This window comes from Cibotium barometz, chromosome 65 (genome assembly GCF_041138505.1).
Source record: "Cibotium barometz isolate CiBa-2024 chromosome 65, ASM4113850v1, whole genome shotgun sequence".
NCBI classification, from domain to species: domain Eukaryota; kingdom Viridiplantae; phylum Streptophyta; class Polypodiopsida; order Cyatheales; family Cibotiaceae; genus Cibotium; species Cibotium barometz.
In genome coordinates this window covers 30,030,157-30,102,245 of record NC_141110.1, presented here as the reverse complement: position 1 = coordinate 30,102,245, position 72,089 = coordinate 30,030,157, and the positions used below count along the sequence as shown (strand labels likewise).

The 72,089-nt window shown below is 47.2% G+C and overlaps 2 protein-coding genes across 2 annotated transcripts; both read right to left on the bottom strand.

Annotated features, from left to right (window-relative positions):
- Positions 1-22,024: 22,024 nt before the first annotated feature.
- On the bottom strand, positions 22,025-53,566 carry LOC147603162 (S-adenosyl-L-methionine-dependent methyltransferases superfamily protein). The gene is made up of 8 exons (XM_086797400.1): positions 53,154-53,566; positions 51,891-52,035; positions 51,679-51,769; positions 51,152-51,579; positions 48,430-48,561; positions 48,203-48,270; positions 34,659-34,720; positions 22,025-22,530 (listed from the first exon to the last, which is right to left on the bottom strand). Exons 1-8 carry the CDS (start codon positions 53,465-53,467, stop codon positions 22,391-22,393), a joined length of 1,380 nt encoding a protein of 459 aa, XP_086653526.1. The 5' UTR covers positions 53,468-53,566; the 3' UTR covers positions 22,025-22,390.
- Positions 53,567-69,063: 15,497 nt separating this feature from the next.
- LOC147603161 (tubby-like F-box protein 10) lies at positions 69,064-70,506 on the bottom strand. The gene has a single exon (XM_086797401.1). The coding sequence runs from the start codon at positions 70,380-70,382 to the stop codon at positions 69,171-69,173; it is 1,212 nt and encodes a 403-aa protein (XP_086653527.1). The 5' UTR covers positions 70,383-70,506; the 3' UTR covers positions 69,064-69,170.
- Positions 70,507-72,089: the final 1,583 nt, after the last annotated feature.

The following is a 72,089-nucleotide window of genomic DNA, read 5'->3' as shown; positions in this document are numbered from 1 at the left end:
ATGCAGCACATGACACAATGCAGAGTATTTCCCAATGTATTCTCAATGGTACCAAGATCCAATGGCACCAGAATACAAAAATACCTCTACGTCAAAAAGTGTATGCATACATGCACAAATAGAGTTCGATCCATATTTCCATGAACCAAACCAACTCTAGGACTGCTCGCAAGACTTATGTCCTCCATGGAGTTATCCATAGTTGCAGTTAGAGTTCCAGGTGCGCGCGACTGTGAACCATACTCAACCATCATCTCATGTGTCTAGAACACAAGATCATAGAAGTCCCATAAGCAGATGTACTGTCAACCTCAGTACCTTCGGGTGAATACAAAGATGTCACCAAGCGACTCCTAGATAACAAATGAGCCTGTCTGTAACAACAAGGGAGCGGAGGTGCTACCCCCCTCTTGAGCATCAGGCAATGCTCCAGACCCATGCTCTGCTGAACCTGAATGAGCCGTAACAAGAGTCGACTCCAACTCAAAGGCATCAAGATAAAGCTGCAAATCCTGAGGTGAATCTGCTAAGTCACCCTCCTCCATCCACTTCGCATCCATCAGTGAACCTCCTCCATCCACTTCGTATCCATCAGTGAACAGCTCTTGAACTTCACAGGATAGCGACGGGAAACCTTACCCTGTACCTTTCTTTTCTTATGTGCCAGTATATGCTCAGGAATAAGAACCTCGTCAAGTTCCTCCACTTCCATCTGAGCCTCATCTGATACATCCTCAGGCACCCAAAACCCACTTGCACTCCACCCAAGTGATAAGCACAAGTCCTCGATGAAGCATAGTAGATCACCACTGCTAAACATAGAAGGAAACTGTCTTCCGAACCCATGAAGCCTCTATGAAGATACCACTGGTGACAAACTGTCGAAAGCCATAGCCTTCAACGCATCTCCTACACCATAACACTTCAACTGCTTCTTGTTCCTGGCCGACTACTTCTTGTCCTTGGTGTCTTTTCTCCTGAACTTCATCTTCTGCTGTTGCTCTTTACCTCATATAGGCAAAGACACAATCCTGCACTGTGTCCTGCACTTCCTTTTCACTTTCCTCATGTTGAAGCTTTTAATGTGACTCTCATGAGACAACCACGAGCTCACCCCCTTAGGAAAGTTGGCGATTGTCCCGACCAAAGCAACCACGGACTCGCCTCCTTGAGAAAGTCGACGATGTGTCCCGGCAACGGAACCTTGTAAACCGGCCTTCAGAAACCAAAGGGCGGTGGAACAAACACTTGCACATAAAACACTTCAACACCATTGAGGACCTAGAAAAGGAAAACAAACAGGGGGAGCTAGAGTGCTCCTGCAAATAGTACACGGACACCGATTGGCCCCAAATCGCAGTGGCGCCCCTTGCGGTATTTCTTTAATTGAATAAAAGAGCTTTGATTACAATATAAGGCTGGGAACTCAGCCGTCACAGTAGAACCCCTGAAGCCTGCAAAGAACCTGCATCTGGCTTCTTGTCCACTCGGCATCCACAAACAAATCCAGCCATTGTTCACATCGAAAGACTCTCTCACATTGAGTCTGCATACAGAAGCTTTCTCCCATGATCAAGGCTGCCACAACCATCCATAGCCTCTCACACTATGAACAGCATCACACCCTGACCAACCAGTGCTCCTGTATCACAACACAGACTCCCAAACTGTCTCTCAAAAGAGTATCACAGCACAGCATACCATACAGTCCTCGACACACCTGTACAAACCCTCTCTACCATCCAAGGGTACTATCCATCTCTGTCATGGATTCCCTGTCCCTTGTCTAATCAGTAGCAAGGCTGTACCATACATGTGTCCACTCCTGTACCTTCTGCCTGCATGTGACCTGTCTCCTGGAGAAACCCAAAAACATGTTTCCTCAACGAGAAACCTACGACCTGTTTCCACATGAAACCCTTAGGCCTGTTTCCCTTGGAAACTTATGTCCTGTTTCCATACATCAAGTTGCCTGTTCCCTCATGAAACATCTGGCAACATAGAGATGCCCATAACTGTAGTTCCCACTGTTCCTTTCTAGCAGGAAGAAAACAATCTGCTCCATGAGCACGCAGCCATGCGAGCTTGCTTCACTCCCATGCCAAGAAACATAACCACAAGACCTGTACTTGTAGCCAGAAACCCAAGCACATAGCTGAATTTGCGACCAAACAAAAACAGCCCATAAACTTTCCCAAAACAGTCCCGAATCAAAGCATAGAAAGGCTGAAAATTCCATCAGTTGAACGCCATCGACATGATGTCTATGTTCATGGAAAAACAGCCCTTGTTCAATCCAGTCCTCCGCTTTTGCACCAAGAAAAAGATAGAAAAGCGCCTGCAACCATGCGCTTTTTCTCCTATCAAAAGGTGCCCTGAAAACTGCCCAAGCAACACACAGTCCAGCCTCCTGTATGCTGCGCCTGAAATCCAGACCACCTGGTGGCAAGGAAAAGAGAGAGAGAGAGAGAGCTCTGTGCGCCTGCTGTCCTGCAGCCGCCTGCAAGAAACGCAGCCCTGCAGCCCCTGCCTGTATGCGCCTCTTTTTCAGAAAAGTCCCCACGCACAGCAGCCTGTATGCGCCTGAATCTGCACCTGTAGCAATCTGACCTGCCACGTGGACAGTACCTGCACAGCAGCCGTACAGTCCTGCACAGGCTCTTCTGTGCGCAGCCAGCATACAGTTCACCTCTCCCAAAAAGCGCATGCTTCCTCCAGAGAGATAGGCGCCTGAATAACCAGATGAGCAGCCCTCCTTTTTCCCAAAAAGCACACGTGGCCCCCAAATTAGCATAAGGGCCACGATTATCCCCAAAAAGGGATTCTTTTATAATTTCAAAGGTTTTTAAACCTTTGTCCCCTCCAAAATCCTTTGTCCCCATGAGTTATGAGAGAGAACTTTAATAACTTGGCTCCCTTCACACTTTTGGGGTTATCCACACACGGGCCTCCATCTTCACTCCCACCTGATGCCATTCACACTGTCCACCATGTCCCCGTGCACATCTGCATCTTGTCCAGAGAAAAACACAGGGTCGTGACATACCCCCCTCTTGAAAAATGGCAAGCGTCCTCGATTGCACTCAATGGCACAGTGAAGCATCTCATGAGCAAAGATACCCCATATGGCAAAAACGATGGCCTTCCAATGCATCTGGATGATAGAACAATCATCCTGCGTGTTTGTGTTTTTTACCACGTTGTGTGTAAAGATCCTTATCTGTCGGAAACTGACGCCGAGCGAAGCGACTGCTGTGAATCGCCTGCGAGCTCCGCTCCCCCCCCCCCCCCCCCCCCCCCGCTGCTTCTCGCCTTCGCGCCCCCCCTCTCCCCCCCGCCAGTCCGCCTGCATTGTGCCTTCTCTCCCCCGCCTTCTGCCTCACGTCCTCCCCCGCCTTCACTCCCCCGCCTCCCTCCTCGCTTTCGCCTTCTTCCCCCCCGCCTTCTCTTCCTTCGCCACCTTCCACGCTGCCGCCCCCTCCATTCCCCCCGCCGCTTGCTTCCTTCCCCCGTTATCTTTTCCTCCGCTTCTCTAACCCCCTTCGCCTCCTTCTTCCCCGCCTCTCTTCTCTCCCCCGCCTCCTCTCCCCCGCCTCCTCTCCCCCCTCCGCCTTCTCTCTCCTCCCTTCCTTCTCCCCCTCCTCTCGCCCCTCCGCCGTCTCTCTCCCTCCCTTCCGCCTCTCTTCTCTCCCCGCCATAGCCCCCCCCCCCCCCCCCCCCCCCCCGCTCCCGCTATCCTGTAGCCCTCCGCCTCTTTTTTCCTCGCAGGGCTGTGTCCCTCCCGTTGGTGACCCCGGTTTCTGGCCTTTTCCCTTTGGAGGACTCCATGGAAGCCGCTCCGACTAACCCTGCCGATTCCGGTCTCCGTCTGGAGTTCACAGCTGAAGATCTTCAGTTGTTTGTTTCCACAGTTTCCGCTCTTGAGGCCTCCTCCTTGGTCTGCAAGATAGTGGGTAGCCGTCCGATGCGGAGAGAGCTTCGCGACCTTCTGCAAGGCAGCCTTGTTGGCGTGCCCGCCAAGATCATCAGCGTAGATTTTTTGGGACGTGGCTACTACCAGGTGGATTTCGAGTCCCCACAGGCAGCTCAGATGGTGCTGGCTCGGAGCCCCATTGCCCTCCGCTCATCCCGGGCGTTCCTGGCGCGATGGACTCATGGTTTCGACCCCGCTTCTGACCCGCTAGCAGGCGCGACAGGTTTCCCCGTCACTATCTGCTTTCCTGGACTCCGTAGGGAGTACTTGCCCCTCTTGTCATCCATTGGCAAGGCGTTCGGGCAGGTGGTGGAGACGCCTCAGACAGCGGCTTCAGTGATTGCTCGGGCAGCAGGACTCCCGGCCATTCGGGTTGTGGTTCCGTCACCAGAGTCCCTCCCGAAGACGATCCTTCTCCCTTGTCTTTCTGGAGGTCATATGATACAGCGCGTGGAGTATTCGGGCCTCCCCGGCCAGTGTTACACATGTCGGGAGATGGGCCATCTCGCACGCGCCTGTCCCCACAAGGGGACTCATCCTTCACGCTATGCCGCCTCTGGACCCCCCTGCAGGAGTCCCGAGGGGTGGCCATCCACTTCAGAGACCGGACATCCCTGGCTCGCCACAGCAGGCACCATCATCTGACGAGCAGGCCCCGGCGGAGGATGCCGCGCAGTCCCAGGAGGCTGGCGGATGGCAGGAGGTTCGCCGGCGGAAACGCCCGGCCCGCAGGGACCGTCGCAGACGCCAGCAGGCAGCACAGGCTGGCGGACAGGCGACTCCGGGTGGCGTACAGGCACCTACCCGCACTTATGCTCCTGTCAGGGTTAGGCGGCCAGCAGGTCCCACCCCGATGGACGAGGATTCAGACTCAGTGCCCGTTGAGGCCGCTGGTGGAGCCTCCCACGTGGAGACCCCGCTCCCGCCTCCCCCCGCGGGGGGCCCCGCCCCCTCCTTGGAGCAGATTCCTGAGGATCCCGGGCCGCACTCTTCGCCCCCGGCTCCCCTTCCCCCCACCCGGAGAGCACTCCTTCCACCCTCCCCTCTCCCCCCCCAGCCCCCCCCCCCTCCCTCCTCCCCCGGCGGCCCCCCTGACACCTATCCTCTGGCAGATGCCTCTCCATCCTCTCCTCGCTCTCCCCCCTCCTCGCCGCGAGCCCCCATCCCTCCCTCGGCCTCTCCAGGATACTTCGCCAGACCACCCACTGCCCCGGGGCAGCGCAGCTGGGTAGGCCAGAGCTCAGTCCAGCGGCTGTTCCACCGCCACTCCGGGCCGGTGGAGATGGCGATCCTTGCTTCGCCCGCCACAGAGTTCTCTCCAGCCTCCCCTGGGGGGCCCCCGCGAGTGATGGGGCTACCAGTGGATTACGGTTTTTTCAGGTGCCTCCAGCTGGATGCTGGCCCTTTCGAGACACTGGTCGCGCCCTTGCGAGTTTGCGTGGTGTGCCATCCCTCTCGTTCTCCCTCTGTGGTGAGCAGCATGGTGGCTTTCTCCTTTCCTCTCAATGTTGCCCCAGACACAGCTTGGGATTGCAACTCTGTAGAGGAAGTTTTGCGTGATCAGATACTGGAGTTTTCCCACCACTTCAGTGACTTGGGGCTCACGGACCTATTGCAGACCCGATTACACTCAGCCCGCATGAGCTTGTTTGGTATAGGAGACTGGCGGGCGGATCCGGTCCACACCTCAGTTGAGGCGGTGCTTCTGATTCTCCTCCATGCCGCCCCGAGGGTGCAGCCTACATTTAGATACATATATGCAGAGGATTGGTCTCACGCCTATGCCCTGGACAGGGCGAAGGCGGAGTGGGGCTGGACACAGAGACAGGTCACCCTCTTTTTGGAGAGACTCCGCACCCGGACAGACAGTGATTATTCTCCCTCCAAGCCGGCGCCCAAGACTCACAGAGTGGAGGGCAGATCATCCGGGCCGGCTGAGAGGGGTGAGCCAGTGGAGGCTGCTTCACTTGCCATAGCTCATCCATGAGGATCCTCTCATGGAACATCCAGGGTCTCGGTGGACATCGCTGCTACATTGGTCGGGGCAGACTTCGTCAGGAGATCCAGAGGGCTCTCGTTGGAGGACCCATAGATATCCTTTTCATCCAGGAGCACCACCTTTCTGCCGGGCGTACCCGCACCTGCGGGAAGATCTTGCCAGGCAGGAGTCACACTTTTTGGTCACCGGCATATGGCTCCCAGGGGAACCAGGGTGGAGTATGCATCTCAGTCAGCGAGCAGCTTCTATCCGAGGTTGTGGACTCTGGCATTCTGGTCCAGGGTCGTGCGCAGTGGATCATCCTTCGGGTTGGGGAAGACCGCATTGGCTTCCTCAACTTCTACGCCCCTAATGGGGCGACCGGGAGAGCCGAGTTCTGGAGCACCATTAGGCAGTCCCTCCCCTTGGCAGACCACTGGTGCCTCGGAGGGGATTGCAACATGCTGGAGGATGCAGAGGACAGGATGGGGGGCAGCCAGGAGACCATTCATGGGCCGGAGCTCGCTGCCTGGGAGGAACTAGTGCTACAGGTGAGAGGCCAGGATCCGTGGACTCTCCCGGAGTTTGGCAGGTTGCAAGGGAGTCTATCTTTCTCGCGCTCGGATAGACGGGCCACAGGAGTTAACCTTTCCCGCATCGACAGGTTTTACATTGATGAGTGGGCCTGTGATAGAGGTGGCACAGTGGGCATACTTGCAGGCTCCTCGTTTTCAGACCACTTTCCAGTGCTTCTCCAGATCGAGGACCCCACGAGAGGAGAGCAGGGCCAGAGCGTCCGGATTCCAGATTGTCTCATAGAGGAGCCCGAGATTGCGATCAGAGTTGAGCAGGTCTGGCAGGAGCTGCAGTTCAGGAGAGGATCGGCAGCCAGCGATCTTGCCAGTGGCTTGCAGGAGATCAGCCAGATGCTCAGACAGGCTGCCTTGGACCGGCTGGAGGCCTTTAGAGAGCAGGAGAGGAGCCTACGGAGGAGTCTAGCGTCCCTCCAGAGACTCCAGGAGAGGGATCCTACGAGCCCTTGGATCTCAGAGCAAATGGAGTCAGCTCGCACTGAGATCAGATCCATCGAGGAGAGGAGGGTGGAGTTCCGATTCCATGCTCGGGCGTCTTTTTGGACACAGGCTGGAGACAGAGTGACTCGAGATTTCTTTGAGGCGACAGGGCCTCGCTTCAGACGAGAGGGTCTCAGGCGTCTTCGGCAGGCTGATGGCCAGGTTGTGGTGGATCCCCCCAGGGTTCGGGCTATAGCCACAGATTTTTACAGGGATCTTCTCTCTGCTGAGCCAGCAGATGACAGGGTGAGAGAGGCTCGGGAGGCAGTCTGGAGCTTCACGAGACCGATTGTGCCGGCCCATTTGCAGCACTCCCTTCTCTCCCCCTTCTCGGATACGGAACTGGAGGAGGCTCTTCAGGCATTACCTCGGGGCAAATGCCCTGGAGAGGACGGTCTTTCGGTGGCTTTCTTCCAGAGGTACTGGGGCCTCTTACATAGGGGCTTCAGAGTGGCATTCCAGGAGATTATGGAGTCAGGAGTCATGCCGGACAGCATGGCAGAGGGGTTGATCCACTTGATCCCCAAAGAGGGAGGAGACAGACTGGAGATTAGACAGTGGCGACCGATCACCTTGCTAGGCACGGCCTACAAGGTCCTAGCTAAGGCGATCAGCAGGCAGCTTCAGCCTCACCTTCCGGACATCATCCACTCCACACAGACAGGCTTCATCCAGGATAGGAGCATTCTGGATAACATTTTCTCTTTCTGGGAGGCTACGGCTCTGGCTAGATTTCGACAGGAGGATCTGGCAGTGCTCCTTCTCGACTTCGAGAAGGCATATGATCGGGTGGACTGGGCCTTCTTGGAAGGCACTATGGAGAGGATGGGCTTCCCCCCTCAGTGGATCCGTGGGGTCTCTGCACTCTACACATCGGCTCATAGCCAGGTGCTGATACAGGGCGTGCGCGGAGAGAGGTTCCAGCTCTCGCGCTCGGTGCGGCAGGGGTGCCCCTTGGCGCCCTTTCTTTTTCTTTTTGTGGCGGAGGCCATGAGCACTTTTTTGACGGCACAGGATACAGGTTTGCGGGGCCTCCAGCTTCCCATCCGCACCTCGGAGGAGCTCCTAGACTCGGAGTTTGCGGATGACACTGCTGTCTATCTTCAGGGGGGTGAGGAGAACCTCCGCCGCTTCGCCTTAGCCATGGACAGGTTTTGCAGAGCTTCGGGCGCTTTGATCAACTGGCACAAGTCGTGTGGGTTGTGGGTCAGCTCTATGCCCCCCCCGACTTGGAGGCCAGTTGACGGTTTTCAGTGGCTGCCCCCCGGCACTACAGTGCGTTATTTGGGATGCTATGTGGGCATTGACATATCTCCGGAGCAGCAGATAGCCCCCCTTCTTCTGAGCATTCGGAAGAAGCTTCTGTATTGGAGTACCGCTCGTTTATCTCTGGCTGGCCGAGTAGTTGTGGCCAACCAGGTTCTGCTTGCTACTATGTGGTACATCACTTCTTGCTGGGCCTTCTCTCGGGCGTGCATTGGCCAGGTGCAAAGACTCATCAGGAACTTTCTTTGGTCCGGTGGCGACGGGCGGCCCGCCAGGGCCAAGGTGGCATGGGCGGTGATCACTCAGCCGAGGGAGAGAGGCGGCCTGGGCATTGTTGATCCTATTTGCCAAAGCCGAGCATTGCTTGGCAAGCTGGTAGTTCGTGGCCTCCTGCCAGGCGCTGAGCCGTGGAAGGAGTTTCTTGTTTCCAGGATGCTCAGCCGCACCCCTTCTCTTAGCGGCCCCTGGACCCCCAGCATCAGGTGGATCTTTACAGAGCAGCGATCCAGAGGAGTGGGCCTTGGCTTCGAGGAGCGTTTTGCAGCTAGCCTTCTGAGGGCCTGGTCGCATCTGAGGCCGTCACTCTTCCAGACTCCCCCGGGCACCGATGAGGAGCGCCTGAGGCAGCCTTTGATCTGGAACCCCTTGATTCGTCTCCCCAGTGGCCATATGGTTGGATCGCGGTCTCACGTGTCGTGGGGCCCGCTGAGCTCTGGCCCAGCCCAGTCCCTAGACGACTGGATAGGTTTTCAGCAGCTGCCTCTAGAGGCTCAGGAGAGGAGACTCAGTGGGATGAGGGGCAGAGAGTTGATGAGACAGGACATTGAGGCGGCCATCCCCCGGGAGTGGCGGACCCCAGTACAGGACCCTCCACCTCCACAGTGGATGGGTGTCTTTACTCGGCATGAGATCCTTCTAGCGGTCTGCGGCACAGCGGAGAGAGTCGCCCCACTCACTTTCGAGGTGGGAGAGGGTGGCCAGCTTCAGAGGACACGACTAGATTTGGATGGGTTCCAGGGATGTATTCTTCAGAGGGTGCGGGTGGTCGGCTTTCATCAGAGACAGTGGCATGTAGACCCCTCACCGGCCTCGATAGGGGAGGACTGTTCTTGGAGATTATGGGCTTGGGACAGCAGGCCTCTTATTCGCCTTCAGTGGGATCCAGGTGAGTGGTTTTGGCGAGATCCCTACTTGGCCCCTACCAGCCCAGGCATTCCCTTTTTTCAGTACACAGCGAGGCTGGGGCGGCGGACTCAGAGACACAGGATAGCGAGCACCCCGGCGGCGGCCGAGCATTGGCGGCGAGCAGGGGCTCTCCCCCGCCTTTCTTAGGGACTTCTGGCAGCGCCTTTGGGCCAGCTTCCGGCCCCGGAAGGTGACGCTGTTTCTCTGACTCACAGCGCATAGAGGACTGGCTGTGGGGGCTTGGCTAGCTTTCGGCAGTCACCCAGGGTCCTGCCCTCGGTGCGGCCATGCACAGGAGTCGCAGCGGCACTGCTTATGGGATTGCCCACAGGCACAGCAGGTCTGGCAGCGCGCTCTCAGGATGGTTTTTGCAGGCTCACCAGGTGAGATGCTGGTGACGTGGGGTGCGGTGGCTTGGGCCACGGACAGCGGCCCGGCCCTTGGATATGAGGACGTCCCTGGCAGTGCGACCATCCAGGTCTCTGACAGGGTGATGGTGGTGGTTCCGACGCCAGATTTCTCTTCGGCAGCCCCTCAGGAGGGGCTCGGGCACAGATGGGAGTTGATCAGCAACATGACGGCTTGGCACATTTGGAGAGCCCGATGCAGGGAGGCCATTGACCGCCAGGCGACTCCACCGGCGGAGGTCATACAGGCCCTCTGGGTGGACATCATTCATACCTTGAGAGGACACTAGGGGAAATTCCAGGGCGACTCGGACCACATGAGAGGGCGCCGCAAGGCTTTCCTCCGCACTTGGCAGCCTGGCCCTTTCCTCACCGCGAGGGGCGAGGATGTCACTTGGCACTACAGGCCTCCAGTTTGGCTTTTCTCACCTCCCACATGTACTATTAGGTAGCCCCCCCCAGAGAGCGGCCAGCCACGGGGGTGGAGCTCAGGAGTTCACTGTGTTTTTATCCCTCCTTGCGAGGTGAGCTTTGTAGCCTTATGGCGTTTTCTCATTAACTAATAGAAGGATCTTTTTTCCGGAAAAAAAAAAAAAAAAAAGAACAATCATCCTGCACAATAAGCCACACTGTCCTCTTGCTTGTTCCTTCAGAACCTACAGCAAAAGTCTAAAACCAAATGGAAACACATTAACTGTGTTAGCCAAAAACAAAACCATGCATCATTCTACATATGACACACATATGCATGACACACATATGCATTCGCAAACAATATGCTCCTCCAAATGCTCTACCTACTCCAAAGTAACAGTCTAAGGGCTGCTCGCAAGCCTTACGCCCATGGGCATCCCGCAGGACCCACGACTGAAGGTAAAACATGAGCATATGCAAGCACTCAATGCATCCAAACACTACATCCACTAAGCACTTTCCCACATATGTCTCATGGCCATCCCGCAGGAGTCACACCCAGTGGTGCATCCATGAACATAATAAAGCACTTGATGTATCATACCAACATACATGCAGCACATGACACAATGCAGAGTATTTCCCAATGTATTCTCAATGGTACCAGGATCCAATGGCACCAGAATACAAAAATACCTCTACGTCAAAAAGTGTATGCATACATGCACAAATAGAGTTCGATCCATATTTCCATGAACCAAACCAACTCTAGGACTGCTCGCAAGACTTATGTCCTCCATGGAGTTATCCATAGTTGCAGTTAGAGTTCCAGGTGCGCGCGACTGTGAACCATACTCAACCATCATCTCATGTGTCTAGAACACAAGATCATAGAAGTCCCATAAGCAGATGTACTGTCAACCTCAGTACCTTCGGGTGAATACAAAGATGTCACCAAGCGACTCCTAGATAACAAATGAGCCTGTCTGTAACAACAAGGGAGCGGAGGTGCTACCCCCCTCTTGAGCATCAAGCAATGCTCCAGACCCATGCTCTGCTGAACCTGAATGAGCCGTAACAAGAGTCGACTCCAACTCAAAGGCATCAAGATAAAGCTGCAAATCCTGAGGTGAATCTGCTAAGTCACCCTCCTCCATCCACTTCGCATCCATCAGTGAACCTCCTCCATCCACTTCGTATCCATCAGTGAACAGCTCTTGAACTTCACAGGATAGCGACGGGAAACCTTACCCTGTACCTTTCTTTTCTTATGTGCCAGTATATGCTCAGGAATAAGAACCTCGTCAAGTTCCTCCACTTCCATCTGAGCCTCATCTGATATATCCTCAGGCACCCAAAACCCACTTGCATTCCACCCAAGTGATAAGCACAAGTCCTCGATGAAGCATAGTAGATCACCACTGCTAAACATAGAAGGAAACTGTCTTCCGAACCCATGAAGCCTCTATGAAGATACCACTGGTGACAAACTGTCGAAAGCCATAGCCTTCAACGCATCTCCTACACCATAACACTTCAACTGCTTCTTGTTCCTGGCCGACTACTTCTTGTCCTTGGTGTCTTTTCTCCTGAACTTCATCTTCTGCTCTTGCTCTTTACCTCATATAGGCAAAGACACAATCCTGCACTGTGTCCTGCACTTCCTTTTCACTTTCCTCATGTTGAAGCTTTTAATGTGACTCTCATGAGACAACCACGAGCTCACCCCCTTAGGAAAGTTGGCGATTGTCCCGACCAAAGCAACCACGGACTCGCCTCCTTGAGAAAGTCGACGATGTGTCCCGGCAACGGAACCTTGTAAACCGGCCTTCAGAAACCAAAGGGCGGTGGAACAAACACTTGCACATAAAACACTTCAACACCATTGAGGACCTAGAAAAGGAAAACAAATAGGGGGAGCTAGAGTGCTCCTGCAAATAGTACACGGACACCGATTGGCCCCAAATCGCAGTGGCGCCCCTTGCGGTATTTCTTTAATTGAATAAAAGAGCTTTGATTACAATATAAGGCTGGGAACTCAGCCGTCACAGTAGAACCCCTGAAGCCTGCAAAGAACCTGCATCTGGCTTCTTGTCCACTCGGCATCCACAAACAAGTCCAGCCATTGTTCACATCGAAAGACTCTCTCACATTGAGTCTGCATACAGAAGCTTTCTCCCATGATCAAGGCTGCCACAACCATCCATAGCCTCTCACACTATGAACAGCATCACACCCTGACCAACCAGTGCTCCTGTATCACAACACAGACTCCCAAACTGTCTCTCAAAAGAGTATCACAGCACAGCATACCATACAGTCCTCGACACACCTGTACAAACCCTCTCTACCATCCAAGGGTACTATCCATCTCTGTCATGGATTCCCTGTCCCTTGTCTAATCAGTAGCAAGGCTGTACCATACATGTGTCCACTCCTGTACCTTCTGCCTGCATGTGACCTATCTCCTGGAGAAACCCAAAAACATGTTTCCTCAACGAGAAACCTACGACCTGTTTCCACATGAAACCCTTAGGCCTGTTTCCCTTTGAAACTTATGTCCTGTTTCCATACATCAAGTTGCCTGTTTCCTCATGAAACATCTGGCAACATAGAGATGCCCATAACTGTAGTTCCCACTGTTCCTTTCTAGCAGGAAGAAAACAATCTGCTCCATGAGCACGCAGCCATGCGAGCTTGCTTCACTCCCATGCCAAGAAACATAACCACAAGACCTGTACTTGTAGCCAGAAGCCCAAGCACATAGCTGAATTTGCGACCAAACAAAAACAGCCCATAAACTTTCCCAAAACAGTCCCGAATCAAAGCATAGAAAGGCTGAAAATTCCATCAGTTGAACGCCATCGACATGATGTCTATGTTCATGGAAAAACAGCCCTTGTTCAATCCAGTCCTCCGCTTTTGCACCAAGAAAAAGATAGAAAAGCGCCTGCAACCATGCGCTTTTTCTCCTATCAAAAGGTGCCCTGAAAACTGCCCAAGCAACACACAGTCCAGCCTCCTGTATGCTGCGCCTGAAATCCAGCCCACCTGGTGGCAAGGAAAAGAGAGAGAGAGAGAGAGAGCTCTGTGCGCCTGCTGTCCTGCAGCCGCCTGCAAGAAACGCAGCCCTGCAGCCCCTGCCTGTATGCGCCTCTTTTTCAGAAAAGTCCCCACGCACAGCAGCCTGTATGCGCCTGAATCTGCACCTGTAGCAATCTGACCTGCCACGTGGACAGTACCTGCACAGCAGCCGTACAGTCCTGCACAGGCTCTTCTGTGCGCAGCTAGCATACAGTTCACCTCTCCCAAAAAGCGCATGCTTCCTCCAGAGAGATAGGCGCCTGAATAACCAGATGAGCAGCCCTCCTTTTTCCCAAAAAACACACGTGGCCCCCAAATTAGCATAAGGGCCACGATTATCCCCAAAAAGGGATTCTTTTATAATTTCAAAGGTTTTTAAACCTTTGTCCCCTCCAAAATCCTTTGTCCCCATGAGTTATGAGAGAGAACTTTAATAACTTGGCTCCCTTCACACTTTTGGGGTTATCCACACATGGGCCTCCATCTTCACTCCCACCTGATGCCATTCACACTGTCCACCATGTCCCCGTGCACATCTGCATCTTGTCCAGAGAAAAACACAGGGTCGTGACATATCCTCTTCCTTAGTAAGTTTGATGGTGGGATCTAGTGGGGTAGCCACAAGGATAGCACCATCAAGAAAATAGGAAGTAATGAGTTGAAGACAATACTTTTGTTGTGACACAAAAATCCCATCAGGATGCTGGATTAGCTCCATGCCAAGGAAGTATGCGAGAAGACTGAGGTCAATCATCTTAAACGTTTGTCTCAGCTGTGCCATAATATCAGCCACTTTGGCTTGATTTGAACCAAAGATGATAAGATCATCAACATACAACACTAGGTAGCACACCATCCCCTGATCTGTGTGGATATAGATATTGGAATCATAGTGGATGGATGAAAACCTTGGCCGCAAAGAAATTCGTCGATGCGATGATACCACGCTCGGGGGGGGCTTGCGTAAGCCCATAAAGAGCTTTATACAAGCGGAAGACTTTGTCCTCATGCCCGAGGAGGGAGGAGCCCAGAGGTTGGTCAACATAGACTTCCTCCTCGAGAATGCCATTTAGGAAGGCACTCTTGACGTCCATCTGGTAGACTGGCCATTTGAGGTGCGCGGCCAGATTGAGTAAGAGATGGATGGTCGTGATTCGAGCTGTAGGTGTGAAGGTCTCATCGAAGTCGATGCCTTCTTTTTGGCGAAAGCCTTGCACTACAAGTCGGGCTTTGTCCTTGTCCAAGGTACCTTTGGCTTTAAATTTGGTGCGGAAAATCCATTTGGTTCTGATGACGACCTTATGACGAGAGCGATCCACAAGGGACCACCTGCCATTACGGTCAATGCTTTCAAGTTCTGGTTCCATAGCCTGTTTCCAGGATAGCTATTTGATTGCCTCTTTCCACAATGTTGGCTCATCATGCACCACATAGTTTGCTGAAAACACAGAGGCAAATGAGGCACGAGGATTGAGCCTGGTAGGCCGACGAGGACCATTCAAGGGGGTATAGTTAGGAAGCATGCCTGAATCCCGTATGGTCTATTGGTACCAACAGGGTAAAGGGTCCCTAGGTAGCTGTCGGGAGGAGGAAGGCTCATCAAGTGGTGGAGTAATAGTCGACTAATTGGGTTCATGTGGCATAGTCGGAGATTCTTGTTTGGGTGATATGGGCAATAGAAGGCAAAGTCCGTCCCGCTCATCAAAGATAATGTTTGGACAAACGAAGATTTTGTTCGATCTTGGATCAAAGACTTTGTAGGCCTTTGATTTAGAAGAGTAGCCCACAAAAATGAGCAACTCACTCCTTGGCTCAAGCTTGCTTCTCATGTCATTTGAAGTGTGTGTGTGTAAGTACAACATCCAAAGACACAAAGATGGAAAACATTCGGTTTCTCGCCATAAAATGCCTCAAACGAGGTCCTATGAGGGGCAGCGACCGTAGTAGGACGATTCAGAAGGTACACTATAGTGTTGACCGCTTTTGACCAAAGGCATTTAGGCAACTCTGCTACAAAGAGCATGGAGAGTGCCATATCCATGCTAGTACGGATCTTGCGCTCGACCACTCCATTTTGTGAGGGGGAGTTGGTGGAGGTGAGCTAGCATTGAATGCCCTGCTCTTGCAAGAACTCGGCAAACTCATGGGAGATAAACTCACCACCATTGTGAGCAATCCCAATCGAGATGCCCATTTGGTTAGTGACTAACTGAATCCACGTGGTAAAGTATTGGAAGGTATCTTGTTTATGCTTCAGGAAATACACCCACAAGTAGAGTGACCCATTCAATGAGGGGGTTGGGCATTGCCCACTCAAGTCAAAGTGAATCAACTTGAGGATACCCTGAGCACGATGAGTACCATGTTCTAGAAACAGTGTACGATGTTGCTTACCCATTTGACATGGCTGGCAAGCATCCGTGGTCAATTTGAGAAAGGATATGCATTCAACCAACCGGTCCCTAGACAGCTCATAGAGCATGTCATAGGGAAGGTGACCATAGCAATAGTGCCATAGTCGTTCAATGTCCGAAGGAGCTCTGGTCACATAGGCACAAACCCAATGAAACTTAGAAGCCTCGGAAGATGGCTCAAATAGAAAGGTAGACATCCGATATAAGCCATCCTTTTGTGCTTGACATTGGGCAATAACGAGAGCGGTAGTCTCATCAAGATCTCGACAACTCACTTGTTGAAGTGAACTCCATGATCAAGTTGGGTTAGTTGGGATACAAAAAGTAAGTTGAGGCCCAAGTTAGGAACAAGTTAGACATTGCTCAAGGTTGCCTGGTTGGGGCCTGAGGTAGTGTCAAATAATACAATGCCAACAAATTTGATGGGCATTAGGGTATTGTTGCCACATCGAACTTCTCCCTTAACAGGACGCTGAGAGATGAAAATGTTGGCATTGCATGCCATACGGTGAGTAGCTCCACTGTTAACTATCCAAGTGACCAGATGGCCACAAGGAAGAGTTGGGTGGGCTTCGATGATTGGCACATATTGATCATCAGGTAACTCATAGATTTGAACGAGGGCAAAAGCTTTCATACGCTTATTGCCTCGTCTAGCTCGATGTTTCTTCTCCCTTTTGAAAGAGTGACCAGAGTCTAACTCATATGTGGCCTGAGCAACATTGGCCGAGGGGCAGGGATGAGGTGTAAGAGATGACCAATCAGACATCCCTTTCAAGGTGGCAAAGGACACTAACTGGGGGAGACCTTGAGTGACCTGACCAATGGTTCGCCACTGAGAAGATCTAGGCCAATTCGTAGCAGTGCCTTGTTGTTGGTTTCCTGGTGGGGGATCCTGCAAGCTAGGTGCTAGAGTATTACCCTTCTCGACCGCCAATTTGGGGCATTGATGCCACCTTGGTTGTTATGGTGATTCAAGTTGTTGGTGTTAGGGTTGGTACCTCTGTTTTCCCTGGCTTTGATGCCACACTCATCATCAATATATTTTTGGATTATTGTTGTTGTCTTGGGTTGTTGTTCCTCTTCCCTTGCTGCCCTTTGTGGGTAGAGGTGGTATTGGAAACAATGGCCCCTTCTTGCGTAGAGGAGGAAGAAAATGAATTCTTGGGGTGAAACTAATTAGGCAACTGAGCGAAGCAGTTGGCACTCACACTCATAAGGGTTAGGCATAGATACTTAACTAATGGTCTGTGTGACAAAAGTAAAGAAACTAGGTGGCAACTTGTTTAATAATGTGATGACCCGGTCTTCCTAAAACTTGGTAGAGCCAGTGGTGGTGTGCTCCACGATAAGGCACCGGTACTCAACGACCTTGACTTTTAGGTCATCCCCCTCGTTAATAGAGAATTTTTCAATTTGATGCTCGAGATCAATGTGGCGCGTACGATCATGCTGCAAGGTGTGCCCATCTGTCAAACACACAGAAAAACTGCTGGAGTTATGAATGAAACTCTGGCAGAAGACCTTGCATGAGCTCCACTATGGCAGTGGCATTCCTAGCAGATGACTTCAGGAGGTGCTAGTGAGGGTGGGGTTTCGGTTCAAGTCCCTTCACCAGGTTCCAAGAACCTTGGGAAGTGAAAACCTAGGTGGTGTAATTAGCCCACGTGGTGTAATTAGACCCATTAAAACCAGTTTTTTCTGTGAAAGCATGTCTAGACATAGAAACATGAAGGGAAGGAGGTGGTGGGGTCCATGATGGCTGGTACCCATATCTGGAGTGTAGAGGGTCAGGTGGTACTCCAAAATAACCACTAAGACCCGGCGCAGGTGTAGGACCTAGTGAGGGTAATCCATAAGATGGGATATAAGGTTGGGCACTCAACGTAGGTGGAATGCTTGGTTGAGGCACAAATCCTTCAGTAGGCACATAAGCTGGTACTAGTGTAGTGCATGTCATGGGTTGGTAAAGTGCCTAATACCCCGAAATGCTAGGTGGTGACATAATTCCGGTGGGCATAGTGCGGAGAGATCCCTGTGTTGGGTAAAACCCATACGCAAGTCCCTGTGGGGGTGCGGCTGGTAACGGTTGCATGCCAATGCCAGCAAGAAGAAACATGAGGTTGTGCAGCCTTCCAAAACACATTAGGAGCAGGAATAGAAGGTGAACCAAAAGAGAAGACAACGTTACCTCCTTGTACACCAGTAGTATGGGAGCGTACTTTGCTCCTATATCCTCCTTTATTCGATTCCAAGGATCAAGGGTAGTAGTTGGTACCATATGTTGAACCTGTGCTAGGGAAGAAGACACGCAAGTATTGTTAGGCATATAAGCACTCAATGGTACATACGAACCTCACACGGTCTCCGGCTGAGTTGATGACGATGGATCTTCGGACGACCATGGTGGTAAATGTCCTCCCTGAGAGAATGTCCCAAACTAAAGTCCAAGCTGTCAGCTAGACTGCGCAACAAGACTCTCCAGTTGAGGCTCGATACTGAGGTCCAGTACTGGCACACTGGCTATAGGCATGTATCCCCCTCTGGAAGCGAAGTCTGATAAGCTCGAAGAGGAAGGACGAGATGCCAAAGGTGTAGAGGGTGAGTAGATGTAGACAAGCTGGTCGCCTCCCAATGTAAGACCTCGAACGGGGCTCTCCAATAAGTAAGAAGTCCCATCCTCCGTGTGGCCTAGATCTCACAGTAAGGAGAATCGACTTCTAGTGAGAAAGCTAGTCCCCCGGAATCACGGGTAGACGATCCATGCTGTGTGCTCTCGAGGTCTTCAATCCCTTTGCTCACAATAGCTGTGATACCATGTGAGGGCAAAAGGACGGAAGGACCAGGTGTGCAAGAGATCAGAGCAAATCAACACAGCATGAAATGGATAAATGAGTGTATGTATAACGATGAAGTAATCCAGTACAAAAGGCCCTCTGATGTGAGGTGCCTCTGAGTAGTAGATCGGCAAAGAAGCAAAGACGAAGTCGAAGTAAGAGATCGGTCGGTGACGAAGGCTCGCATGGAGGACAGCAGTGGCACTCCGTGTGGATGTAAATGTCGAAGACAACAAAACACATAATTGCTGTGAATGATGAATATCGAATCCTCTGGCTGTAGCAACGAGACTGAGCAGGGCCTAACCTGGTCGTGTGCTGTTGTCGATGGTGAAACAAGATGCTAGGCGGCTGCCAAAACTGCACTAGAGGCAGAACGCAGATGGTCTGCGTTGATGAGCCAAGCTGCTGGTATGCTACGCTAGTTGGTCGATGATGAAGATCAATAATCAGGTTGACTGCAGTGGTGTACTGCACAGGTTGATGAACATGTTCCAAGCGACTGCTGCTATGTGTTGAGCCGATGCCTGCTGATGACGTTGGTTGATGTTAGTTAGCCAAGCTGCTCCTGTAGAAGGATGCGCAGGAGGTAGAGCCCGTTATGTGCGATGATGACGTGTTTGATGAAGGCGGATGCTGCAGTGCTAGATGTTGGAAATGCAAGAGCCGAGAGTGGAATGAAAATTTCGAGTTTATTAGTCATCAAAAGCCTATTATAGAGACAAGCTACAATAGAGAGAGCCAAGCTCTTGCTTACATCACATGTGAGGTCAAAAGGTAGATCCCCACCAAGAACTCAATGACCACCAATTATCCTAAGGCTAGTTCTCATGCTTTAGTCTTTTTTCCACTATCCAAAGACTATTTCTCATGATTGAGACCACATACAAGCCAATGAGAAGGACCATATTCCAACACCCTCCCATGGTCCGGACATGGGAAAGGTCTACAAGAAAGAAATATTCTACTACCCTCCCATGAACTAAACATGGGGTTCTACATAACAAAAAGATCAAAAAAGGACTAGGATGCCTAATGCCCCCCTTCAGACTAGGCTATAGGATGTGAGTCTTACATCTTCCCTACACAAGGCATGGCTAAAACATGATCCATCCAGTCTTGCCTAATTTCCCAAGCCTTGACTAACATAATCCAAGAGCTTGGCTACATAGAAGAAAGCGTATCCTGAGGATATGTTGAGACTAGTTTATAAACGCACTAGTTCAATTTACATCATAATTTTCTGAAGGTGACTACAAAAGAGGCTTTCAAAGAGCCCAATCAAAATCATTCACAATATTAGTGGAGACCATGTTAGTCTCATGATGGTGGGTGACTTCAGTCACATTTGCTTCATGCTTCTTTTTGAAGCAATACTTCTCAATATGGCCCTTGAGACCACAATAGCTACATGTCATCTTCAATCTACATGCTTTTTCAGTATGCCCAGGCTTACCACAAAAGGAGCATGATTGCTTATCTTGAGTGGATTGATTTGTCTTTGGCTTTGATCCTTTGACATAAGAGTGCATCATCTTGATAGATTGTATTTGGAGTAGATGTCCTTGTCCTTGTCCTTCTCTCTTCTTCAAAGACGGAGGATTAAACCTTCTTGAGAGACAAATCGGGTAGATTCTTGCGAGTTGTCACTACGTGCTAAGTTGGTGGTAAGTTCTTCAATATCACTGCAATAGTGATGTCCTCTTTGATGACGTCTCCTTCACCTGCAAGTTGAGCCAACAAACTTTTCATCTTGTTAAGATGAGTTGAAAAAGACATCAGGCTCCATGGAGAGACCAAAAAATTCTATCATGAGAGACATTAGAGTCCCTTTCCCTTTTGCTCCAAATAGTTCTTCGAGAGTTTCCCATGCTTGATTGGAGGTCTCACAAGCACCAATATGGTGGATGTGATCCTCTTCCATGCTTAGCACGAGGATTGCTAGTGCCTTTTCATCTTTTGCTGTCCATAGACTTTTATCCTCCCCGCTTGGTGGGCATTTCTCTCTTCCATTGACCACATTCCAAAAACCCTTCTTAATAAGAAGGAATTTGGCCTTCACTGACCAAGTAAAGAAGTTTGTGCCATTAAAGTTGACCATGTTCTTCATTTCTCCCATGATTGGAGTCCCTTAGTGGAGAAATCCACTAGTGAATGTAGACGATAATGACATCATCTATGTAGAGAAAAAGGATGATAGCCATGTTGCTAACAACCACCTTGTGTATTGTAGATCTCCCTGAGCAGGGCCTTGATACATGAGATCTCTCAAGCTCAAGTAGTGGATAAATCCATTGCCATTACTGAGCAATAGAGCTCAAGAATCCCTTCACCATATAGGTGAAGAACTTCAAGGTATGAGGATGGCACCTTTCAAGGCGGCTTCTTGATGGACTTGCGCCTTGATGTGACTTCTTCTCGAAGAGCTTGAGCTTTGCTTGATTGGTTGATTCCTCAGTTGCTATAGACCTGGTCATGGCTCTTCAATACATCTTTAGTGTAAAAAATGATCAAAAATAAAGCTTCATTAAAGATGGGCTATGGTGGTGAGCTTTCTGCCATAGAGCAATCTGAGAAGCAGCAAGTGGTGCGGCTAGCAGAGGGAGAGATATGACAAGCCCTCTTAGGAGGATGAAGCCTACTGGTAGGCGACCTCGACAGTAGGAGGAATTGAATAATAACGACCTCGTGAGGGCGCATCAGTGGTACAACCACAACATTAGAGTTTCTGTGTCTGATTTGGGGGAAATCATAATGCTGAGGGTAGCGCACAGGGTACCTTCCAATTGCTGCTTCCAGCCAGTGCGCCTTGATGCAAGGAACTCGTCTGTGGAAGAATTTGACAAAAGGAGCCGTGGTTAAGGCACTGGACGTTCTCCACTGAAGGTGGGTACAGCTTCATGAAAGTAGGGGAGGTAGGTAAGCTAGTCTAGGGATAAGGATTAGCACTAATCATGGGTGTGATTAGTGAAAATTGAGCACGCCCCAGGATTTGTGCTTGCTCCGATACCATATTGGAAATGCAAGAGCCAAGAGTGGAATGAAAAGTGCGAGTTTATTCATCATCAAAAGCCTATTATATACGCAAGCTACAATAGAGAGATCCAAGCTCTTTGCTTACATCACATGTGAGGTCAAAAGGTAGATCCCCACCGAATACTCAATGACCACCAATTATCCTAGGCTAGTTCTCATGCTTTAGTCTTTTTTTCACTATCCAAAGACTATTTCTCATGATTGAGACCACGTATATGCCAATGAGAAGGACCATATTCCAACACTAGAGCCAACGACTGCTGGTTGCGTTGGTTGATGTATTCGTTAATCTGTGTTGATTATCATGGGGACGTTTATATAGTGTGTGGAGCAGCAGTGGGCCAGCACAAACCGACCAGAAAAAAAACACTTTTTAGGTAATATAATGGGCGCCCTTTGGCTGGTTGTCACACAAACCCCCCTTTACAAGGTGCATACATATGCTACCACCACATATGCCACATGTCAAACTATGATACCAAGTGTCCCTAATAGGTGTCACTTTGCCACACATCATTGCCTACATAAGACCTTTTAAGAGGCTGTTCCCAGACAAATAACTTACACACACTAGCGGTTGGTCACACACATTGGAACCACTTATTTAAAGCCTAAACTTACACACGCTAGAGTGCTAGTTTACACAACCACCTAGCACTTGTTTATTCCCACATTAATCACTATTAGTATTTAACACAAGTTCCAATACAAAATTATTAGGAATCAATTTACACATTTTTTAATCTTAGCCAAGAAAAGGCCACTTGTGCTTGAGGTCATAGGATCAAAGCGTAACGTGTGAACCAAGCGCCCACTTTTGCAAGGCCAATTGTATTTTTTGGAATCTTCAATCTCCACAACCTCTGCATTCATAAACATCATTTATAACTCTCTCTCTCTCTCTCTCTCTCTCTCTCTCTCTCTCTCTCACACACACACACACACGTACGCATGCACGCACCGAGCCGATTCTATTGCCTCTTCTGAGATGGTTTCAGGCCACTCACCCGAGTCATAGATTATTAAGACTCCACAGGGACATTCAGGCTCACTCACCAGACCAAGATGATCTGACTCGTCCATGACTTCTATGACAAATTTCGTTGATCCTCCTCACATGACATATGGGAGCACCCATTCATGACAGCATCAGAGGGATCATGAGAAGCCAGATCAACACAGCTGACCACGTAAGCTGGCCATTTGCCCAGCATCAACAGCAACCCCCCACCCAAGGGATCACCATAGACAGACCACACCTGCAGGCACCCCCATCCACAGGGACCTCGGGTGCCATCATTAGGGAAGCTCCATATCAGGGACATCCTCCAGCAGTGGAGGAGTACTCTACTACTCTACCACATGATGTGGGCATTGATAGTAAGCACTCTGTATATGATGACACTCTGCTCCCCCATTGCATCGCTTCAAGGCCTTTTTTACATGCAAAGCTGACATAGTTGCTGCATATTTTGTTCTGCTTTTGAGAGTATCTTGTTTAGTTAGGAGCTTTCACTTTGGACAGCCAGACTTTCAATTTCTCATGTGTTACATGTGCTTTTGGTCTCATAGACCCTTTGGGTTTTTTGTAGACATTAATCTTTTTTTTTTCCGTGAAATGGTGTTTTATATTATATGTAAAAATGTACATCAGCCACATGGCTCACACAGAACCTATGGCCCCAAAAAAACCCCCACAAAAGATCCTCTAAAGGATCATGACCATGCAAACCTGTACACTAATAAGAAAGCCTCCTAGCCAAATAAAGATCCCAGATAAAAGCATCAAAGATGAGCCAGCCAAGCCGCCGTAGACCATAACGAAATAACATCTGCTTCCAGTAGCTGAGCTGAGAGAAGAGAAGAAAACTGCCAAAGCAGCAAACCGCGGATACATAGAATGTGAACATGTATTCCAGACAAGGAATCAAAGATGAACCCATTCCGTGTAGTCCAAATATGCCAAAGTCCTGTCCATCTAAGGAAATGGAATATCACAAGGTGACTGTCCGAAGTAATGACTTGAGGACAAATCCCAAATATCCACTGATGAGCCGAAACAGTAGACCTCTCTACTGCCTCCCAAACGCGAGAGACAAAAGACCAAATCTGACGGGCCACTGGACAACTCATGAACAGATGCATAACTGTTTCAGTGCATGTCGTGCAAAAGAACCAGGGGCCAATGTAATTTTACGACGGCTGAGCTGATCCCGTGTAGGTAACCCTCCCACCAACATCCTCCAAACGAAAACCTTACCTTGGTAAGGGAGTTTAGACTGCCAACCACGCATAAGAGTTTTCTGCCACCATGATTTAGACTTGTGCAATCCCCACACCTTATTGGCCTTGGCTGAAACCCAATCTTTCTCTGATACGAGCTTATGATAGACCTGGATAGCTGAAAGTGATATCAAGTCACCAGATTTACATAGTGCCCAATCAAGCCAAGACTGATCTGCAGATGGCCGAGGCAATGGAGTAAAAGGCTCAACTGCATGCATGATGTCAACCCATAGTGGCTGAAATGTCCGAGGAACCCTAAAGTGCTGCCGAATACGACGAAACGAATATGGCCTGTCACGACCAGGTATCACAGCATCTCGGATTCTAACCAAGCCTAACCTGACCATGCGGTTGAGTCGTATGCGTGAAGCATCTCAGTCTGGCCAAACAATGACACGCGACTCCACAAATGTTTCAAACTGCAAAGAGTTCAAAAGTAGTCTTTCATGACCAGGATCCCACCAAGCCAATAGTAGAACTTCATGCCAAGAAAGGAGAATATGCGATAAAATGTGAGATGAGCAAATACAGACAGGATGAGCCGCATTCACAATGTCCCACCATGACGCCTGCACACGTGTCCGTCCATGTGACAATCCCTCCAACTCAATCAAGTGACGAGCCATGAATACCCAAGGCTGCTCCTGCAAACACATATCCTAAAAAAGCGCCCACCTACGCGCCACCATATGCAAGCGGACATCCAGTAAAGCAGCCCCACCCATTCTTTTGGGCGTCGTAATGTGATTCCAAGCTATCCATGTTTGACCCATAATATTTCCTTGTCTCTTCCACACAATAAACCGAATGGGAGCAACCAAACGGAGAAGAGATTTGTGCATCCAAGGTAGCAAGGCAAAAAATAGGAAATCATGCTAAGCATAATAACCTGAGCTACCTTAACCCTCACGTACGTAGGCCACCCTTGAGCTTTCCAATACACAAATTTATCCGAGATCCGAGCAGAAATCCAAGCAAGAAGCGCTTGGGGGTCCACATCCACACCCGCCGGATACCCAAGATGACGAACAATGTCTCCTGTATGTACCACACGGCCTTGCCACCCTAATGCCTCAAGATCAAATTCCGTGCATACAATGAGGGCTGATTTTGTTGAATTTATTTTCAGCCCAGAAGCCAATGCAAAATTATTCCAAGCTTCCATTGCTCGATCCATATTGGCTTTTTCGGCCCGGAGAAACCTAAAAGTGTCATCCGCAAGGGCTTGAGCAACCAATTGCTTGCCATGAGGGAGATGCAAACCAACCACTTCACCATGTGATGCCATAGCATCTAGGCGAGATAACATAGGATGAGTGGCAATGGCAAAGAAAAGAGGGCTAAGAGGACAGTCTTGCCGGAGAGAACGGGTGAGAGAAATACCATCCGAAAGTCCTCCATTGAGCATAATCCGCGTGATAGAGCCAGAGCCAAGTAAATGCACCAAATTAGCCATTTTGGGACCAAAGCCCATGGCTGTCATTAACTGAGAAAGGAAAGACTAGCTGACATGGTCAAAAGCTTTTTCAAGATCCAGCTGCACCATCACAATCTCTTGCTTCTTTGCCTTGGCATAATCCACTCCAATTTGAACATTAAGAATATTCTGCAAAATATTCCTGCCATGCACAAATCCATATTGATATGGATGAATAAGAGTAGGAAGCACCTTCTGCAAGCGATTGGCAAAAATCTTTGTAAAGATTTTATACATAATACCCATAAGTGAGATCGGACGCCATTGTAGACATTAATCTCTCTCTCTCTCTCTCTCTCTCTCTCTCTCTCTTAGAGGAGGATGATAACGAGCTCCATAGCTTCACTGGCCTCATTAGTAATTAACCATTGTGCATGCCCATGTAGTGCACAGGCCTGATTGATTTTGATACTTTTTGTTTCCATGCTTATGTTTAGTTTACAGTGCACACATGGAACTTCTGTAACACTTTTTGGTCTCATGGACTCATTGGTCTCATAGCCATGAGGACTGCCATTGGTCAGCTGAGGGTTTTGTGACACTGCCTGCGGATTGAGACAGGAAGAGCAGAGGGCATCCCGTAAGGCAGACAGGTATGCAGGTAATGTAGTACTGGGTGGAGATCGAGTCTGAGGAGCATTACATACTAGTTGCCCAGTTTACTATGAGATATGCGGACGCTACCACTGTCTCTTTAGGGAGGGGCTCGGGCCCTTGTCACAGATGATGCATTACAGTGATCAGAGATGCTTGGGAATATACTACTTGTGTTGAGGCACCATAGAGATAAACTGTTGAGGCAGCAGCCCGAGATGTGGGATACTGCACAGACATCTATCATTGACTTCTTTGGCCCCCAACAGAGAGCCCCAGCTAACACTCACAGCACGACATTCACCCGGACACATGGACCAGGACAGAGCTAGACGTCCCCATCGAGTAAGCACCCTCCAGACCCGTAGCAGGCTAGCATCACGCATTTGTGGAATCCTCTGAGAAAGAGCACAGTCCCTCCCCGCTCCCAGCCACCCAGACCCTACTTACTGCAGCAATATTGAGAGGCAGCCCCACAAGTGGTTGATAGTGAGGCCAGGTACACGGCCCATGAGGACACATTATGAGCCCGGCCACATGAGGTTCTTCTGCTGCCTACTTTATTGTACACACGGTCTATGTAGTACATTGACCCTGTCTATCCTTTCGGCAGCTAGTCTTTTACTTTTTTCATGTCATCTTGACATCCAGTTTACTCATGGATCACACGGCCCATGAGGAGGACACATTATGAGCCCAGCCACATGAGCTTCTTCTGCTGCCTACTTTCTTGTACACAGGGTTTTCCTGAGACTTGGAATATGTCCACGATTGTGCCTATCTTCAGTCAGGGGATCCCATGCTTCCTGGGAATTATCGTACCATCATGATTGGTCACACATTGGCTAGATTATATGCATCTATTCTTGAGCAGGAGTTGAGTAGATGGGCAGAGAGAGAGGGCATGGGCAGATTATATGGCAGGAGGATTTATTGTTGCTTTGTGGATTTCCGCAAAGCTTTTGACACAATACCGAGAGCCAGACTGATGCGCAGACTACAGGAGATGGGAGTGCCCACAGAGCTGATTTGGGGAATCATGGCTTTATACAGGACAGTTGTGGAATCATGGCTTTATACAGGACAGTTGTGGGGCAGGTACGTACTACTCAGGGTATATCTGAGATGGTTCACTCCACTATTGGGGTGAAACGGGGCTGGCCCCTTTCTCCCACCTTATTTGGGATGTACGTGGATGAGGTTTCAGACTATGTAGAGCGGGAGGGTGACAGAGGAGCACAGCTAGCAGGGACATGGATTCTGCTGTTATTGTATGCCATCGTGCCTCTCCACAAAGCAGGAGACATGCTAGACCCCAGCAACTACAGGACTATCATGATTGGTCATACATTGGCCAAACTTTATGGCACAGTGCTCAAGGCAGAGTTGAGCTCATATGCAGAGAAGGAGGGACTGCGAGCACCAGGGCAAGCTAGATTCCGACGAGCTTTCTCCACTATTGACCATATATTCACTCTAAGATGTCTGATTGACCAGGCTAGGGCGCGGGAGAAGAGATTATACTGCTGCTTTGTGGATTTCCGCAAAGCATTTGACACGGTGCCACGAGAGAGACTCTTCCAGCGCGTACAGTCATTGGGGATCCCATCAGAGATGGTTTGGGGCATCTATGCTTTATATGAGCAGGTCCTCGGGCGCATACGATGCCCCGGGGGGCTATCTGATGTTATTTCTAGCACCATAGGTGTCATGTGCATCACAGATGCCATGGACATTTCCAGGGCTAGATCCAGAAGAGGCAAGCAGATAAAGACTAGGAACTAGATAAAGTCAGGATGATGGAGCACAGAACTCAGAGCACCTCTGCAGTGCAGACTGAAGCAAGGCTTGGAGAAAGAACCAAAGGGATGCTGTGGGCTGACATCAGCATGGTCAAAGAGCTGTCGGCAGCATACTGGAGTGGTCGGCTGAGCCAGCAGATAAGGGCAGCAAGCAGGCGCCAAAGTCAGGACCAGTCGGCTGATTTAATAAGCATTTAATGCTTTTAGAACTGGCCGACCAGCAGTCGGCCAGCTCCCACCTTGTCCAAGACCCTATAAAAGCCACCAAGTGCTCCTTGTTTTATTCATTCCACCCACTAGGGGTGTGAGTCAATAGGAGGTCCCATAGGGGACAGATTCTAGGGATTTGAACCTTTTTATGAAGGCAGCCCATGGCTGTACAGATTTGTACCTTTTTTGTACATAGTATATACTGAAAATTCCAGCACTTCTCACTCTCTCTCTCTACTCTCTCTCTACCTGCGTTTTTGCATCATGGTGCGTTTTCGCATCAGAAGGTCTTCAAGAGTGTTTAGGGCTGAAAGAAGACTACCCAGAGCTTCCGCGCGTTACATTGGTATCAGAGCTTCAGGCTCAGCCAAGCTAAACACTGATTCAGTCCCAGATGATGGTGTACAGGTCCAAGGTACAGGAAAGTACACGGATTCGAAGCCCAAGGCGGGAACACAGATCGGGAAGAACTCCCAGGAGGTTTGTTGGTGGTGTTCCACAGTGCCAGATGGGGATGGCAGTTCCGTGAGCCAGATGGGTTCTAAGGGAACGGTCCCAAGGGAGGTTGATCCTCCAAGGGTGATGTGAGAGTGCCAGACTCAGTTCCAGGAACGAAGACCAAGACGGTGTTCAGAGTCAGGGCAGGAATGGATTGTGGACTAGAGGAAGACCAGATGCATAGATCTTCATCAGAGACAGAGTGGTTTGGAGAACAGAACGGAGTTTCAGAGAAAAAGGTTTGCCAGGGATGGATGATGACAGAGGGACTTCGGAACAGGATTGGGATGATGACAGTCATCCAAGAGCAGGTTGGATTCCCGTCATCAAGTTTAGCAGAGGGGGATGTCATGTGCATCACAGATGCCATGGACATTTCCAGGGCTAGATCCAGAAGAGGCAAGCAGATAAAGACTAGGAACCAGATAAAGTCAGGATGATGGAGCACAGAACTCAGAGCACCTCTGCAGTGCAGACTGAAGCAAGGCTTGGAGAAAGAACCAAAGGGATGCTGTGGGCTGACATCAGCATGGTCAAAGAGCTGTCGGCAGCATACTGGAGTGGTCGGCTGAGCCAGCAGATAAGGGCAGCAAGCAGGCGCCAAAGTCAGGACCAGTCGGCTGATTTAATAAGCATTTAATGCTTTTAGAACTGGCCGACCAGCAATCGGCCAGCTCCCACCTTGTCCAAGACCCTATAAAAGCCACCAAGTGCTCCTTGTTTTATTCATTCCACCCACTAGGGGTGTGAGTCAATAGGAGGTCCCATAGGGGACAGATTCTAGGGATTTGAACCTTTTTATGAAGGCAGCCCATGGCTGTACAGATTTGTACCTTTTTTGTACATAGTATATACTGAAAATTCCAGCACTTCTCACTCTCTCTCTCTACTCTCTCTCTACCTGCGTTTTTGCATCATGGTGCGTTTTCGCATCAGAAGGTCTTCAAGAGTGTTTAGGGCTGAAAGAAGACTACCCAGAGCTTCCGCGCGTTACATTGGTATCAGAGCTTCAGGCTCAGCCAAGCTAAACACTGATTCAGTCCCAGATGATGGTGTACAGGTCCAAGGTACAGGAAAGTACACGGATTCGAAGCCCAAGGCGGGAACACAGATCGGGAAGAACTCCCAGGAGGTTTGTTGGTGGTGTTCCACAGTGCCAGATGGGGATGGCAGTTCCGTGAGCCAGATGGGTTCTAAGGGAACGGTCCCAAGGGAGGTTGATCCTCCAAGGGTGATGTGAGAGTGCCAGACTCAGTTCCAGGAACGAAGACCAAGACGGTGTTCAGAGTCAGGGCAGGAATGGATTGTGGACTAGAGGAAGACCAGATGCATAGATCTTCATCAGAGACAGAGTGGTTTGGAGAACAGAACGGAGTTTCAGAGAAAAAGGTTTGCCAGGGATGGATGATGACAGAGGGACTTCGGAACAGGATTGGGATGATGACAGTCATCCAAGAGCAGGTTGGATTCCCGTCATCAAGTTTAGCAGAGGGGGATGTCATGTGCATCACAGATGCCATGGACATTTCCAGGGCTAGATCCAGAAGAGGCAAGCAGATAAAGACTAGGAACCAGATAAAGTCAGGATGATGGAGCACAGAACTCAGAGCACCTCTGCAGTGCAGACTGAAGCAAGGCTTGGAGAAAGAACCAAAGGGATGCTGTGGGCTGACATCAGCATGGTCAAAGAGCTGTCGGCAGCATACTGGAGTGGTCGGCTGAGCCAGCAGATAAGGGCAGCAAGCAGGCGCCAAAGTCAGGACCAGTCGGCTGATTTAATAAGCATTTAATGCTTTTAGAACTGGCCGACCAGCAGTCGGCCAGCTCCCACCTTGTCCAAGACCCTATAAAAGCCACCAAGTGCTCCTTGTTTTATTCATTCCACCCACTAGGGGTGTGAGTCAATAGGAGGTCCCATAGGGGACAGATTCTAGGGATTTGAACCTTTTTATGAAGGCAGCCCATGGCTGTACAGATTTGTACCTTTTTTGTACATAGTATATACTGAAAATTCCAGCACTTCTCACTCTCTCTCTCTACTCTCTCTCTACCTGCGTTTTTGCATCATGGTGCGTTTTCGCATCAGAAGGTCTTCAAGAGTGTTTAGGGCTGAAAGAAGACTACCCAGAGCTTCCGCGCGTTACATTGGTATCAGAGCTTCAGGCTCAGCCAAGCTAAACACTGATTCAGTCCCAGATGATGGTGTACAGGTCCAAGGTACAGGAAAGTACACGGATTCGAAGCCCAAGGCGGGAACACAGATCGGGAAGAACTCCCAGGAGGTTTGTTGGTGGTGTTCCACAGTGCCAGATGGGGATGGCAGTTCCGTGAGCCAGATGGGTTCTAAGGGAACGGTCCCAAGGGAGGTTGATCCTCCAAGGGTGATGTGAGAGTGCCAGACTCAGTTCCAGGAACGAAGACCAAGACGGTGTTCAGAGTCAGGGCAGGAATGGATTGTGGACTAGAGGAAGACCAGATGCATAGATCTTCATCAGAGACAGAGTGGTTTGGAGAACAGAACGGAGTTTCAGAGAAAAAGGTTTGCCAGGGATGGATGATGACAGAGGGACTTCGGAACAGGATTGGGATGATGACAGTCATCCAAGAGCAGGTTGGATTCCCGTCATCAAGTTTAGCAGAGGGGGATGTCATGTGCATCACAGATGCCATGGACATTTCCAGGGCTAGATCCAGAAGAGGCAAGCAGATAAAGACTAGGAACCAGATAAAGTCAGGATGATGGAGCACAGAACTCAGAGCACCTCTGCAGTGCAGACTGAAGCAAGGCTTGGAGAAAGAACCAAAGGGATGCTGTGGGCTGACATCAGCATGGTCAAAGAGCTGTCGGCAGCATACTGGAGTGGTCGGCTGAGCCAGCAGATAAGGGCAGCAAGCAGGCGCCAAAGTCAGGACCAGTCGGCTGATTTAATAAGCATTTAATGCTTTTAGAACTGGCCGACCAGCAGTCGGCCAGCTCCCACCTTGTCCAAGACCCTATAAAAGCCACCAAGTGCTCCTTGTTTTATTCATTCCACCCACTAGGGGTGTGAGTCAATAGGAGGTCCCATAGGGGACAGATTCTAGGGATTTGAACCTTTTTATGAAGGCAGCCCATGGCTGTACAGATTTGTACCTTTTTTGTACATAGTATATACTGAAAATTCCAGCACTTCTCACTCTCTCTCTCTACTCTCTCTCTACCTGCGTTTTTGCATCATGGTGCGTTTTCGCATCAGAAGGTCTTCAAGAGTGTTTAGGGCTGAAAGAAGACTACCCAGAGCTTCCGCGCGTTACAGGTGTGAAGCAAGGATGCCCACTCTCTCCTACACTATTTGGGCTATACGTCGATGAGGTGGCTGACTTCATTGGTCACGGTGGTGGGGACTTGGTAGACATCTCAAGTACCACAGTCCACATTATGCTATATGCAGATGATATTATTCTGGTCTCTGAGTCGCGGATGGGACTACAGCACCATCTCCATGCACTCGATGACTTCTGCACACACAGGGGGCTTACAGTGAACCTTGGGAAAACCAAGGCCATGATTTTCCACACCTCAGGGTCGGTTCGACGACAGGCCATCTTCACACTAGTAGGACAGGTAGAGGTGGTAGACTCATATGTGTACCTGGGGATTACATTTACCACTCCGCCATGAAGATTTACTATGGCACAGGCAGCCAGGGATAGACTCACACGAGGGTATGCAGCTCTGGCCATGTAAGAGAGACAGTGTCACCAAGCACACTTCCAGGAGCCCCGCACGAAGGGGTGGTTGTTTGACACACTAGTCACCCCTGCTTTGATGTATGCTGCAGCAATATGGGCACCTGGGCTCGCCACCTCCACATGGTCTCAGATAGAGAGGCCTCAGATTCTCATGCTCTCACGGATGATCCGTAGCAAACCCTCCGTCCCACATGACACTGTCCGAACAGAGTTTGCTGCACCTCCCATGCTAGTAGAGGCCCTCTTCCAAACGATCTGCTTCATACAGAGGATCAAAGATATGCCATCAGATCGACTCTCACATAGAGCTTTTGAGGCGTCCAGGCAGCTCGCAAAGAGTGGAGATATGATACAGTGGCTCACTCAGCATGGTCTTGACATAGATCACCTGCCACCTTTCCAGTATGATATACATGCACCGCACATCCAGCTCTCTCAGTGAGAGGAACAGAGTCCTTCGGCAGGATTTACACTCAAGAGACTTGGATTACCACCAGTCAGCCTCTACCGCCGAAGATGCTATACTACAGAGATCAGTTTATGCGTATTTCAGCGGATGGATTCATACAGAGACTTGGATACATGGATGTGTACATGCCTCACAGTGCCCGCGTGGTGATTGGCCAGCTCAGAGTGTCATCACACCAGCTTGAGATTGAGGCAAGTAGGGCAGCACGGATCCCCAGAGCAAAGAGGATATGCAAGAGTATGCCAGGAGGCGGTTGAGAGTGAGGATATGTATGCAGATGCAGAGCATTTAGTGTTATTAGAGAGAGATACACCACCATCTTCAGTGGACATCCCTCACTCCACCAGATCATGGAGTCCGCAGAGACCAGCGCAGATTTGGCCAGTTCTTGCTAGAGACATAGCACCACAGAGAGACACTGCTACGGACTCATACCACAGGGAGAGGTGGGCGACAGCTCCAGCTCACTGATTTCTTCCAGAGATCTATATCCCAGTGCCTACCCTGACACAGGAGGGGGTTACACTTCGGCGTACTGCGGACCTCCGAGCCAGACGGAGACCGAGAGCACCAGGCTACCAGACTCCCAGACTACATCAAAGGGAGATCACAGAGATACGGGCTCGACATCAACACCATATCCAAGAGCGGCTAGCTCACTTACACTCACACCCAGAGATCATGCTCCAAGGTATTTTTGCCTTGCCATCGCCTATGTATCACATATTACACCCCCATTATGGTACTGGTTGGAGCTAGACAAATCTGCATTGCATTCTTGTATACCCTGTGCATATAGGTTGCATACTGAGCCTCTAGCAGTAGTGCTCCATCCATCACACCCCCCCACTAGCTCAATACTTTCATAGTTTATTTCATGTTCGTTTTGTCCTTTTTTTTTCTGGACATCCAGAAGACATTGACAGTTGTACATTGATTTGTCCCATAGGTCGAGTTCGGCCTCTAGTAGACGTTAATACAGCTTTCTTTCTTTCTTTCTCTCTCTCTATCCACACAAACACGCATGCACACACACATACACAAGACCCATACTTGGTGAAATGATTGAGGGTCTCCATACTATACTTTTTTCAACTGCATACAGAAGTTTTCTCAACAAAGAGCATCTCGATACTATACTTCGTTTAAAGACATAGAGGAGTGTTCTTAACAAGGAGTTATTAAGGGATTTCAACGCAAGCATGCCAGAGATGCATGTGGAGATGCAAAGAATTCCGTGGGGTTGCATGAATACTGCCAAAAGCTTTACTAAGAGGATGAAGAATTTTACAGTCAGCAAATATGGAAGATGTCTGCTAAAGTTGGAGACAGCGCATAGCCTTCTGACATTCAACAGAATGAAGAAATCAGCAGCATCCTCAAAGTCCAGCCAATCACACATATGGAGGTGGAAAAAGCGTGGTTCATTATGTCATCGCTGTCCCTTGCTTTTATCCCACAATTACCAGGTTCCTCTCATGCCAAAAACTGACCATTCTCACATGTTTTTTTACTTTATCAACCTACTACTGCCTCCCCCTCAAACAGCCATATATCATACCATCACTACCATGTCTCTTACCACCTTGACACATTGTACAATTGGACCCTTCCAGCCTTCTTACTTCCATTGATACCCTCTCTACATTGTCATAGAAAAGCTCGTTTGCTCGTCAAGTTTTCCACTGCCTCTAAGGAACCCTTTCACATTTCATAAAAAGCAGGCCTGGCCTAGTCTTTTGGCACTTTGTTTTCCTTCCCTCAGCTTCCAGAGGGGGTCAAGCAGTAGGGCTCCCACATTTGGGATTCCTTAGTTCATGTACAAGCAACACAAAAAAAGTTGATTTGTGGGGATTGGTTCATGAAAGTATGTGCATGCGTGCACGAACCCTTGCAAATTGAGTGACAAAATAAGGCATTTACCTGCAGGTGAGTGATGAGCCAAGAACTTTTCCACTACTTCCTCATTTTGAGCAGTCGTGAAGCTGCAAGGACGACATAGAATTGTTAGAAAAGACTCTCCACATTGTGTCAAAATAAGCACCATTGCAAATTGCTTTCAAAGTCCTCAAATGCATCTAGAAGTGTCTGTAGTCACTGGAAATTCATCAAGTTATGCAATAAGAAATCTCATGAAAAGAGGGTGAAGCGCGCATAATGTACAAACAATTCAAGAACACGAGCAGTAAATATTAGAAAATCACAGAGGTGACAAACTGTAAGGAATTATCACATGGCTGGTATCATTGCTCCGTAATTCCACGGTATTTGGGGTCCCATGTTTAATGATTCAGATTAGAGCAATCCTCACTGATGCATGTCAACTAAGTTCTTTTTAGTGGAATGTAATAGGATACTCAAGATGCTGAGGTTTTCCAAGTTGAAAGGGGTAGCTGAAACTGCCCTCTTTCTTGATGAGCTTTTTGGGTTAATCATATTGGAGATAACTTCGAATTACTTTTAGTCACGTCAAAAACTTGTCTAGTAGTAGATGCCATTCAATAGGATTTGTCAAAAGCCAAAAATGTCATGTGTCTACTCATACATACAACACATATGGTATGCAAATGCTTTGGGTCATGATTATGCTGTGTCCGTGATAATGGTGTACATACAAATGCTACATATGCTCATGGTCTAGATATGCTTGTGGTCTGGATAAGGAAGGTTTATAGTTTAAATGCTAGACCTTTTCAGATGTTCACAAGTGTCACAGAGTGCCACATGTCCATACTTGTACAGAGGTCCACGGTAACCTTTTGGTTTTAGTGATGAGCACTAAGCACTTTTTGTGAGTCCTAGTCCAGAGACTAGCTGCCAATTGCCATCAGAATTACAAACAGCAAGTGCATTGTCCTGTACACGGATTTGGATTGTAATTTGTGTAAGTGTCCAGGAAGCTTATTAGGCGAAGAGCCGGGTGCCGGACACAGGTGTGAATGAGTCATAGGACCCACATGACATTTAACAGCCCAATCATACGTTATCAGGCAACAAGGTCCCAATCCCAGACAAAGGTGGACAGATCCAAGCAGGTCAAAATAGTGTGGACAGGCAGCCAGGCGGATCAGGTGTGCAGGTCACACAGCAATCATGGGGCTGGTCAAGCATTAGCATGCCTTAACCAAACATCTACCGCACTGCATGTAACATAGTTAACTGCTGAGGAGAATCAAAGACAAAAGGAGCTCATTGTGATCCTTTGGCAGTTCACACAAGCACCCAGTTAGTCAACCACACACATAGGACATGCTCCCTCGTCGCTTGGCCTCTTTCAAAGTCTTACTTTCTCAAATTTCAGCAATACCCAATCACCTTCTTTGGTGTCCATCTGCCTTCTACCCATGTTGTCAAAGAGAGCCCTCCAAATAGGCTTGTGGTCCTGGGATCTCTATCCCCCACAACAGACTTCGGCATGCCATGATGCTTGAACACTTGTGCATGAAAGACATTCACCATATGCTCAAGTTTGATAGTCTTCTTGATAGGCAAGAAATATGCTTGCTTGCTAAACTTGTCCACAATCGTTCAAACAGCATCATTACCCTACTGGGTCTTTCGCAAATCCATTATGAAATCTGTAGCTTGGTTGTAGGAAACATGGGCTGGAGGCGGGGAAACGCCGTTTCCCCGTTTCTTGGCTGGTGCACACATTTCCCACCTTGGAAACGTGAGGTGTCACATGCACTCTGCACTGTAGTGCATGGTGACAAGATGGCTAATCATCATCAATGCAACATTGTACATTATTAGTATCCTTTAGGATGATATTTGATGTACGCCGTGACCCCATTGTAATCCTCAGTGCTGCACGATAAGTCAGGCACGAGCTACATAGGCCATTCCTCAGCCTTAGACAGCCAGTCAATCAATCCAAGTCCCTTAACCCACTTGAAGAGATGCATTCATGCATGTAGAGTCAATACAAGCCTTAGAGTTTGCATCAGGACATGTGTGCATTTATGCATAGCATTCATCCCATATGCATGTCGGCCACATAGACCATTGCAAAAGCATCAGAATATTACTCAATATTATTCCAATATTTTTTCCATAATTTATAGCATTTAATTGGTATTTTTACCTTATTTATCCATTTATCCAAGACATGATGCAGTCGGCCAGCTCTGTAGCCAACCGACCAGCATCAAGAGAGCATATAAATAGTTGAGCTTTGCATCATTCATTCATTTATATCATATTCAGCCAACAAGACCTCAACGCTTGGAGCCTTCAACCCAAGAAGCATAAGCGATTGGAGCATTCAGCATATCAGCCCTCAGTGTTTCATCCATCAGCACGTAGGAGCATCAACGCATAAGCATTCAGCCTTCATTCATCAAAACACAGCATCTACAGCATTCAGCCCTTCAAGACACCTTGCGTTTTCAGCATACATACAGTTTTCAGCATACCTATCTTCATTGTTTTGCTACAGCACTTTGGTGAAGGTAAAACTCAGCATTCACATTCATTTTCAGCATTCATACATAGCCTAGAATAGTCCCAAACAGCCCATACCTCAGCCTCAAATTTGCAGCCTTCCCTCATTCCATTGGGAAGAGTGCATAGGCTCGAGATTTGGCCATCATTGGTGCTTCTACAGCCGTGTACAGTTCAGCTCGACTCTTGGTCCTCATAGATCTTGCGTTTGGCTTATCGTCAGTCCACAGCCAGTCTCTTCAAAGTAATAAAACAAATACTATTCCGGTAACAGGATAGACGACCCTTCAGTGGGTAATTCGGGACCCCATACGGTGTACAGTTTCTCTCTCTCTCTCTCTCTCTCTCTCTCTCTCTCTCTCTCTCTTAAAGTTTGAAGTCATAAAAGTAGATTGCTAAACTCGCAAAACTCAGGGGATACAGAAGGCGGTGTGAGAATTATTGTGACAGGATCCTTAATTACGAATACTTCCACTGCATGTAACATGAGGAAAACGGCGTTTTTTTCAAAGGTCTGTCCCCCCTTTAAAAAAAACCTACCTTACCTTTAAAAAATGGCCAAAATTGGCCACGTGGTAGAGATTGGGGGGAGGGAACTCAGCTTCATTTTTTGCTTCACGGCGCAAAGAATGGCCATTCGGGTGTTGTCGTAGGTGTCCAGTGCCCCAGCTTGTGAGCACAATTGGTCTACTTACGGGTTTATTCATTCGGTTAATCGCAATCGACTAGGTCATAAGAAAACTGAGGACCTGGTGTATGTGCATAGCAACCTCAAGTTAATATCTAGGAAAGAGGCTTCCTATGTCTCAAGGCCATGCCAACAGGGGGATGTATTGGAGGAGGATGCTTTAAAAGCATGTATTGAGGATCTACTTGATGATGAAATTGTGGAATCTATGTAACTGTATCATGTCATTGATATTTGACCTATGTATTTATCACTCATGTATTTGTCTCTCAATGTTTGATTCATGAGAAACTCGAAGCAAGTCTTTCTTTTAAATGTGGTTTTAATGTTTCGTTTATGTTTTGCACTATATATTGGCTTTGAAACTCAACCTACCCTCACCATTTCCATTCACATAGGTTTGCCGTTTCCTTGCATTTCATGTCCTATGACGTTTCCCTAACAGAAACATTTCATGCAACCTAGATCCGTAGCAATGACTTCCCATGGCTGCGAGGGAATAAAAGGCTGAAGTAATCCAAGGGCCTTTTGCCTATCAAATTTTACCTTTTAATACAAAACACATGCACGTACTATCATGTGCAAGACATGCACTAGCTAATCCCAAGCTAAATCCTGAAGAGGCAACATGATAAAAACATATCAGAACCAAACTTTGGAGCATAGGTTACTGCTTCAGCACAATCATTTAATTGATGGTGGACATGGTGAGCTATCGGCCACCGCTTGACGAAGGGAAGACCTGTTGGCTACAGCTTATTGTTGGAATATTGTCCTGGACTTGGCCGACCAGCAGTCGGCCAGTCCATAGGTTCTCTCCCAAGCCTATAAAAGGCACCAATGCTCATTGTTATGAACCATTCAGTCCAGCCAGGACTGGGTCTGGACTTAGGCATAGATTAGGAATTTTATTGCCTTTTTAGGCAAGCCTAGGGCTGCCAAGACTGATGTAACTTTTTGTATCATATGAATATACTGAAACTCAGCTATCTCTCTCTCTCTCTCTCTTCTGCTTGGGTTTTGCATCAAGCTGTTCCCACATGGTGTTTAGGGCTGAAAAAAGACTCTTAGAGCTTCCACTTGTAACATTGGTATCAGAGCATTAGGCTTAGCAAGGCTAAACACTGATTCAGTCCCAGATGAAGGTGCAAAGGTCCAAGGCACAGGAAAGTGCACAAGTACGAGGCCCAAGGCAAGGAACACAAGACAAGTAAGAATTCCCTGTCAAGAGGTTTGGTTGGTGGTGTTCCATAAAGCCCAAGGGAATGGTAGTCCTGTGGGTCGGGAGCCACTTGGGGCACACCAAGAAAGGCTCTCAGGCAACGGTTCCAAGGGAGGATTATCCTTCAAGGGATGGAGTGAGAGTGTCAGACTCATTTCTCAGGAAAGAAGACCAGAGACAGTGTTCAGGGACAGGGCAAGAATGGAATGGGGACTGGATGGAACAGATGCATAGAACTTCATCAGAGTTAAGAGTGGATTTGGAGACCGGGCCGGGTGTTCAGTGAAAAGGTTGCCAAAGTAGGAAGGATGACAGAGAGACTCCGGGAATAGAGAATGGGATGATGACAGTCATCCAAGAATACAGATTGGAATCCCGTCATCAAGTTTAGCAACGCTTGAAGGAGGGAAGACCTCGGTTGCAGCTTATTGTTGGAATATTGTTCTGGACCTGGCCGACCAGCAGTCGGCCAGTCCATAGGTTCCCTCCCAAGCCTATAAAAGACACCAGTTCTCATTGTTATGAACCATTCAGTCCAGCCAAGATTGGGTCTAGACTTAGGCATAGATTAGGTATTTTATTACCTAGGGCTGCCAAGACTAATGTACCTTTTGTGCCATATGAATATACTGAAACTCAGCTATCTCTCTCTCTCTCTCTTCTGCTTGCGTTTTGCATCAGGCTGTTCCCAGATGGTGTATAGGGCTGAAAGAAGACCCTCATGGCTTCCACATGTAACACGTACATATGCTTCGATGTCCTTGCGCATACCTGGCCAAAAGAAATAGCGCTCAATCATGCACATAGTTGACAATATACCTATATGACCTGCATAAGGAGAAGCATGGCACTCTTCCATAACCTTTTGCCTCATGTTAGACACTACAAACATGTAGTTGTCCTTCATGAGATAGCTATCTTTGATCACATATGAGGCATGTGCATGACCAACCATCAAATCAATCCATAAACTTGCAAAATATGCATTGGAATGATACAAATCCCGCATGGCAAAGAGGTCCCCATGTGAAGCAACGAAATTGTGGCCACATATGGTCTCTTGGACAATGCATCTGCCACAGCATTCTTCTTTCCTGGAGTGTGCACAATCTGAAAATGAAACATAGAGCGGAAGTTTGCTATCCTCATATGCTTCTTAGAGAGTTTGGTTTGCGTGAGAAAGTATCTCTCTTCACCATAAAATCAGCCCCAAGAAGATAATGTTTCCAAATGCTTAAGGCATGCCCACCAAGTTGGACCCCGGCACTTTATAAAAAATGTCCACCCATTTTAAATGAATGTGAACCTGCAAAGGTTATAAACATTACAAAGCACTTTAATAACTAACACAAGGGTTTTTGAATGCACTTACCACCGATTTATAGGCCACAAAACACGTCAGAATACAAGGCAATCACACGGTTCACGGGTAGGCATCCCATGCCCATGAATTGAACATTCATAGTAGGCAAACACAAGAAAACAGTTCACGCAAAAACACTTTCAAGCATGCAAACATGTGTGCATGTACACTTTGTTATGAGCAAATCTCCTGGATATATGGAACAAGTACAAAATTGGTATTTCTGAGCACAAACTTGGTCAATCGAAAAGTGCAAAACTAGGATTTTCGGCACTCAGATCCACACACTGGCCATAAACAAGTGCGAAAAACTGGGATTCCGGACACCCGAATCAACAAAGTGACCATAAACAAGCGTGAGAAATTCGGATACTAGACACTTGGATCCACAAAGTGGCCATAAACAAGCGCAAGAAATTGGGATCCCGGACACTTGGATCCACACACTGGCCATAAACAGGCGCGAGAAACTAGAGAGAACTATTTAGGTGGCCAAATGGTGATAATCATCATTAGAGAGTTGGAAGATAAACTAGACGAGAACTCTGGGGAGGATGCCTCGGCATAGTTAAGCTGTTATGGTCATCTAGGTGATCAACATGTCATAGTATTTTTTTTTTCCGAGAAAAGATTCTTTCATTAGTTATATAAAAACGCCCGTAGGGCTCCAAAAGATCTCTCCTGCTCATAAGAGAGACAGTGCAGTGAATACAGCATGGCAGCCCGGGAGACTCTCCCTAGGTGCTGCAAAATACAAGCATCAGTACAAAGAACTGAGAGGTTAAATCATACAATAGGGGGGGGGGAAGAGCCAAACAGGTGGCCTGTAGTGCCAACGGGGGGATCCCGTGTGTAAGGTGTAGAAAGGGCCACAGCGCCAAGTGGTGTGAAAGGCCTGGCGCCGTAAGATCGCCTCATCCGAGTCTCCCCGGATGCGATCGTACTGTCCTCGCAGGGTGTGGATCAACTCCTGCCAAATCCCCCGTTCAGTCTCTGCCTGGTGGCTCCAATCTCCCCTCAAAGGCCGTAAAGCACTGGGCCCTCCAGGTGAACCAGATGGTGAGGCTGCTGAGGAGCTCCCATCGTAAATCCCTCTCCTGTGTCCAGCTCGCGGACGAGAAATCCGGTGCCGGAACCAGGTGAGACTGGCCCCTAATAAATCTGATGGCCTGACTGCCCTGCTCCATCTCATAGCCCATAGCAAGCCCTGACGAAGTCGACCAAGCAGCGCCACCCCACGTAAACATACCCTCTGGAGAGAGGGGGGCCAGAATACGCAGCATGCGCAGCCAAATCTACTGCGCCTGAGGGCAATCCCAAAGGCAATGTCTCTGTGTCTCCATAGGGTGGCCGCATCGGACGCAGGCCGCCGGAAGACCGCTGTAAACAAGCCAAGTGGCAACTGCTGAGCCCCTGTGGGCGACCAACCACTGGAAAGTCGAGATCTTGCGGGCCTGTCGACTAGCCCAGAGCCAAGCCCAAAAATCCTCTAGGAACTCCTGTGAGAGTCCCTGTAGTCGCCAATGCCCCGCTGTCGCTGGAGAGACCGTCCTCCTCGCCGTCAAAATATGCCGCCCCAGCCGAACATATACTGGAAAAAGGTGATCTCTGTGGCCTCAAGGGATGCATAAGGATCATGCCACTTGTACTCCCCGGGGTCCCACTGTAGCCGGGCCAAGGGGCGCGCTGCATATGCCCATATGCGCCAATCCGGGAGCACATCAGCAGGGTCGGGGTCAATATGCCACTTCCGAGAAGCGGCGGGGCCACTACCCGAATCCTCTGAAAGGTGCACTTTGCAACCAAAGGCGACTCCATCTCCACTCTCTGGAGTCTGCCCTCATCCTGAATCTCATAGTAGAGGCAACTGCCATCCTCAGTGCAAGCTCTGACAGCAATCAGGATCTCCAACTGTGTAAACCCCCCTCTGAAGTGACTCAGCCTCTCCACCTGGATCTCCTCTGGTAGACTACAGAAGGCCTGCCAGTCTCCAAAACTACGAGCTGGGCCTGCAGCTAAAGGCCGCCCCCAGGCTAGCCGAGGCCGAGAACCCAGCATATGACCCTGCTCTGTGCGAACCGCTGGGCTCCAGATGAGCAGCTGTCTGGCCCACTCCTCAACACAACAAGGAGGTCGCTGAGAGAGCCCCGGTCTCAGCAGCTCCCAAGCTCTCAGGATACTCAAAGCAAATCTGTCCGCCCATCCTCTACTGAGGCCTGTCCTCCTCATCTCTATAAAGATCCAGCGAATCTCTGGTGCCCAAGTGCCCCCTGCTGGGGGCGCCCGAGCCTGCAGCCGCTACAAGAGGAGCTCTTTCCAAGGCTCAGCGCCTAGAAGCAACCCCCGAACGATCAGCTTCCCCAATAAAGCTCTACTCTGATCAACTGGATCTATAATCCCCAACCCTCCCTGAGCCAGCGGAAGTGTAATAACTGCCCATGCAACCTTTGCCCGAGCTGGCTGACCGTCCCGCCCAGACCACAGAAAGTTCCTGATCAGCCTCTGTACCTGGCTGATGCAAGAGCTCGAGAAGATCCAGCAAGACGTAATGTACCACATGGTCGCTAACAGCACCTGATTTGCCACCACCACCCTCCCAGCCAAGGATAGTCGAGCTGTACTCCAATACAAAAGCTTCTTCCGAATGCTCAAAAGAAGCAGGGCAATCTGCTGCTCAGGTGACGAATCTAGGCCAATCTGGCATCCCAAATACCGCACTGCTGTGCCTGGAGGAATCCATCTAAAACCGGGGTCCGGGCTCCATGCCGGAGTGGGAGCACTACTGATCCAAAAGGCCACTGTCTTGCGCCAATTGATCAATGCTCCCGAAGCTGCACTAAAAACTTGGAGCGACTGCTCTGCCCGAAGAAGATTGGCCTCTTGGCCATGCAAAAATAAGCCCGTGTCGTCTGCAAACTCAGCATCAAGCAGGTCCTCCCCCCGGACTGGGAGCTGAAGTCCTCTCAAACCGACCTCCTCTGCCGTCAAATACATGCTCATAGCCTCCGCAAAGAAGAGAAAAAGAAAAGGGGCGAGGGGACACCCCTGACGGACTGATCTGGTCAGCTCAAAACTCGGCCCCCGTCCTCCCGCAATCAACACCTGGCTGCGAGCTGTGGAATACAGAGCCGCCACCTCTCTGATCCATCCTGGCTCAAAGCCCAGGCGAAGCATAGTGCCCTCTAAGAAACCCCAATCAACTCTATTGTATGCCTTCTCAAAATCGACAAGCATCACGACCAAGTCCTCGCCAAGAAATCTAGCTCGGGCCGTCGCCCCCCAGAAAGTAAAGATGTTGTCAAGGATACTGCGCTCCTTGACAAATCCTGTCTGAGTAGCATGAATCAACTCCCCCAAGAACGGCTGGATCCTCAAACTCAAGGCCTTTGCTAAGACCTTGTAGACAGTATTGAGAATCGTAATAGGCCTCCAATGCCGAATATCATCTGATACTCCCTCCCCCTTGGGGATAAGATAGATCAAGCCCTCTGAAAAGCTCTGCGGCATCACCCCAGTGTCCAGAACATGTTGAAAGCCCCTGTGGAGGCCTGGCCCCAAAAGGTCCCAATAGCGCATAAAAAAGGCCGGCGTCAGTCCGTCCTCCCCTGGGCAACTATGTCGCGGCAGGACCCTCAAGGCCTCGGCAAGCTCAATCTCGGACAGAGGCGCACCTAGAACTGTACACATACGGTCTGTGACCCTCCTCTGCACATGGGCCCACACAGTCTGTCTGCAAACATCTCGATCCTCAGTGGCTGGCTCCGCTGAAAGCAGGTCTCTATAGAATGCAGTGGCAATGGCTCTGATCTCCCCGAGCTCAGTAGCTACCGATCCATCCGGTCTACCAAGCTGGCGGACTCCTGCTCGCGCATGACGGGGCCCAGTGATCTCAAAAAACTCTCCAGTCACTCTATCACCAAGCTACGTCCACTGAGAGGCCTGACGACGATAGTAAAACTCATGTCTCTGCTCCTCTACCTCTCGAACCTCCTGGCGTGCCTGGCTCAGCTGGGACGCCACCCACTCACATGCAAGCTGCTGCTCCTGAAGGCGCTGTAGCGAAGCAAGGCTGCGTCTCAGCCGATGCTCCAGCTCGCGAATCTCTCCCAGCCATGTCAAAGCTGCAGCGTGCAGAAAAGAGCTAAGATCGACGAGTCCCTGGGCACACTGGCCCGCTGCATCCTGGTCAAAGCACTGACTATCATGCCAGATCCTCTCAATGTCCTCAGCGAGACTGGGATCTGTAAGTACCCTCTCTGGGATCCTCAACTGCAAGCTGGGCTCCCGCTCACGTCTCCAAACTCACAACTCACGTCTCCAGGTTCACATCTGTTGACTCGCGTTTTTGACTCGTGTCTTTTTTCATGGGACTATGAGCTCACGTCTCCCAACCCGAGAGAGATGGTTTGGCTTGGTTTTTGGAGTTTCTTTGAGGTTTTTTGGACTTGGCAGGGGGACAATTAAGATTCCTACAAGTGATTAAGTGTATTTTGATTATTTTTTATTGCTTTTGCATGGAATGCTTTAGTCCACTATACATCCGTTTATGGGCGCCCACATAGCAGGTCCACTCCCTCCCTCTGGAGGTGCCCCACACGGAAACCCCATAAACACCACGCTTAAAATCTCCTTTTATAAACGTTTTTTTTTTTTTTGGGGGGGGGGGGGGGGGGGGGGGACTTCAGTAGGTTTAGCAACCTGATATGCCTCCTCGCAAGCTTTACGTGCGCATCGCCAGTTGCTTGCTTACTCCTCTCTCAAGTGATGGCAAGAGCTCTGATGGTCATGTTGCTAGTCACTCCCTATCTCCCCTCTCGAGTGATGGCACGAACTGTGATGCTACAACCTGCACCTACAAGGTTAACTCCCTTCCATGGCATCCTTGGGCATGATTGGTGCCATCTGGATCCTCATGGCCCTGCAGCTACGTGTATTACTGCCCAAACAGCCGTCGTGACCAGCCACTGAAGCCCGTGGGCCCTGGTGAGCCCATTGAACTTTCTGGTAGAAAGCGCGGCCCAGTCACCACCTTTGCTCCCTGTGGCCCCCACCCAAAAGCCTTTGCCCTCAGTTTCGCCATCCATTGTCTCATAGGGTCACCACCTTGATTAAACATAAAAGCTATCCGGTGCTCTAGATCTACATAATGCATAATAGTATTGTGCTTTCCCCCCCTACTTCACCACAGACAACTCTGAGAGAGACAATTTAAAGAGCATGGCAATACCCACTGAAAGTTGAACTCCACCGGATATGTGTGTCCGTTGCTCAAATGACAAGGCCCAACAATATCCAGTCACTACAAGTAGTCCCCTCTCTAGACTCTAGTGTGACTAAGTGTAAAAGATCACATCTCTACCTGTGTAGGTCTCTCTATAGTTACCGGAGTTATGAATATAATCATATCATGCCATCGCAATTCCAAACAGCCATGTGTAATCAATATGTGGTCCCACATAACCTGTGGTGACATGCAGCACTGGATGCATAAAAGGTGGTGCATCAGGGCTAGGTGTGTCCCGTTTCTCTCACCTCCCCAGCTGCAGAGTTGACCATTTCTAAAAACAACATATTTGCCCTTGTCTCTTGCTTCTTGAACCTTGACCACTATTATTTTCCTTACCCTTACCTCAAGCTGGGTAAGATCATCATTGACATAGATGAGGATTCCTTTTAGAACTCGTCTATGTGAGAGAGAGAAAGAGCTTTTACTAATGTACATGAAAGACACAGAGTCTATGAAACTACGTAGTAAAACAAGTGTGCCATGCCAGTCCTCTGTCAATCATAATGGCAGTGTCATGGTCACCACCCTAAAAGAAAATCTTTAGTCTGAGCAGCAGATCACAGCTTGCCAGGTCAGGAAAGCGAGCTGCACAGAGGAGATTGAGGGTATTCAGATTTATGACACCCAGTGCATCTGTACTTTCTTACTTAATAGAAGTCTTTTTTTTGCAAAAAAACAAGTGCCATGAATAGGCTAAAAGTCAGAACATGGAAAAAGAAAAAACACCCTAACTACACAGTCCACTTACTCACAGATCTGACAAGTACAAGTGAACGTAAGTGAGAATCATCTGCCATCCTCGCTATAAATAGAGTACATAGCCTCAATATCCACCTCATGGATCGGTGCATCTCCCTGTCATTGGAGTATGTCCCTAATCTAAAGCTGGCGAAAAGAGGATCTAGAACTCTCAGGTCAGGAGAGCCTCACTTGAGAGAGACTGTGTCCTCTCTCTCGTGAGACCACGGATCAGCTGAATGGTTGCACCATCAGGTGGAAAGGCACTGTCATGTCAAGATTTGGTGCATCACCACTCAACTATCTGCTCTCTCTTGTGTCACCATGCTAGATGCCAGTTGTCTGTCTGATACGAGCTGAAGTCAGTAGTATCCTCTTGATCCTACCTTCCTCAGTGTAGCCGCATCAAGGTCTCTCTATAACGCTGCAGCTCTATCATGTACATACCCAAGCCTCCTGATTTCTGTGGTGCAACACCCATGAAAGAGGGTCAAATATCTCTCTGAAGAGGCAATGAAATCCCTCTCGTATCTCATAATAGCCTGGACATGTAAACAAGTACTGCTCCTTTGACTCTCTCCCCCCAAAAGTGCATACCCTGCATACTTGCTCCCCTGGAATGCCCTTTACTATCCCTCCCTCAATCCGAACACACTCTCATCTGTCCAATGGCAATCCTCATGACATGGGACGTGTGTCTGTACAGATATCTGAGCTTTTCAGCAAAACCGTCCTTTGTAACTCTCAAAAAATGTGATCTGCAGAATGAAACTTTGTAGGAAGCTGTAATGGGATCAGTCATGCTCTTCATGGGATTGCCCAGTGAGCAAGCCAGTACTCCATAGTTTTAGTATCTTGGGCTTGTCCTTGCCTTGGCTCACTACCCACATCTAGAACAACCCGATTTTCTGTGAATGCTTTAACTTTGACTTCCAATCCATCTTAAACAATGTTTTACCTTTTTAATTTGATCTCCAATCAGCAACAAAGAATTTCGGACAGCCAAGAAAGCAGCAAAAACAGCCCCTTTGGACTCCTGACTGTACTATTTCAGTATGGACAGCAGAGAAGGCACTTCAAGCAGCCCATAAACAAATCGACGATCAGGAACAACTCAACCACCACAAGAAGGTACCAGCAGTGATTTGGTAAAAGGAAAGGATGAAGCAAGGTGGTCAGCAGCATAGGTACTCGAAACAAGCCGAACAATAGAGTGGGGCTGCTAATGAGCTGGTCCAACAGGATATGGAGGAGTCCCAAGCATTAATGATGAAGCATGGACGGTGAAAAACTGGTTGTTCAATCATGGGAGGAGCAGGTTACCAAAATGATGGAGAAAAAGGAGCCTGGAGCTGGTCATCCTCCTCCATGCAGCCCTGCAATCATGCAAAGCTGGTGGCGCCAAGTGTCAGGCAGCCCCCTGACGCCTGCCCACACACTTGGTGGGCCATATATGCTCCAGGATCTGGAATCCCTTCACTGGCATGCACCTATACTACCCATGTGCATCCCTAATCTACCTAGAGCTTGTGCGAGTACTATCTTGGAAAATCTGACCCAATGATCTCAGGTAGTCATGACAACCTCCGCGTCTGGAATGATGCATGTGACAACCTGTTCTTAGTCCACAAATAGAAGAAAGCACAAACAATCTGGATGCAAATTTTCAACAAATGCAATGCATACTACTCGGTAACATAGACCTACTGTGTGGAAAGAGAGAGACCTGCATGTGCTGTACACAAGTGTTCCCCCGGGCTTCAACAGTCTAAAGCCATTTGTAAGCAGCTGCAACTGCAAGCTCAGCACAACCAGGAATTACAATTTAAAAAGAGTGCCTCTTTAAAACCATAGGAAAGACACCATTTGAACAGCTGTCAACAACACCTGGAGTCAAAACCAACTATAATTCCCTTAAAAGGTCTTTTAACACAAAAATGGGGAGAGGTGAACCTGGAGATTCGTGATAGAGACTAGTCGATCATGATCCAAAACTCGTCGTTCGAGGGTATGCCAACCCCATTGCTCGTATTTGCATATATGCTTCAAAGACCCATCATGGGTGCATTCTGCATCAACCAAAACCTGCAAAATATGGGCATATCCAGTTAAGCACCTTGATGGAGAGAGTCTTCCTACATTCCATTGGAAGAGTGCATTGGAATTGCGATCGGTCATCATTGGTGCTTCTACAACCAGGTACAGTTCAGCTCGACTCTTGGTCTTTCAAAGGTCTTGTGTTTGGCTTATCTACAGTCCAAAGTCAGTCTTACATTCATTCTCTTCAAAGATAATAAAGCAAACCTTCCTAGCAATAGGAGGGGGGCCTTCAGTGGGTAATTTGGGGCCCAATAAGGTGTAGAGATCTCTCTCTCTCTCTCTCTCTCTCTCTCTCTCTTAAATTGTGAAGTGATAAAGTGGATTGCTAAAGACTCGCGAAACTCAAGATAAAGAAGGCGGTGTGAGACTTTGTGTGACAGGATCCTTCATCTACGCATAATTCCGTTGCATGTTACAATGAGGAGTCTGGGACTGGTTGTATTGACTCATTAGACAAGTCCGGCTTTGACATTCTTCACCAGCAAATACTTGTTTGGATAATATGTCTTCATATTATGCGTTGCATGGATTATCTGGCTAGCAAGCCCTTGGAGCTTTGTACACAAATAAAAAACTCCAATAATATACTCCAATATTGAGAGGGGGGTCGGCCCCTTCACGGCCCTAGTGGTGGTGTGTTGTGCAGTGCTTCTCTTTTGTAGATTGTCTTGAGCAATGATGTATCTTTTAGTGATTATGTGTATTGGGGCTAGTTCATTTCAGTGTTGACGAGCATATTGTTCACGAGACGGTGCCCAAGGACGTTCACACCTAGTCGGTGTAGTTTCAAGGGGCGGGTTGCTTACGTGGCCCGTGGGGAGGGTTTTGTAAAAGGCTAAGACTTGAAAGCCTTAATGTTTTAAACACATTACGTTTTTTTTTGTTTTGTTGAAAAAACCGAAAGAGTTGTGTTGTTTCTCAACGAAGGGTGGCGCCTGTAGAAAGAGCCGATTTAGGCTCAAGGGACATGCGAGTAGCATTCGAGGCCTAGAAGGGAATGGAGAGGGAGCCAAATCAGGCGTGTATCAAGGCCAGGAACCCTTGGTGAGGCTACAGCTTGCCATCGTTTTTTTTTTTTGTAGAAAAGGGCTTTCTGCAAAATTGGAAAAAAAAATAGAAATAAGAAAAAATGGCAAAGGCAATAAAATTGGAAAGGGCATTCTCTCTAGTTCTTCCATACAACCCTTGCTAAGGCTGACTTTAGGGTTAGGATTGCCTGATTTCTAGGGTTAGGGTTTTCTCATTTTTAGGGTTAGAGTTTTCTCATTTTTAGGGTTAGGGTTTGGCTATGTGCGTCCTATAGGTTGGAGTTTGTTTGCTCTGATACTACTGTTAAGCTTTTAGCTTAATTAAGCATGATTAAAAGATCTTAATGCTTAAATACTTGAGTAAACATGAGACAAAGAGTGGAAAGCTGTGTTGTGTTGCATTGAGACACAAGGCCTTGTTAAATAGGGCTAGAATAGGTACAAATGAAGAGGCACATCCCTAATGAAAGGGTGTGACTCTTGAATGAATAGTTATGTCCTTTGGATGTAGAGATGTGTCCTTTGATCAATAGATATGTCCCTTTGAAGAGATGTGTCCTTTGGTGATGACCCATGTGACAGGGTGTGACCCTTCAATGATGTCCTTTCAATAATTGAAGGCTAATCAAGAGTAGTTAGATAAAGTCACAATCGTGACATGCCCAGCATACTATGAGATTCGAGGCAGCTTTCACTACCTATTCAGACAGGCATTTGGTCCTCAGAGCATGGCACAAGGAGACAGATTCGAGAGAGGACATAGGAGGCAAGAAAAACACACCCAATGTCAGACACTCCTCACATCTTTCTTTTAGAGTAGTGGACAGTGCCAAGCTAGAGAACTAGATGACAAGGAAGAGATGCAAGTTCACCAGATCAGCGCGCTTACAGAGATTCCAGCCACAAGGAGTTTCTATCCTGACCTCCAAATGCCTAGCTGCTGCTAGATGCCCTTGGATGACGACACACAAAACACATTAAAGACCCAAAGCGGAGCACAAGAGACCACCATCCATGTGACACGCCACACCCAGATCATAGTAGGTTCAAAACTCGTATCAAACAAGATGAAACGTATGGTACAACCCTTATCATTTCTTACATACGGTACCTGAGAAACCTTGCAATTTTTTTGAAACTTTCGAAACCTGTACCGTTTGCACGTTTTTAAAGGTTCTGACAACCCAGACCCAGACACACAACTCCTGCAAGGCAGAGGATTAGTTTCCATCTTATGGCAATCCATGAGTTTGGATCCCCCGCATGTCATCATTGGACATCGTTCTGAGACAGCTCTCTGACCCTATTGGCTTTCGCATAGCATGCCTTCATTGTCCCTCAGTGTCTTCTTGGCATACTTTACAATTTCAATCTATGTTTCATGCCCTATGCATTTCCACTCCCCCCCCCCCCCAACTCACACATCATTTCATCATTGGTCTTGTGAGCCATTTTGTCCCTCCAAAGACACTAATAACCCTTTCTTTCTCTCTTCACAGTCATACCAACAACAAACAGACAAACATAATTTTCAGTGTATCGCATACCTTGTCATAGCCAACTTCTGACCCTGTTCCCCCATCTATGCAACAATTTTCAAAGAGCTGCTCCCTTTTCAGCCCAACCACACCCGAACCATTCCCATAAAAAAGCAGCTCGAGTGCTTCACTTGTGATTTTCGATCTTGCCTTTTTAGCATCGCGCTTCTTTTCTTTGCGTGTCCTTCGAGAAGTCCACTCCCCAAAAGTTTCATTCAGCCCTTTATTTGTAAGCACATCTTCTTGCTCAACTACCGCTTGCTGACATGGCAGCAGTGTGAAACGAGTTCCATCTGCTACGAAGAGTCGGCAACATTTACCAAGTCCATACTTGAGCAACATCGTGCGGCAAGCAGCCAAACGATGACGCGCAATGTCCACACCAGTCAGTGTGCCAGACTCTCTCAGATGATCAGCCACCATGCAGAGTTTAGCGCCTGCAGTGGCAACGAACTTCTTACATGCAATCCTCTTTTCGAGCTCACCAAAAATTGAGTGTTTATACGGAACCCAAAAAAAAAAAAGGCATTGATTACCTGGGGCAGCACATAGGTCAAGAACATGATCACCTTGAACAACACCCAATGCCTGCACAGCTGCTCCAGAGGCTGCATCCATCCCATAGATCTAGAAAAAAAAAAGACAAGAAAAACTTGCAATAACTCACTCGCATCGAGAGTGGGGGTGGGTGGTTGGAAACTATTTTAAGAATTATAATACATGGCATGCATTGATAGGTCAAATTCACCTTTCCAAGTTGATATGCTTGGGTGCTGGCGATTTGCGCCTCTTGAGGCAAGCTATAAAAACCTCGTAACCATCGAAGGGGAGATAGCTTACAACCAAGCTCGGTTTCAATGCTAGGAATTGCGTCTTCAAAGCCCGGTTTAATCCTTTAAAAATATAAAATAAGATCACAAATATGCCCCGAAATAAGCACTCGAATCAAGCACATGTATCAACATAGAATATGCGTATCATTAGGCTAGGGAGCATCATAGAGCATCGTTTTGAGCCTAACAAATGGCTTTCTCAAGCATAGTTGGATTGACATGACGCTTGATGTCCCTTAAAAACCGAAGGACTGCCCCTTCTATGGAGCAGGTTGGACCCCTCTACGCAGGTTGTCTTGGTGACCTGCTAACTGCTGATTAAGCAACATTTGCACGTGTCCCCGCTTGAGCACTGGGGCAGCCTGTTCTGCTGTTTACCACCCACAAGCTGCTGAAGTCTACCTGACTTTGTGTGATTCCTCTGATAGTCCTCATCCATTTGCATCTAGACGTCATCCGTATGCCTTGCTCTTTCTGTTTCTGGCCCCACACTCTAATAGTACAGGACTCTGGGTGGTACATGCTCATCTCTAGCAGTTCATCCTACATGTATCCAAGCACATTCCTTCTTTTGCTCTCTTCAGCCATTAGCCCATCGCCCTATCCTAATGTTCGCATGCATCTCCAAGAGTAATGCATGAGACAAAACAGCGCATAAAGAGAGTCCAACAAAACTACAAAAAGGCAATCTCAGGGGAGTATGCCCTCTTCCCCTGCACAGTGTCTGTTTTCTGAAGGAGAGAAAAAGAGAAAAATAAAAAAAACTACTGCCTGCTGGCGCTTGGCAAACACTGAGATTTGGGGTGAAACTTGCTTGCTAGGGACTTTTAACAGCTTTATCTGGCCCCCAATGGCAGGATAGAAGTCTCATCATCATCACCCATTGCTTACATGGCCGCTTTGGTAAGAAGAGTTGGTCCTATGAGACCTAAATCAAGGTGCTACCCACCTACACCATCTGCCCTGGTTGGACACCTGTGCTAGGTTTGTCGAGAAGCTGGTGCCAGCAATGGGGCTCTGATGGGCATTTTACAGAGCTTTCGATGGCCTGGTCCAGCGAATTGGCCAGTACAAACTGCCCTAGCAACAACTCTTCTTAGGAAAGCTCCCATGCAGGCGAGCGTGATGACGGTGATCTTCTATGCTGCTCATAATTGCTATGAGATTGGCATACGCACCTGACATAGCGAGGTAGGCTTTGAGCAGCCGAATAGATAGAGGGGTCGATGCCGCTCTTTGCCAAGAAGTCGAGAAACGGCTGAGGCAGAGGAAGCAAACTGGCGTTCGAATGCGGAGAGGAGTCGTGCAGTGCGTCATTTAAAACGTCTTCTTTTTGGAGGTAGTCAAGGTGAAGCTGGGCCAAAGAGGCTGGCCTGACTGCAACCTCCGCCATCCGAACAGCCTGCACAACGGCAACGCTTTGCAGCCTGCTACGAAATCCCGCTGCTCCTGAGGGTGCCGCCGCCGTCGGCGTTGCTGCTAGCTCGAGCATCCGCAGTCTGCTTGTTGCTACTAACCCGGGTTATAGGAGTTTTCACATGACGTTAACACGCGAGTCAGAAACGAAACGTCCTAAGAGAGACAAACGTATTTTTAAGGTTCAATCGGTTGTAATTTTTCTTAGCCTTGAATTAAAGATTCCATTTTTTGAAATTTTAGTTAACCCATGCACTTTTTCAATAAAAAATTAGTTGACCTTGAGTCCTTTTTTCCTCTCTAGTTAGAAAAAAACTTTAATTCTAACACTTAAACACTTTGTCCCATAGTAAATCAAATATCAAAAGCTATGACTACAACACAACAAGTAGATTTGACACAATTAGTGTCGTAAGGGGCAGCCTATGTTGTAAGATGATGCTCATTTTGAGAGACAGACAACTAGTAGAGCATAAGAATCTCGAGGTGATTGCATCTCCTATGGATTGCATTGCCATTGAGGATCGGCTCTCTCTCTCTCTCTCTCTCTCTCTCTCTCTCTCTCTCTCTCTCTCTCTTAAGCTTATGGTTACATGCTTGTGTTGTGATGGTATGGCCATGGCTTGACGTTGGAATAGTCGTGGCAACCTGGATAGAGAATGGTACAACTATGGCTTTGGTTTGGTACGGTCATGGCGGCTAATTTTGGTACGACTGTGGCATTTGCTTTTTTTTTTGGCACCCTACAAACAGGTTTTGTACCCCTGGGCTATGTGGTCCAGTACCCCATTGCGGGTTTTGTACTGACTCTGTGCCCAATTTGCCAAAGTGAGAAGACGGTTCCAATTGAGTGATGGCAAGGTTGGTATATCCCTTGGGATTTCAAAGACTTTCAAGAGGGAGTAGTTGAGGGTGGAGAGGCCACCAAGGGCTTAGCAAGAGTACTCAAAGGTAGCCAGATAACAAGAGGTGGGAGAGTAGCCAGGAGTACTCAAAGGTAGCCAGATAACAAGAGGTGGGAGAGTAGCCAAAGTCAAGGGTATTTTCTGGCTTATTAGCAAAAAATTACTTCTATTAACAAAGTGATTAGTACTAATCAAGTACTAATCACAATTTAAAAACCATTAAGGGTTCAACTCTCATTATTAGCAAAAAATTACTTCTATTAACAAAGTGATTAGTACTAATCAAGTACTAATCACAATTTAAAAACCATTAAGGGTTCAACTCTCATTGCTAAATCTTTGTGCATCATCAAATCTATTTCCCCCCTTGGTTTGGTGCTCTATTTTTCTCTCCCTAAACATGGTATACTCTGGTTTGACAATTTCTAAAATTGGGAAGGGTTAATCATATAAAATTACTCATATTGCATCTCTCACTCTACTTATATGAACAGATCATTTCTAGATTTGGTTGTCCACTTGAATTAGTCGATGACCGGGTTTCACATTTTATTAATGAGGTGATTGAACACTTACTTACAGGATTCCTTGTAGTACATCATAAATCATGACCTTATTAAAACAAGCAAATGGTCAAGCAGAGAGCACCAACAAGATTTTATGTGCTATCTTGATGAAAACCTTAGAAGCTAGTCTCACGAATTGGGAACACAAGCTGACTACAACTCTATGGGCTTGTCGTACATTGTATAAGGTAGTGACGGCATATACTCCCTTCCATCTAGCTCATGGCATCGATGTGGTAATACCTATGGAATTCTTAGTTCCAAGCCTGCGAATTGCAGTACAGGAAAGGCTAAAATGCATTAGCCGAGAGATAAGTTGATTTGGAAAAACTTGATGAAACCAAGCTAATTGCATCACATGGGCTTATGGTCGAGAAACTACGAAGAAAACGTTGGTTTGACCATAACCTGAAACACAAGGAACTGGAAACAGGGGACCTCATCCTCATGTATGATGTTGAAAGCACCAAGAAAAAGAAACTCAAATACAGAGGGTTCGGACCTTTCAGAGTGTCTAAAATCATCCCTCAAGGGTCGCGGCCCGAATTGAAACCATTGAGGGAGTAGAAATGGAAGGATACATCAATGGGAGCAAACTCAAAAAGTATTATGGACCTTTGACCCAAGAAATTCTCCCATAAGAGCATCGTCTGAAACAAAAGAAGGAGCTAGCCAAAGAAAAAATCAGACAAGCTCAAGAAGAGACCAAGGCAAGGGAAGCCAAGGTAAAATAGAGACTGCAAGAAAGAATGCTACATGTGAACATGTGAACATGGCTTCACTCACCTTGCTTCGTGACGAGGATGACTTAGAAGAAAGAATGCTACATGTGAACATGGCTTCACTCACCTTGCTTGACGAGGATGACTTAGACATTGAGCTTGCACGTCTCAGTGTAAAAGTCTCTACGAAAGAGAGTCAAACTAAGAGCATTGCAGTAATTGATATGGGATCAAGTCATAACTTGATCTCCTAGGAAACATGGGTAGCTCTAGATAAACCTCACCTTGAGGCCACTAATGCACAAGTTTAAAGTGTGCATTTATCAGCTACAAAAATTACAGGATTTTTAAATGTTAATATTTCTAGTTAGAAATAATCCCTTGGTCAGAAAGGTGTTTGTCATGCGGCCTGCAGGATCCATGGAAGAAGAGAAGATTCTTGGAGGATCCTGGATTTATGCTAGTAATTGTCACATCCAATGGAAAGAATGGGTAGCACAACTCAATGATGGCAAGGACACCATCACCGTGCCATTATGGAGTCCATTAAATAAAGGAAAACAGGAAATCACATGTGACATGGAATCAACGGTACCAAAGAAAGCAGAGGCCATAACAGAGAAAGCGTCCACGTCACAACCTTATCTCCATATAAGAAAACCAGAAGCAAAGCAGCAAAAGTATCCAATACATCAACATTAGATTCCCAAAGCCCAGCTTCAAGCCCAAGGGTACTATGATGCAGACAAGACCTCATGGGGATCTAGCCAAAAAAAGGCATGCTACATGCAAGGGACCACGAAATCACCCCAAGGATAGGAAGTAGTATTCCAAGCAAGCTCGTACTAAACTTAGCATTCAAAGCCGGTGGGTCCGAAAGGACTTACTAGCAATATCACGGGAATGCAGCGGTATGGGTACCAAAGACCAATCCAAGACCTAATGCTGCATGCACCTTCAGGACAATAGAAGAGGCCCATAAGCACAAACAAAACTAATCCCCCGCTAAATCAAGTGATAAGGAAGAACCAACAAAGAAAGTTTTTCAACCAAGTAAATAGGGGACTGTGACACCACCAATGTCATCCACCAAGGAGAAAGATCTAAACCAAATTATGGACTAGGGTAAAGAAGACATGCACTCATATATGCACAAGAAACAAAATAGGTTCACCAGGATTTGGTGGATGCACTCCTCAACTGAATGGAAGGAAAAATCAGAAGCTCTCACTCTGAATTGAAGTGGTTGCAACAACAAATACCCACAGGTTCCAAAGTACCCCGCTAGTTTACGTGGCAGTACACGAAGAAGGATCATAACAGGTACCCATCCCTAAAAAGCAAGTGGGTACAAGGTAAAGGATTATGCCTTTCATGAAGTGAAACATGTTCATTCGTTTCACGTGTACTCTTCTCCTCCTTTGAATGCATAATGTGTGGCCTTGAGTGTTTGAGCATATAGGAAGCCATAGGGTATCAAAATTTACATGCATAAGGGATCAAACAATTTCGTGCCATGAACTAGTCCGAGCTACTTCACGCCGTGAAAAGCTCAAAATTGTCTCATGCCATGAAACACTTCAAAATGGTTCACGTCGTGAACCGACTCTAGTAGTTTATGTTGTGAAACAGTCACAAGCCCTCCACGAATCGCAAGAGGACACGTGGCATACCCATTTAAGCTGACTGCCAGGACCACAACGGCTAAATCATAAATACTCCTTCTTTCCCTTTTTTCATGCATTTTTTCTCATCCTGTTTCTGGAGCTTGTGCATTCATCATCTTCATCGTCGTGCTGGGTTCCATTTGCATTAGTGTTCATCCTCTTCTCATTGCTTGCAACCATCGATTCACAGGTAGGAGCTCCACTTAAACCTTTGAGTGCTTCATTTGTTTGCATATCATATTGTAGAACTCTTTAAAGATACATTGCACACATTCTGCAAATCTTAATCGGCTGTGTCTTTTCCCTTAATTTCATTGATTTCCTCTTGTCATCACTATACATGCAACATGAGAGGAGTGGCCTCTTTCCCCAAATCGCCTCACATGGGCAAAAGCTATTAACCCATGAAATAGCAATCTGCTATTTCACGGAGTCCACACCAACTGGGTTGGCCTAACACTTCCTTAATCACTTTAAAATCCTTGAGTCATACCATAGCACTAACACTCATTTAAACTAAAATACGTCACACACCCAACTCTGCTGTCTCACGAAATAAGAAACTGCTACTTTACAGGCTAAGCCTCTCATGCATTAAGCCTCTCACGGCTTAACACTTCATGGGCTAAGCCTCTCACGGCTTAACACTTTACAGGCTAAGCCTCTCATGCATTAAGCCTCTCATGGCTTAACACTTCACGGGCTAAGCCTCTCATGACTTAACACTTAATAGGCTAAGCCTCTCACATGAAGTGTTAAACCTCTCACGGCTTAACAATTCATGGGCTAAGCCTCTCACGCGTTAAGCCTCTCACGGCTTAACACTTCACGTACCGACCTTTCACGAATTAACCTCTCACGCACTGCTATTTCACGCATTGCACCTTCACAAATTAGAAATCATTCCCACACACACCCTTTATGGCTCACCCCACTAACACTCCACACACACACACACACACACACACACACACACACACACACAAAGCGAAAGAAAAAATGAGGAACACGAGCTCCTACTAGTCACCATGACTGATGTGCTTTTCAATGTTATAGATGGCATCCTCCACTACATCAGACCTAGAAGTAGAAGGGAATCTGGCTGCAACTCAGGCCAGTACCACAGGGTCACCAGTGGAAAGAAAGAAGAGAGCACTATGCAGCACCAAGCTTAGCTATCTTGGGCCATATGCATAGGAGGTCTAGGGCTCTGTGATCAGTACAAAACAGCTCACGAAAAGATTACGCTCCAGTACCACAACCAAGAGTGTTTGTAGATCTTGGAGGATATAGAGGTCAAAAACAAGTTGGAGAAGGTGTGGGCCTTGCACAAATGGCAGAGATCCTCCCTTGCACTATCAACATAAACTTATGTGCGGAGTATTTGATATATTATGACAAAGCCACCAAGAGAGGTAGAGTAACAAAGTCAGATGGCACCACTGAGCAGCAAGTCCTCATCACAAAGGAGCTGATACGCGATGCTCTGCAGTTGCCCCCACCCATCCCAACACATGTCCACAATTTTGACCATATGCCCATGGAAGACATGCCGAAGAGGATTTTCTATAACTCCAATGGGGTAGAATACGACAATATAAGGGATGAAGTAGATGAAAAGGCTTGCAGAGCCATGTCCATGCTCATGTAGGTAAAACCCATGGATAGATAGAACAGGGTACCCCTAAACTACAGAGCTAAGGTCCATGAAGAAAACGAGGAAGACTAGGCATGGTACATACATATAGAAATGGAGAATTACCTCAATTCACACCAATAAAAGGTGTGTAACCCCTATCTCCTTACTAAAGCGCTTAGCCATGCAGCAAACCTTCCAGTCCCAGAAGGCACTTAGGAAGCACAGGTACCCCAAGCTAAAAGATCCTTGAAACCATCTACTATCATTATCGAAGAGCTACTCCAAGCTAAAAGATCCTTGAAACCATCTACTATCATTAGCTACAATAGGGACAAGCACTCTTAAAAGACACTAAAGAGCTACTCCAAGACTTGAAGAAAGGCAAGAGAACTAAGAAGGACAAAAAGATGAGGGGGATCCTCTAGCAGGTTAAAGCTAAGTCGTAACGCTTAGACGCAGAAGTAGCATAGGAGATAGCTTCATTAAAGTAGGTGCTAAAGCAGCAAGAAACACAAGGAATTGAAAAGATAAGCATACCAGCAAAAGCGCAGCTCATGAGTTGCCACTTCACACACCACCCTCAAGCCCTGCCCAGATGGTATTCACACAAACCTATCACCACTCCACGACTCTGTCATCTTGGATCAGCCACCTTCAATAGAGATTGGTGCAGAACAGGCTCTAGAACAACAGGTGCCCCAAACATATGTAAGTGCAAGGTATGAAGAAGCTACATCAACACAACCACAAAAGAAGGCCACGAAGCTAAAAAAGAGAAAGAGAGTAGAAGAGCCTACAAGCCCCAACAAGAAGAGGCGAATAGAAGATGAGGGGACAATACGAGAAGATTCCTTCTTGCACAACTTAGAGACTGATCGATTCCTACAGGAAACAATGGAAGGGCCTCGACAGCATATGTTGCAACTACAATTCCATGAAATAGAGGGCTCAGCCTCCATAAGTGCCTTTATTTGGGAACAAGAGCAAAGGGTATGGCGATGTCAATTACTTACTCCTCACATGCTCCATGATAGGAATGCCACCTATGGAAATAATTACAGGAAGAAGCGACAGACCAAGTGCAAGTAGTTAAGGAGCAAATGGCTGCAGAAAATGTAACAAACAGAGAGGTAATACTCAAAAGCTTAAAAGCAGCAGAAGAGTAGGAAAATAGATTCCAAACTTTAGAAGAGCACAACAAACTTCTCAGAAAGATAGTGGTTTAGAGGATGAAAGAAAACATGGAGGTCAAAGCACAAGTAGACCAAGACAAGGAGCAACTTCAAAAGGAAGTGGCATATGCAAGAGAAAAGGAAGAACAACATACACAACAACTTAAGGATGCCCATGCCACATTCTAAGCCAAGGAAGAAGGGTTTAAGGGGCACATCACTGAACTAAATGAAGCCATTGTTGCAGCTGAACAAAAAGTGGTCAGCCTTCAAACTAAAAGGGAGCAGATAAACAAAGCCCATGCTAACAAACTCAAAGCCTTAAATGAGGTGATCCAAGCAAAAATTATGGAGATTGATCAGATGCTGGCCAACCAATAGCAAAGGTGCTTGAACATGTAAATCAACAAAGCTAAGCAGCAACAATCAGAGCTTGGTAGAGGAGCGGCTGAAGCAGATTGAAGATGCCAATGCATAGGCCACCACTGCAAGAAGGGCACAAGAAGAGGCTACAAGAAGATATGAGGAGCTGCCGCTGCTAGATAGGTACGAGAGGTTGCCATCTCCGACCTCCTTTCCACCAAAATGACTCAAGGATACAAGAAATGGAACGCTAGCTCGCCATGCAACAAAGGACTCAGAGGAAAGAAACAACTGATGAATTACAACTCCTCATCGAACGCTCCTCGGAGACAGGTTTATTACCAGTAACTCCTCGGGCGCCTTCTTAAACACTAACATTGTTTTTATTTGCACTAACCCTCTCTCTCCTTCAATACGAGATTAACCTCACATAAGACCTCAGTCTAGGAGACCTCACACTCATTTGTCTCAGAATACGAAAAGAGATGCCGACCCCACCATCATAATGGGAATCCTTCGGGGAGATATAGTGCTAACCAACCCAACTAATATGTTTTTCTACCCCTTACATCCCATAGTGCTCAACCTTCATAATTGGTGTCGGGTGTTATAACAATCGGACATCTTGGATGACAGTGTCAATAAACTCAACCTGTTTATGCCAAATGATATCCCAATAACACCAACCAACTATGAGGTTGTTGTAAGAAGCTATCAATGGGTCATTAGCCACCACGACTGGATAGATGTTTATAATACCCATCAATATCTAAATCTTTCAGAATCCACCTTATATCATCCTTTTGGTATTATAAAACTTTATCAAAATATCCATAAGCATTTGGAGTATGTGCTCACTGTGATTTATAATTTTAATAAACATATTGAATATCCTAATATAACCACAGAAGATATAACTGAACTTTAAGAATTTATGAAAACTAACAAGCCCACCCACCGACCCCCAAGTTCATGAGAGGGTCATGAAGAGACACAAGGCTCCTCTATTTCAGCTACTTATAATGTGTTCTCTTCAATCGCAAGAAAATTACTAAATCCCTTTCCGAGTGTAGCTCCTACTAACAAACTTGAGGCAGATTGCACATTCTCTCTCTTACCTTCTATCCCTGTTGATATTGCCACTAAACCTCTCGCCCCCGAGGAGATGCCGGCACCCAATCTGTCTCCACCATAGCCACTTGATGATGAGGTACGTTATATCCAACCTCAAGATGACATTGAAGCTTTTACTGACATAAATGTCCTTGATTCATTGACAACAGCTACAGAATACAAGGGATTCATCAGAGTAGGAAACCCACTTTTTTAAAGCCAAAATTCATGTTCAAGGTTTTGATGCAAATCACACCATTTGAACCCACCCGAAGGATCATGCCCGATGCTTATTCTACAATGGAATCACAAAGGCAGCGTTATGTGCCTTACCCTCTCCGTGCACCAATGCTAGATTTAGAAGAGGTGTTACCAATCAGGGGAGAATGCACATTGTGGGAGAACTTGGCTAAGCACACAAAGCTGGCAAACCCCCACTTAGCTGACCTACTGGAAATTCGGATTGTCACTTTCATGATCAGCTACGGTTTCTGCAGATGGCAGAAGCAACACCCAATGCATACAAGGGGAGGCTACACGACTATCCACATAGATGATACAAACCCCCATATGGAAGATTTTGGCATACAACTGGAATGGCGAAAGGAGTACCTAGCAGTGTTCAAATATAGCTATCAATACTAGAGCTCCTCGTGCTAGCACTACGAGTCGATCCTTTATACATGCCCCTCAAAAGGCAACTGACTCCATTCCAGTTCCAAGAGGCGAAGAAAAGGGATTCTCATGTGTGCTACAAGTTCCCGCACTTATCATCAACATTCCAAAATATAACAAGTCAGAGACAGCATTTGCTCACATGGATAAGAGCATGGTGTAGAATCCTGGATCCAGATGTAGTAACTGCTGTGAGATTTCTGAAGTTGATCGTGGTCCTCATCGATTAACCAACAAAAAGACATGATGGATTTGACGCGGAGCACCTTTGCTTTGACATGAACATAGGGCCAACTGAAAGAGGCATGATGCTTTACTATCATCGCCTAAGGTGCCTTCTAGGATACATGCATCTCAATTTTGAAGACATGGTCCACACCGGGTTCTAGACTTCTCACTCAGTATTTTGAATAACCCGCAAAAAGCTTCAGTCCCGTCGCAACTTCTATAGACACGAGTTCGGCGACGACGAGGTCTTTCAACCTCGGTAAAGGTTCTAAGGACAGAACCTACATTAGGTAGGGGGGATGTTAATCCCATTTTGGATTAACAAAGATGCTCTTGCAATTGAGGACATTAATAAGTGTCATGTAAAGGCACTATAAAAGTTGTATTGAGATACTGGCCACCCAAGGCCTTAGTTAGCAAGTTTTAGGGGCCCAAGTGTGAATAAGAGCCAATTATATAAAAGGTAGTACATGTGCCTCTTTCATGCATGCATGTATGTGAGAGAGTGAGAGGTTGATTGCCTTGCATTTGTGGTGCGAGCGACTCCACACGCTGATAGCGTGGAGGTGGAGTTCCGAGGAGTGGAGCTTTTAAAGAGAGCTTGGGGAGCCTCAAGGACATGAACTCAAAGCATTGGTAAGTACCCACTTATTGTTGTCTATTTCTTTTCCCATTTACGGTTGTGTGGAGCTCCCTCTTGGGAGGTGTGGTCGTAACAATGATGCTTGACTTTGGAATTTGCCTCACGACCCTACAAAAAAAGACATGCATTCGCACTGCGACATTTTTGAAATCACCATGGGAAACATCACTGGCATTAGCATAGATGCCATATGCAACTAGCAGTGCAACATCACGACTAGACTATCACAAAGATCAGTGGCGTGCAGTGCCGTGCATCATCAACATCATGACCCCTTTGCCAACTAGTGCCCGACTTGAGCATCAACTCTGCACTTCTAAAGATCCACAAACATCTGACAGATCACCCTATTTGCCAGATCTGGAAATAGATCTTGATCTAGATCGTCTGGCTCCGTGCACTTGCTACATTCAGTCTGGATGACGTCAACATCATAGGCTGGGATCCAGATTAGAACCGTTCGGTTCGGACACAAACCACCTTATCATAAGATGACACGGATCTGACTTGTCCTCTTCACTTTCGCTTAGAAATCACGTCATTAAACTTCTTTTCTATTAGTCGTGAGGGATTGATGTGAGCTTGGGGACAAGGTTGGCCTTTTTGTTCAAAGGAGTGGACATCCACCAAGCGCAAATTTTGGAAATGCAAAAGGTGAGCATATGGCTGAAAATTCTGGTTTTAAGGATACTAAATGCATGCATAAGGCCGAAGATGCAAAGAAGTAACCACCCAAAAAGAGCACTTTTGGGTTATCTCCGCAAGAAAGAATGCAATATATGCGTGAAGGGAAATGCTTTAGATGTGCTAGTAAAGACCACATTTCTCTTCAATGCCCAAACAAGAGCAAGAAAGAAGAAGAGCCCAAACCACGTATAAACATGATACATAATGTGTAGGGTAATACGGGCCATGCAAGCATGGATAGCATGGTATGCAAAGCATGGGGGCAACTCAAAGACCAGCACACCTTATTCAGGTTTGATGATTTCTCTACTCACAACTTCATCTCCACTCATAGGGTTGCCACCTTGGGGATTGAAGTAGGTGAAATGGGACCCGAAATAAATGCATGTTCAACCTTTATTGAGAAGGATGTGAAGGTATCATTGGAAAGTTGAGAATACACATCCAAGGCTATCTCGACCATGAGAACTTTCTCATTGTGCCTCCTTAGTGGATGTGCTATACTACTTAGAAAACCATGGCATGCACGCCTTGAGTCCTCCAAAAACTACAAAACCAACAAGATGATCTCTTTCATGTACAAAGGTAGAGAGCATTGTATAGATGCCGATGTGTCGGGTGACGCTATACCCGTTGTATCTCATGTACAAATAAATAAAGCAATGAAAAAAAGTGTTTTTTCATACTTGGTTTTTATACATGATAAAGTGGAACATGCTATTGTACACATGGATACCCTTACACATGATAGGCTAAATTTTTTAAGTGAGTTTAAGGACTGTTTTTCCAACTCTCTTCCGGATGGTATGCCTCCCATTCGCCCGGAAGACTACTGTATTGAATTAGTGTTGAGAAGTTCACCACCAAATAGGCCAACATATCATGCGAGTTCTTGCTAGCAAGAGGAGATCATGAAACAAGTTGGGGAGCTATTAGAGAAGGGCTTAATGTGGCCAAGATCATCACCATTTTTCTCACCCATTCTCCTTGTGCAAAAGAAGGATGGTTCATTTCATATGTGTACGGATTACATGGCATTAAATAAGATAACCATAAAAAATTTGTTACCAATTTCGAGGATAGATGATATCTTGGACAAATTGGATGGATCATAATGTTTTAGTCACATTGATCTAAAGAGTGGCTATCATCAAGTGCGAGGGCTTTTAGCACTTCTTTTGGTCTCTATGAGTACTTGGTTATGTCTTTCAATCTCACCAATGCTCGAGCTACATTTAATCGCATGATGGACCAAATTTTTAGAAATCATAGAGCATTTATAGGTGTCTTCTTTGATGATATTCTTGTGTTTTCCAAGAATGAGGAAGAACATAAGAAGAACTTGACAGTGGTCTTTGAAGAATTGAGGCAACCTTAACTTATGATAAATGGCAAAAAGAGTGAATTCTTGCGTTTTAAGATTCATTGTTTGGGACATATAGTCCCTAAAGCTGGTGTGTGAGAATGGATCCCGCAAAGATCCAAGCCATTAAAGATATGCCAGAACTCAAATTCATACATGAAATACGCAGTTTTCTTGGTTTATGCTCATACTATAGGATATTTATCTTCCTTTATGCAATGATTGCTTTGCCATTGCATGAATTGACCAAGAAACGTGCTATGTTCAAATGGACAAAAGCTAAAATTAATGCTTTCAATTCTCTCAAGAATGCCATTATTATTGGGCCAGTCTTGATTATACCTGATTTGCATAAGCCATTGATTGTTGAATGTGACGCATGTGGCGATTGTATTGGTGCTGTCCTACATCAAGAGGGACATGGGTTTGCATATGAAAGCAGGAGATTGTGTGATGCCGAGCTTATACTTGATGTTTATGAGGGGGAGATGTCACTATTTGGGCATTCTCTGCGTTTCAGGCTTATGGACACTTTCCATAAGATGGACTGGCATGGTCAAGGACTTGTTGTCAACACCAAGAGTTAGTAGGCTGGTTATGTAGGTTGGGGATATTGATCCACACCCATATCTAAAATATGGTACCATGGGTTAGTAGCTAAATGAAATGGGAAACTGTTCCATGGTGTATTCTTGCATTGCATCTATGTGTGTATGGTTTTGAATCTGTTTTCGCATGAACTTTTTTGTTGCATGCATTAATTGTGGGTGTAGTTCATGAGTTGGGGAAGCCCTCTTATGAACCGTGTGAGTGAAACTGTCTTGTAACCTTACTTGTGGGATGTAAACAAGCGGTAAGTATACTACTTTACTCTATGTTGCTCATTTTATGAGCAAATGGCAAATTTCCTGTTTTGTAGGTCCACACTTTAATAAGTGTGTTCGCCCTGGTTATAAGTGAGTGTGGGCTTCCACACTTCATGAAATTTTGGGCGGACAATTCATAAAGAGGTTGGACTAGTTTCCACTTCCGGTCGGCCAGGCACATATTCAGGCACCCTTTTCTGTATGTTATGAGCTTTGGGTGGCCTCCCACATGTCAAGAGGAGGGATGGTTTGGGCGGGTGGCCTAAGAGGAGGCCTCCACTCATCCTCTACATGTTGGGAAAGCTTATCTTCCCTCTCTCTCCTCTCTCTAAAAGTGGGCACCAACCATATGGGGGCTTCTCTTTTCATTTTTGGACACACACTTATGGAAAAGCTGATTTTCTTCTTTTTCATGATTCCCATAGCCATGAAAGCTTGAGAAATCTTGTCTTCTACATATATAGTCTCCATATGATCACCAGTTTGCTAAATTCGTCTTCTATTCATGAATATGGAGCCTCCTAAGTATTCTATTGCCCCCAAATTTTTTGTACATCCTAATTTTCTCAAAATCCCTAATTTCGAGAAAACCAAAGTACATCTATAGCCCTCTTCTTTGGGAATCTTTTGCACCCAAAAACCCCAATTTTGAAGTCCGAATACCTGCTAAAAACCCTAATTTACAGAAAGTATAATTTCAGTTGTTGAGAGTGAAAATGGACCCCTGGAAGCGTGGACATCACCATGTGATGGTTGTACTCAAATGGAAGAAGAAGAATTGTGTTAAGAGCTTGTTTAAGCTCTTTTTCACTTACTCGAAATCTAAATACTAGAAATATAGTCCCATGTCTCGGTCCTGGCACACATAATGTTTGTGTATGGATGCCAATGGAGCATAGTAGCTTTTGATCAGCTATGAGGGATCGAGGAATAAATGAAAATAACATGATTAACAAATAAGGTTAAGGAAATAGATAAATAATTATGCAATGATTGCTTTGCCATTGCATGAATTGACCAAGAAATGTGCTATGTTCAAATGGACAAAAGCTAAAATTAATGCTTTCAGTTCTCTCAAGAATGCCATTATTACTGGGCCAATCTTGATTATACCTGATTTGCATAAACCATTCATTGTTGAATGTGACGCATATGGCAATTGTATTGGTGCTGTCCTACATCAAGAGGGACATGCATTTGCATATGAAAGCAGGAGATTGCGTGATGCCGAGCTTCTACTTGATGTTTATGAGGAGGGAATGTCACTATTTGGGCATTCTCTGCGTTTCAGGCTTGTAGGTTGGGGATATTGATCCACACCCATATCTAAAATATGGTACCATGGGTTAGTAGCTAAATGAAATGGGAAACTGTTCCATGGTGTATTCTTGCATTGCATCTATGTGTGTACGATTTTGAATGTGTTTTCGCATGAACTTTTTTATTGCATGTGTTAATTGTGGGTGTAGTTCATGTGTTGATTGTGGGTGTAGTTCATGAGTTGGGGAAGCCCTCTTATGAACCGTGCGAGTGAAACTGTCTTTTGACCACGCTTGTGGGATGTAAACAGGCGGTAAGTATACTACTTTACTCTATGTTGCTCATTTTATGAGCAAATGGCAAATTTCCTATTTTGTAGGTCCACACTTTAATAAGTGTGTTCGCCCTAGTTATAAGCGAGTTTGGGCCTCCACACTTCATTAAAGTTCGGACAGATAATTCATAAAGAGGTTGGACTAGTTTCCACTCCTGGTCGGCTAGGCACATATTCAGGCACCCTTTTCTATATGTTATGAGCTTTGGGTGGCCTCCCACATGTCAAGAGGAGGGATGGTTTGGACGGGTGGCCTAAGAGGAGACCTCCACTCATCCTCTACATGTTGGGAAAGCTTATCTTTCCTCTCTCTCCTCTCTCTAGAAGTGGGCACCAACCATATGGGGACTTCTCTTTTCATTTTTGGACACACACTTATGGAAAAGCTGATTTTCTTCTTTTTCATAATTCCCATAGCCATGAAAGCTTGAGAAATCTTGTCTTCTACTTATATAGTCTCCGTATGATCACCAATTTGCAAAATTCCTCTTCTATTCATGAATATGGAGTCTCCTAAGTATTTTATTGCCCCCAAATTTTTAGTAAACCCTAATTTTATCAAAAATCCTAATTTCGAGAAAACCACAGTAAATCTATTGCCCTCTTCTTTGGACGTCTTTTGCACCCCAAAAGCCCCAATTTTAGAGTCCGAATACCTACTAAAAACCCTAATTTATAGAAAGTAAAATTTCAGTCGAGAGTGGAGATGGACCCGTAGAAGCGTGGACATCACCATGTGATGGTTGTACTCAAATGCAAGAAGAAGAATTGTGGTAAGAGCTTGTTTAAGCTCTATTTCACTTACTCGAAATCCGAATACTAGTCATTATGGTCCCATGTCTCCGTCTTGGTACACACAATGTTTGTGTATGGATGCCAATGGAGCATAGTTGCATTTGATTAGCTATGAGGGATTGAGGAATAAAATTGAAAATAGCATGATTAACAAATAAGGTTAAGGAAATAGATAAATAACTTAAGCCAATCCTTGAAATATTCAATAGTGAAAGGTGAAGAATTCTGAACTAAGGAAGCACTAACGACGAGGATGGATGGAATTAAGAAACCCTTATTTTTTGCATATAGCCATAGGACACTTGCCATAACCATGTATTAACACTTTGACTACTAGAATTATTGAGAAAGGGTGTTTGACTACACTAATAAGTAACGAGGGGTAAGTGGGTGTGAGGATATGCCATGAACATCTAAGAATATTGAAGAAATAACGTGCAAGCATGATTGGCCCATTAGCTTTACGTTGGTTTCTACTAATCTTTTTTTCCCTTTTGATGAACAATCCACATCATCCCATTTATCACATTTGCATCCCATGTAAGAAGGATTAACAAGGTACAATAGGGAAGGGGAAGGGTTTTTCTCTTTTATGGGACAAGAAAGAATGTAAATATAAGGGTACTAGTATGTATTAGCTTCATTTATTTAGTATCGTTAGGATGGAGGGCTATACAAGTGAAGAACACGAAAGAGGGTTTGCAATTCGATCATACCATGATCATTGAGAAAACAGCTGTTGTTGTTGAGACCATGTACACGAGGCAGCATTTTGCCTGTTTTAGGGGTCCATCCCCACTTTAGTGGCAAAGCTGCTGAGGCAGATGGAAAATGCTTGGAAGGCCGATAAAGGATGGCAAAAATCGACGGTATAGAGGCCTTTCCCCACTTTACCCAATTGTAGGAGAACGATCTGGCCTGCTGCCTCTGCCTTGTCGTCGATCTGAGGGTTGATGGGCTGGACAAGCTGGAAGCTGTAGTGGGAGGGAAGCGAAGAGCGGCCTTGGAAATTAAGGGACCAGCACTGGCTCTGCTCGTCCCATTGAGGAGCCTTGCTCTCCATTACGACGGGATCATCACTGTTGGGTTTCATGCCCATCTTAAACTCTCTTGATCGCGTGCTGCCGGCTTGCGCGGCCTTTGAGTTGCAAATTCTCTCGATATTGACCCTCCTTAGACTACTGTAAGATCGGAGAAATGTGGCTGCGACGCTCGGTTTGGGCAGCGCTTCCGCACTAGCAAAGCAACTCCACCTCTGCAATGCATTCATTTTGTATGGCTGGGCGGCGTTCGATGATAGTTGTGCTGAGTTATTTGCAGCAGAAGCGAGGGTTGCAGGCCCTTGCAGGAAACGCGAGGTTCTCTTGGGTTTGGTGAAGAGCTCGCACGCCATGGCTCGCTGGCGCAGCCCCTCTTGCATGCGGTCGGAGAAGCTGATACGGACGGCGAGCCGCTTGCTTTTGTGGTGGTTATCGGAAACCTCCCAGAGGTTGAAGTCGGCGCCCCAGATGTCGGACCTAAGTTTGCCCATGTAGGCGTGGCCGGACTTGGAGAAGGAGGTGTGGCTGGCGCTGATGGTGAAGGCGGAGCCCCAGGCTTTCCACTCTTTACGAGCGGCCATGAGAAAGTCTAGCTTCTCGCCCTGCAAGCCCCCGCGATTCTCTTGAAAGAGGACGAAGGCGTTGCCCTTTCGTCTGAGAAGACACTGGACGGGACGGCCGCAAGGCCCCGGCTGCCGCAAGGCGAAGGGGAACTGCAGCAGCCCGATCTCTGCTAACGGCGAAGAATACGACTGCTGGATTAGCTGCCTCCATCTCCTGCACACGCCGGCTAACGCCACCACCCGCCTTGCCTCGCCGGCCTCCCGCCGCGCATTCTGCTGCACCGCCTTCAATATCAGCGCGAATAGCTCTGGGCAGAGGGCCTCCCACTCGTTGCCACCCGCGCCCGCAGCTGCTCCCGCCTCTCGCAGCATGCTCCGGCACCGCTGCATCTCTCCTGGCAACAGCAGCTGCGGCGTACCTGCAAGCTGCTGCCCTTCCCCTTCCTCCTCAGAAGCCGAAGCAAAATGACTCTGCAGATTTGATAAGCCTGAGCACAAATAATTGAGCTGCTGGGAATGCGGTACGCAAATCCAAAAATGTGAGCGCAAAGGCAGGCTGAACGTCATGCGTATCTCAGCAGCAAGTCGCTGAAAGCACGGGCCTGCTCATAATTAGCTGGAAGATTCGCTGTATTGTATAATTCTCTCATTGACGGTGTATTGAGCCTCTTATTGTGCTTGCTGATTAATGGTTTAAACCTCCAGCCCACCTGGCACACCATCCCAACGTGCCACCCACTACCATTCCTCGCCAACTTTTCTAACCCTTTTTTGAAAGTTTTTTTTCGGGTGTCTTATTCACTCTTCAACATTAATTAAAAAATTTCGGGTATTTTTGATTAATTTTTTGAACCCTTGCGTTTTCCAAAGTTGGTAACCTCAAATCAATCGAGAAACAATGTTCCATAACTTAGCTCACAAATACAGGGGCAAGGTGTGTCATTCACCTCGTGAATACTTGTGCTTGGGGATCCTCATAGGTTGACCCACTCGCTGCCACAGGAGCACCCGAGAGCTCCACTCTGCCGCCTTCGCACTCACTCTCTCTATCTCTCTCACACATGCAATAAGCACATAAGAGCTCAAATCAAAATAGGCAAGCAAGACACAAGAGAGCAAGAGAGTAGAGAAGAAGAGCACTCTATTGATTATGCATAAGAGAATGAATGGTGAGAATACAAATTGACCCTTATCTTGGCCCAAAGCATTCACACCTTGGGTGACCATACTTAAAATCTAGATCCATGTCTATCGAAGGCCACCTAGGCTTGTGAAAACACTTAATCTAAGCATGAAATCTCCATAATTAATCCCGTGGCATGCCTTTCATAGACAAGCGATGATCGCACATGTAAAAATATATATACAATATGAACATTTTCAATGCCAAAACGGCCAAATGAAGTGACGGTTGCCAACGGATGGTGTTGATGCTGGAGAGGTGTCCAATGAGGGTTAACATGCCCCTCTTCCTGATGTAGATTCCGTCCTCAGAATATGTTGGTGAAGACGAGTCCATGCCATTAATAGGAAGGTGATGACAGTTGAAGGCCAAGTGTTGGATACCTGCGTGAAAAACAAACCAACTAGTAAAGAGTTCTTTATAACAATAAGATGAAACATGGTAATGCATGCATTTTTTTTAATGACTGGGTAGATTTCAAGTTGTGCTATGAAGAGGAAAGCTAAGGCCAATTTAACTTAGAGGCTAGTAATAAGCCTATCTATACCTAAACTAGTCTTAGTCATATACCTATCTACGGTTATGGTTTAGTATCAAGTTATACAAACTTTAGTGTATAGTGGCGCTAAGTTGAAAGGCGTTTTTTTTTGTTTATTATAATATAAGGGATAAGGCACTAGGTTGTGGAGACTAAGGCAATAGTCAAGAGACCTCTGCTAAGAGTATCTAAGGACCGCCAAGAATCTCCTAAGACATTGATGGCTAGCCTCTCTTTTATTAGTTTTTCACAACACAAGGTCCTACCCCATAAGAAATATATAAGAAGCAAGGCATCGGTCTCAAGATACCATCATAAGTAACCACTGAGTCATACCACGATTCTATATGGCGATAGTTATCTTCTTCTTCTTTTT

Bases quoted from the DNA above. Each gene is read 5' to 3' on its own strand.
- LOC147603161 (XM_086797401.1), bottom strand. From the start codon at position 70,382: ATGCAGCGGTGCCGGAGCATGCTGCGAGAGGCGGGAGCAGCTGCGGGC.
- LOC147603162 (XM_086797400.1), bottom strand. From the start codon at position 53,467: ATGCTCGAGCTAGCAGCAACGCCGACGGCGGCGGCACCCTCAGGAGCA. The intron at 52,036-53,153 runs GTGCGTATGCCA...ATATTTTTAAAG, and splicing joins AGCCTACCTCGCTATGTCAG to GATTAAACCGGGCTTTGAAG. The intron at 51,580-51,678 runs GTAATCAATGCC...TTGCCACTGCAG, and splicing joins TGACCTATGTGCTGCCCCAG to GCGCTAAACTCTGCATGGTG.